This window comes from Ammospiza nelsoni, chromosome 17, assembly GCF_027579445.1.
Source record: "Ammospiza nelsoni isolate bAmmNel1 chromosome 17, bAmmNel1.pri, whole genome shotgun sequence".
NCBI classification, from domain to species: Eukaryota; Metazoa; Chordata; class Aves; order Passeriformes; family Passerellidae; genus Ammospiza; species Ammospiza nelsoni.
The window spans coordinates 14,814,791-14,877,560 of NC_080649.1; the positions used below are offsets into that span (position 1 = coordinate 14,814,791).

The 62,770-nt window shown below is 55.9% G+C and overlaps 5 protein-coding genes across 9 annotated transcripts; 3 read left to right on the forward strand and 2 right to left on the reverse strand.

Moving 5' to 3' along the window:
* Positions 1–871: 871 nt before the first annotated feature.
* ANTKMT (adenine nucleotide translocase lysine methyltransferase) lies at positions 872–4,554 on the forward strand. Its single transcript, XM_059484305.1, has 5 exons — positions 872–1,123; positions 2,103–2,207; positions 2,837–2,977; positions 3,475–3,525; positions 4,064–4,554. The coding sequence occupies exons 1-5, from the start codon at positions 938–940 to the stop codon at positions 4,250–4,252; spliced, it is 672 nt and encodes a 223-aa protein (XP_059340288.1). The 5' UTR covers positions 872–937; the 3' UTR covers positions 4,253–4,554.
* CCDC78 (coiled-coil domain containing 78) lies at positions 4,264–24,005 on the reverse strand. The gene is made up of 15 exons (XM_059484046.1): positions 23,973–24,005; positions 23,142–23,270; positions 22,885–22,971; positions 22,486–22,686; positions 18,057–18,200; positions 17,926–17,976; positions 17,211–17,299; positions 15,473–15,542; positions 14,977–15,096; positions 13,995–14,206; positions 12,961–13,126; positions 8,523–8,639; positions 7,037–7,137; positions 5,302–5,428; positions 4,264–4,269 (listed from the first exon to the last, which is right to left on the reverse strand). Exons 1-15 carry the CDS (start codon positions 24,003–24,005, stop codon positions 4,264–4,266), a joined length of 1,653 nt encoding a protein of 550 aa, XP_059340029.1.
* An 8,930-nt stretch (positions 24,006–32,935) lies between these two features.
* Positions 32,936–35,855, forward strand: IGFALS (insulin like growth factor binding protein acid labile subunit). The gene is made up of 2 exons (XM_059484502.1): positions 32,936–32,997; positions 33,814–35,855. The coding sequence occupies exons 1-2, from the start codon at positions 32,982–32,984 to the stop codon at positions 35,625–35,627; spliced, it is 1,830 nt and encodes a 609-aa protein (XP_059340485.1). The 5' UTR covers positions 32,936–32,981; the 3' UTR covers positions 35,628–35,855.
* Positions 35,856–36,878: 1,023 nt separating this feature from the next.
* Positions 36,879–41,175, reverse strand: NUBP2 (NUBP iron-sulfur cluster assembly factor 2, cytosolic). 3 transcript variants are annotated; one of them, XM_059484581.1, is made up of 7 exons: positions 41,107–41,175; positions 39,777–39,895; positions 39,041–39,239; positions 38,667–38,821; positions 38,431–38,541; positions 38,097–38,166; positions 36,879–37,564 (listed from the first exon to the last, which is right to left on the reverse strand). In XM_059484581.1, the coding sequence occupies exons 1-7, from the start codon at positions 41,138–41,140 to the stop codon at positions 37,422–37,424; spliced, it is 831 nt and encodes a 276-aa protein (XP_059340564.1). In that variant the 5' UTR covers positions 41,141–41,175; the 3' UTR covers positions 36,879–37,421. The 3 variants fall into 3 exon arrangements, with proteins under 3 accessions (XP_059340564.1, XP_059340565.1, XP_059340567.1); XM_059484582.1 differs by lacking the exon at positions 41,107–41,175 and adding an exon at positions 40,922–40,970; XM_059484584.1 differs by lacking the exon at positions 39,777–39,895 and having other exon boundaries at positions 41,107–41,171.
* A 341-nt stretch (positions 41,176–41,516) lies between these two features.
* On the forward strand, positions 41,517–53,861 carry SPSB3 (splA/ryanodine receptor domain and SOCS box containing 3). Of its 3 annotated transcripts, none has more exons than XM_059484579.1 (7): positions 41,517–41,585; positions 44,225–44,358; positions 47,764–47,944; positions 49,637–49,824; positions 51,574–51,676; positions 52,470–52,595; positions 52,825–53,861. In XM_059484579.1, exons 2-7 carry the CDS (start codon positions 44,245–44,247, stop codon positions 53,169–53,171), a joined length of 1,059 nt encoding a protein of 352 aa, XP_059340562.1. In that variant the 5' UTR covers positions 41,517–41,585; positions 44,225–44,244; the 3' UTR covers positions 53,172–53,861. The 3 variants fall into 3 exon arrangements, with proteins under 3 accessions (XP_059340562.1, XP_059340561.1, XP_059340563.1); XM_059484578.1 differs by having other exon boundaries at positions 47,767–47,950; XM_059484580.1 differs by having other exon boundaries at positions 47,767–47,944.
* The last annotated feature ends 8,909 nt before the right edge of the window (positions 53,862–62,770 follow it).

Below are 62,770 nucleotides of genomic sequence, written 5' to 3' on the forward strand. Positions count from 1 at the left end.
GAGTGTGCACAGCCCTGCACAGCCACACAGAGCTGTGTGTCACAGCACAGGCACACAGAGCCATGCACAACTGTACCTGGCTGTGCACAGCAGCACACAGCGTGCTCAGCCACACACAGCTGCACACACACAGCTGGAATCACTCACAGCCCCACACAACTGCACGTCTGTGCAAACATCCACACAAACTGTGCACAACACACAGAGCTGTTCCCAGCACACACACATGTGCCCATCGTGCATAGCATACAGGAGCACACCCTGCACACAACAGCCATGCACAGCCTGCACAAACACACAGACACACACAGCAGTGCACAGCCATTCACCACTCACAGCTCCACACAAACGTGGGCACAACAACCGTGCAGAACTACCCTGGAGCAAAACCAGCTCTGAACAAACACAAACACACACACACACAAACACACACACACAGAGTTACACTCACTCACACACACACACAGAGCTGTTATCACACACACACAGCTGTTATCACACATACACACTCACACAGTTATCGCACACACACACACACACACACACACACACACACGTTATCTCACACACACTGAGCTGATGTCACACACACACACACACACACACACACACACACACACACACACACACAGCTGTTACCATACTCTCTCTCTCTCACACTCACACACCCACACACACACCCACCCACCCACCCACCCACACACACACACACACACACACACACACACACACACACACACACTCTCACACCCCTGTGCACACCCGCACACTCCATGCCCGGCTGTGTCCCTCCCGCAGCCCCGGGGCGGGGGCAGCGCGGATTCCCCGGGACCGTGTCCCTCCTGTCCCCATCCCCGTGCCCGGCCCGTGTCCCTCCCGTGTCCCCGGTGTCCCGGCGGAAGGCGCCCGGCCGTGCTGCCCTCCCCTTCCGGCGGCCATGGAGCCGGCCATGGACCCGGGCTGGGATCCGGGCGAGCCGGGCGAGCCGAGCTGGGCCCGTCCCGGGGCGGCGCTGGGCGGCCGGGGGCTGCTGGCTCTGGCGGCGGCCAGCGGGGCGGCCGTGTGGGCAACCTGGGCCGTGCTGCTGATGCCCGGCTTCCGCCGCGTCCCGCTGCGCCTGCAGGTACCGGCACCCCGAGCCCCTGACCCCTGTGCCCGCAGGTACCGGCACCCCGATACCCTGACCCCTGTGCCTGCAGGTACCGGCACCCCGACCCCCCTGACCCCTGTGCCTGCCGGTACCGGCACCCCGAACCCCTGTGCCTGCCGGTACCGGCACCCCGATACCCTGACTCCTGTGCCTGCAGGTACCGGCACCCCGATACCCTGACCCCTGTGCCTGCAGGTACCGGCACCCCGATACCCTGACCCCTGTGCCTGCAGGTACCGGCACCCCGATACCCTGACCCTCTGTGCCTGCAGGTACCGGCACCCCGATACCCTGACCCCCTGTGCCTGCAGGTACCGGCACCCTGATCCCCCTGTGCCTGCCGGTACCGGCACCCCGATCCCCTGACCCCTGTGCCTGCAGGTACCGGCACCCCGAACCCCTGTGCCTGCCGGTACCGGCACCCCGATACCCTGACCCCTGTGCCTGCAGGTACCGGCACCCCGAACCCCTGTGCCTGCAGGTACTGGCACCCTGATCCCCTGACCCCCTGTGCCCGCAGGTACCGGCACCCCGAACCCCTGTGCCTGCAGGTACCGGCACCCCGATACCCTGACCCCTGTGCCTGCAGGTACCGGCACCCCGAACCCCTGTGCCTGCAGGTACCGGCACCCTGATCCCCTGACCCCCTGTGCCCGCAGGTACCGGCACCCCGAACCCCTGTGCTTGCCGGTACCGGCACCCGAACCCCTGTGCCTGCCGGTACCAGCACCCCAATCCCCCTGTGCCTGCCGGTACCGGCACCCCGATCCCCTGACCCCTGTGCCTGCAGGTACCGGCACCCCCGATCCCCGATCCCCTGACCCCTGTGCCTGCAGGTACCGGCACCCTGATCCCGAGGCCTGTCCCCCTGACCCGCTGTGCCTGCCGGTACCGGCACCCCAAACCCCCAGGACACCGATCCCGGCCCCCCTGAGCCGCTGTGCCCCCGCAGGTGCCGTACCAGCCCTCCAGCCCCCGACAGGTGGCCAACACCCTGGCGCTGCTGCGGGGCCGTGCCGGCAAGACCGTGGATCTGGGATCCGGAGATGGACGGCTTGTAAGGGTTCTGAGGGAAATTGGGGTGTCCGGGGTGAGCAAAGGGCAGGGAGGGTGGAGGGGACACCCACACCCTGCTGCTGCTGGGTTTGTGCCTGGCTTCTGGGTGGCCAGGACCATCTCCGGTGGTCCCAGAGCGTCCTCGATGGTCTTAGACAGCTGTAGGTGGTTCTAGATTGTCCTGGATGTCTCTAGGTGTCACTAGACTGTCCTAGATGGTCCTAGGCTGTCCTAGGTGGTCCTAAACTGTCCTAGGTGGTCCTAGACTGTCCTTGGTGGCCCTAGACTGTCTTAAATATTCCTAGACTGTCCTTGGTAGTCCTTGGTGACCCAGCATGGTCCTAGGTGGCTCTAGACAGCCCCAGGTGGTTCTAGGCAGCCCTAGCTGGTCCAGGGTGGCTCTAGATGGCCATAGGTGGTCTTTGGCAGCCCCAAAAGATGCATGCAGGGAGCAGGGTGGCAGTGAGGGCTCTGGGTGGTGCTGAGCTCCAAGGTCACCCTGCCTGTGAACCTGCAGGATGGGGTGGGTGCAGCTGGGCAGCCAAATCCTGCCCTCCCAAATCCTGCCCCACACTCAGCACTGAGCTGCTTTGGCTTTCAGCCCTCCCTCTCTCCCTCTCTCCTGTGCAGGTGCTCGAGGCTTACAAGGAGGGGCTGAGGCCAGCCCTGGGCTATGAACTCAACCCCTGGCTGCTGTGCCTGGCCAACTACCGTGCCTGGAGGGCTGGCTACCACGGCAAGATCTCCTTCCTGAAGAGGGATCTGTGGAAGGTAACAGCATCCCGAGGGTCTGGGTGTGCTCAGGGCAGGGCCAGAGCTCTGTTTGCATCTCCAGGATGGATTTGCTGATGGCTGCTTGCTCCTTCCCCATCCCACACTGCTCCTGGGAGGTGGAAATCCGTCCTCCTTTCCAGGGAATGCCAGCTGGGGCAGCAACCCGTGGCCAGTTCTGCTGCTTGGAGCAGCTCTGAGGAGAGGTCTGGGTGCTGCTGACAGACTCACCTGCAGGCATGAGCTTCTCAGGCTGCCATGAGGTATTTGCAGCCTGACCAGAGAGAATCCATCAGGGAATGTGGGTCTGGGATGGTGCTGCAGGCAGGTGTTTCCCAAGACGTGCTGCTTTCACACCCCCACTTCCCCATCCCACATCTTTTGTGGCATCTTTGATCCCTGCAAGGTTCCAAAGATCACCCACAGGGTTTGGACGCTCAAGCAGCTGTTCCTGCTCTGCCTGCTGCTCGTTATTGCCCTTTTCCTTCTGTTTTAAGGTGAATCTCTCTGACTGCCACAACGTGATTGTGTTCCTGGCCCCCAGCGTGGTGAGTCAGCCCCTCACACCCTGAGCTCTTCTGGGCCAGCTCCCGGGGGCTTCTTGGGAAACAGAGGTGAAATGAGGGTGGAATGGGTGGAATAAGGGGTGGAATAAGGCCAGGTGGGAATCCCTGTGGCTGAGTGGTTTGGTGCTGCACAGCATTTGGATTTATGGAATCATGGAGGTTGGAAAATCCCTCTGGGTTGAAGTCCTGCAGTTCCTCCAGCACTGACCCATGTCCCCAAGTGCCACATCCATGTTAAAGCCCTGCAGGGATGGTGACCCCACCACTGCCCTGGGCAGCTGTGCCAGTGCCTGACCACCATTTCAGGGAAGAAATTTTCCCAATATCCAACCTGAACCTCCACTGGTGCCACTTGAGGCCGTTCCTCTTGTCCTGTTGCTCCAAGTCCCAGCCTTAGCCCGGGCCAGTACCAGCCCTCTGCTTTGAAGGGTAGATGTCCCAGAGGGTCCCTGGTGGGTCTGTCACTGTGTGACCGTGTCCTAATGCTGCCTCCTGTCCCTGGCTGTGTCTCTCTCCCCAGAAGCCTCCCTTGGCCACCAAGCTCCTGGCAGAACTGCCCGACGACGCGCGGGTGGTGGCCGGCCGCTACCCCTTCCCCTCCTGGAGCCCCAGCTGCACCCTGGGCCAGGGCCTGGACCAGGTCTGGGCCTATGACATCAAGGAGGTGCGGAGGGAAGTGCAGGGCAGGGCCCAGCAAAGCCAGGTCTGAGCCCAGCCTCGTTAAGCCTGGTTTAACAGCAGCCTCCTTAAGCCTGGCATTAAGGGTCAGTGCCACTCCAGCCCTTGGCTCAGCTCAGGACGGAAGTGCTTGGCCAGCATTTCTCCTGGGGACTTGCAGGGTGGCAGATCTTCATTTTTCCAGAGTGTGAGCAAAGCAAGAGAGGAGAAAATCACACCTTGAAATCCTGGGGTTAACGCAGGATTTAAGGGGTGAAACTCCAGTGCCTCTTTTTAGATGATTGCTGCTTTATTTCAATTGAAGTTTTAAAAATAAAGTTTTGATTGATTGTTCTTCTGAGGTTTTTGCTTTGTCTTTGAGAGTTGGAGCAGCTGCTGCTCCTGGCTCTGCTCTGCCATCCTTTCCAGCTCACCTGCATGCAGGATCAGTTTGGTCCTGCTCATCAGTCTAATATTCCATTTTCCACTCAGGCACAGGGGAAAATGGGGTTTTCCCACCACAGAGTCACAGAGTCGTGGAATGGGCTGGGTTGTAAGGGATCTTGAAGGGACCTTGAAGCTGCTCTTGTTCCTCCCCATGCCATGGCAGGGGCACCTCCCACTGTCCCAGGCTGCTCCAGGCCCTGCCCAGCCTGGCCTTGGGCACTGCCAGGGATGCAGGGGCAGCCACAGCTGCTCTGGGCAGCCTTTCCCCACCCTCCCAGTAAAAGAGCAGCTCATCCCTTTGTCCAGGCCCAGGACAAATCGTGGTCTGAGCCAGCCTGGCTGTGTCTCACAGGTGAGGGGAGCAAGGCAGGAGCAGCCCTTGGTCCAGGTCCAGGTCTCATCCAGGGGAAATATTCCAGCAGGAGGAGGAAGCTGTCCCTGCAGCCCAGCAGTGCAGAGCTGCCTGGGATCCCTCCCTGTGTCCCAGGGGTGCTCAGGGAGGAGCAGAATTCCTGCAGGGCACAGCCCAGCTGCCGCTGTCTGGTCTCATTTCAGTCCTGTGAATTCAGAGCAGAAACACCCACGAGGTTTCTCTGGCTGTTCCCACTCCCAGCCTGAGCAGGATCCGTGCCTGGCACTGCGTGGGGCACAGACCTTCCCTGCAGTGGGCTGTTCCCAAGGCTGGGGCTGCTCTGGCTCCTGGCTGGCACTGCTGGCACCGGGCACTGGGGGCACCTCGCTGCCCTCTGCCTTCCTCAGGCGCAGGATCTCCTGCTTGTACCTGCAGTGGAACTGCCACTGTCACCACGGGCAGCATGGAAGTGCCACTGTCACCACGGGCAGTGTGGAAGTGCCACTGCCACCACAAACAGCATGGAAGTGCCACTGTCACCATGAGCAGTGTGGAAGTGCCACTGCCACCACACATATGGAAACCCAGGACACCACAGGGAATATTTCTCTGTCTGCTCTGGGGTGCCCTGACCCCCAGGGCAGCACTGACTGTGACCCTCATTCATGGAGAAAGTTTCCTAAATTCAAGATAGACGAGAATCCACAAAAGTGTGAAATAGATTATAGAGAGTAGTGCAGGTGTGTCACTTGGTGAGAAATTGAGGTTTTGGGATTTTTGGTATCTTCTGGATGGAAGCAAGATGGAGGGCACAGGGTGTTGTCCTGAGCTTCTTCTTCCTTCTTCTCCTTGGGTTTGGGTGGCATTTTGTAATTGGGCAGAAAAGTCCCCATTGCAGCTCTTTGGGATCAGTTATTGGGTTAAAAGGGAAAATAATCCAGGTCTCAGTTCTTAATTGGATAGTTCAGTCTTAAAAGACCTTGTACCAAGAGATTGTTGGCCATTTTGTGCCTTCTAATGAGAAGCTGCTGGACTCACAGCAGTGAGACTGTTTTACTGATAAGAAATAATAAATACCTGAGTCTGAACATGAATTACTGTCTCAAGTGCCTTCAATCCAGACCCAGTGAAACCCATAACTGGTACCCCCACACACTCACAGTCCCTGGGCAATGAGCCATGCCAGGAGCTGAGCCTGGCACACAGATCCCACAGCCTTTCCCAAGGAAAGGGCATTCATGGGCTGTGCCAGGCAAGGGCAGAGCCTGACCCAGCCCAGGGCAGGAGCAGGGGGATCGTGCCCTGCCACACCTGCCCTGCTGGTCCTCTCCCTCCCTACTGCTCTCCCTGCTCCAGGGCAGGATGAGCCAGGGAAGGGGAACACAGATCAGGGGCAGGACTGAGGTTAGAACCTGGGAATAAAAGAACTCTTAAGGTTTTAGGCTTTAGATTCAGCTTTGGGTTTTAGGTTCCTGTGAAGGTTGCAAGGAAACCTTTAGAGTGCCTTCCAGTGCTTAAAGGGGCTCCAAGAGAGTGGGAGAGGGACTTTGGACAATGGCATAAAGTGACAGGACACAGGGAATGGCTCCCACTGCCAGAGGGCAGGGATGGATGGGATATTGGGAATTAGGAATTGTTCCCTGTGAGGGTGGGCAGGCCCTGGCACAGGGTGCCCAGAGCAGCTGTGGCTGCCCCTGGATCCCTGGCAGTGCCCAAGGCCAGGCTGGGCAGGGCTGGGAGCAGCCTGGGACAGTGGGAGGTGTCCCTGCCATGGCAGGGGTGGCACTGCATGAACATTTGTGTCCCTTCCAACCCTTTCCATGATTGTGATTCCTCCCAAGGATGGGTGAGCTCACAGGGCAGGACACCTGTGATGTGTGGGGCGTGTCTGTCCTGCTGCCCTGTGCCACAAGAGGTGGTGGCAGCTGCCTGCACAGCTGCAGGAGCAGTGGGACATGGGCAGTGCTGTGGCAGGGCCAGCAGTGGGCACGGGGCCAGCACTGGCACAAGCCTGGAGAGGGCTGTCCCCACTGTCACCTGGCCAGGTGCTGGTCGATGTATCCCTGCAGCTCCAGCACCTGCTCCTCTGCCACCACAGCCCGGGTCAGCAGCTGGCTCCTCTGCTGCTCCAGCTCCTCCTGCAGGGCACACAACATGGAGAAAATGTGGTAAAAAAGAGATCTGTGCCATGGCAGTGATGTTGCTCTGCCCCTCTTTGCTGTGTGAGTCCGACCCTCCGACCACTTCCCCACCACTCCAACATCTCTGCCATGACACCTCCCTTCTTTTGGACACAGAGGTAGGCCCCATGCAGCTGTGGAGCTTTACACCCCCAAAGAATAAGCTTTACACCCCCAAGGAATGAGCTTTACACCCCCAAGGAATGAGCTTTACACCCCCAAGGAATGGTGGAGCACTCCCTCAGGTTGCTGTGCACAGGGAAAGGCAGCACATGGAAGGGAATATCCAGGACATGGAAGGGAATATCCAGGACATGGAAGGGAATATCCCTGCAGCCAGCAGGAATCGGCCTGGGAAGCTGATTTAGATTCAGCCTAGACTTGAACCAGGTCAAATAGACTCAAAGAATGGTGGAATTGTGTAGGAATTCACGAGGATCCAGGTGTTAACCTGGCACTGCCAAGGCCATCACTGACCCATGTCTCAAGTGCCACATCCACATGTCCTATAAATCCCTCCAGGGATGGTGACCCCATCACTGCCCTGGGCAGCTGTGCCAGTGCCTGACCACCCTTCCCATGAAGGAATTTTCCCAATATCCATCCTAAACCTCCCCTGGCACTCAAGGCCGTTCCCTCTCCTCCTGTCCCTGTTCCCTGGGAGCACAGCCCAACCCTTACCCGGCTGTCCCCTCCTGTCAGGAGCTGTGCAGAGCCACAGGGTCCCCCCTGAGCCTCCTTTTCTCCAGGCTGAGCCCCTGCCCAGCTCCCTCAGCCCCTCCTGGTGCTCCAGCCCCTTCCCAGCTCTGTTCTCTCCCCTGGACCCCCTCCAGCCCCTCCAGGTCCTTCCTGTCATGAGTGGCCCAGAACTGACCCCAGGACTGGAATTGTCCCAGCAGTGCCAGCACAGGGCAGCAATCAGCCCCAGTTTATTGCAGAGATGCCAAAATGTTGTTCTGAAACATGGGCAGTAGTGACAAGGGGCTGCTCTCCTTGCCTTAGGAGCAGGGACAGTAAATTAGCCTGGAGACAGCACCAGCTGGGAGGGCTGAGGCCACAGCAAGGCTGCATGGAGAGTGATCCCAGGGAATGGGCACGGCCCTGGCGCTGCCAGGGCTCCAGGAGGGTTTGGACACTGCTCCAGGGGTGCCCAGGGTGGGATTGTTGGGGTGTCTGTGGAGGGGCTGGGCTGGATGGTCCCTGCGGGTCCCTTCCCTTCCCACTCAGGATTTCTGTGACTCCATGGAAGTTTCCCCCTCAGGCTGGAGCAGCCCCAGGGCAGGGCTGAGGCAGCACATCCCTGCCTGTGGGTGAGAGATCAGCCTGGCTGTTCCAGCCTTTACCTGGGTGTTGAGTGTGAATTCCCGGAGCTTCCTCCTGATCTCTGCCCAGCCCTCCTCATCCAGCTGCCTGAGAGGGAAGAGCTCACATGGATCATGCCCAGACACCAAATCCAGCCCCTGCAGAGACCACACAGCTCCACACAGCTCACACAGCTCCACACAGATCAAATATACAGATATATAAATCTCTATGTGTCTCCATGAATGCAGACATACATACACATACACACACACACATAAATGCATAAACTCACATCTACATCTACAGCCATACATACAAATTCACCATTTTAGGTATATGAGCAGTTTTCAGTTATTTGCATGTTATTAATAAAGGCACTAGTTACATATTTAGAAAATCTGTTGAGTGGAAATATTGTTCTGACATAGATGTGGCTGATGTTACCGAGTCATTTTCTGTAGATGCCATTTTAATATTTGGGAGTATTTTTCCTTTTTTTTTTTTTTTTTTTTTTTTTTTTTTTTTTTTTTTTTTTTGTAAAAAAGATATGGGGAAAGAGAGAAGAGAAATGCAGCCAGGAAATTAGGATTAAAAGGCGGCTGCGTCCTCCAAAAATTAGAGAGATCCCAGGGAATGCCCCATGGCCTCTCCCTTTATTCAAATAAAGCTAAAAAAGGACTCCTATGGCTCCTGTTTGGACATAAACCTCTGGAGTTTGTGGATTAATTTTCCCAACAGCAGCCTCCAAGCCCAGCCTGGGCTCTGCAAAGGTGAGAGGCTGTGGGAACTGGGGCTGGGGGAACACCAGAATTCCCAGGATTAGGGCTATGGGAACACTGGGGCTTCCGTCTCCAGCTGGAGGAGCCAGGTAACAGCACACTGTGGGAATCCACAAAATCAGAGGGGTTTGGGGAAGCTGCAAAAGACAGGCCTCAGAGACAGCAGGACTGTGATTGGAGCTGAGCAGCAGCCATGAGATTGGTCAGCAGAAAAATTATGTAAAAAGTAGAAAAGCAAGGACAAACAGAACAATGGTCTGTGTATTAATGCTTGTCCAGCATAACCCCCTAAGCTGCAGAAAAGCTTGAAGCTTAATAATGGAGCTCTGTGCATTGTGTTTTAAGGCTCCCAAGCAGGTATTGTATCCAAAATAAGCAAGCAGTGTTTTAACTGTGCTTATGGTGATTCTGTGTGCTTCTGCTTTGTGTGATTGGCCAAAAAACCTTTAAAGTGAGTTGTAACATTGAGTTCTTTGTCTGCTGCCTGGGATGTGAGCTGCTGGCATCTTCCCACTGTCATAGCCATGGAATGAGAGTGATGGTGGAAAATCAAAAGGCTCAAGGCTCATTGGTGATTTGTACACATTTCTGTAATGTGCAATACACACAAATTAACCCAGCAGAATTTGGAGTGTGTGGGGTCTCATGGCAGCTTAAAAAAAAACCCCAAATGATGAAATGCATCACTGAAATTCAAGTTCTGGACCTTGCATGCCCTGCTCCTGTGGTGCCTGCCCAAATTGCTGCATTTCCTCACGGACACTGCTATTTTCAGTGTGGAACACATGGCAGAGCCTGGTTGGGGCTCAAGACACCCCTCCAGAGCCCAGGGGCTCTAGCACTCACCCACTCCTCAGTGCTGGCATCCAGCTAATGGAATATCTGACATGTTTTCTAGGTGACCATGTCTTTTAAAGGGCTGGAAACCCCAGCTCAGGTTTCTCTCATGCTTTGTTCCACCCCTCCACAGCTATAACTGGTTGAGTTTTAGCAGGATAATGGAGCAGGGGAAGAGACACATCAAAATTTAGGAATTTCAGGGTTTATTGGGATGCCAGGGAGGTGTCAGCACAGTGGCACCAAAGGATTCCAGCCCAACTCTTGCACTGGGAAGGAGGAAAAATAGAACCATCCCAAATTGGTGGTGTCTCACAGGCCTTTCTCAGGTTGTGATCCACCAAAACACTTGGGCATGTGCTTAACTTGGGCTTTCAAAGAGGTCAGTGGGGCTAAAAACACGATTAAATCAAATATGTGCTTAAGAGCTTTCTTGGATCCAGGCCCAGTGACCAAGTCCCTTCCTGCAGGAGAGGGGACAGCTGCCTCCTCTTCCCACACAGCTCCAGCAGCTCCTTTCCCTGCCTATGGCTGCCTCCAGCCAGGCAATCAGGATCCCTCAACCCACACATCCATGGGAATTTGGAATGGCAAAAATCCCAAGGCAGAAGCAGCACTTACTGCTCCGGAGGCGCTGCGAGGGCAGAGGCTCCTTTCGGGCTTTTCTGGAGGCAAAGGAAGAGCAGAATTCCTGTGAACATGAACCCATTGCAATCCCAGATCCTGCCATCATCAAGTCCTTAAAGCCCACCCAGTGCCACCCCTGCCATGGCAGGGACACCTCCCACTGTCCCAGGCTGCTCCCAGCCCTGCCCAGCCTGGCCTTGGGCACTGCCAGGGATCCAGGGGCAGCCACAGCTGCTCTGGGCACCCTGTGCCAGGGCCTGCCCACCCTCACAGGGAACAATTCCTCATTCCCAATATCCCATCCCACCCTGCCAGGGAACAATTCCTTCCTAACATCCAACCTAAATCTCTCCTCTGTTAGTTAAATCCATTCCCTTTGTCCTGTCACTGTCTGCACACGCAAAATGACATTATCCCTCTTTTCTGTGCCCTTGGAAGTGGCACAAGGCATCCCAGCACTCCCACAGCTGCCAGTGCCAGGGCAAGGAAACCAGGGGTTGTACAGTCTGAAGGTTTCAGGTCTCCCCTCCTCTGAATTTCTAAATAAATGCATCCTGTGCAAATCAAGGCCCACATTTGCCCAGGGGGAGGACATTTCCCCATCCCTGGCAGTGTCCAAGGCCAGGCTGAACAGGTCCTGGATCCACCTGGGATGGTGGAAAGGTGTCCCTGCCATGGCAATGGTGGTGTCACTGTCATATTTCCTGAAAAATCCTCATTACCCAGGATTTTCTCCTGGGAAGCTGAGAAGCCTCAACTTCTCCTGTGTTTACTACTCTAAAATGTAGTCTAAAGATTGTTTATCCAACATGTGAATTCTTTTAATTAATGACAAATCACAGCCAGCTATGTCAAAGCTCTGAAGAGTCACGAGCTTTTATTATCATTCTTATTAAACCTCCTGTCTGGATTTTTCTCTATTTTTTAGTATAGTTTCAGTAATAATATAATATAATATAATATAATATAATATAATATAATATAATATAATATAATATAATATAATATAATATAATATAATATAATATAAGCTAATAAATACTGTATGTATTTTATATATAGTATATATTACTATATACTATGCTAATATATATATTTCAGTATTAGTATAATGCTAGTTATTAAATACTATATATATATTAAAAATGTATATAAATAGATATTTATTATATATTTATATAATGTATTGTACATAATTTTATATAATTTATATATAAAGATATATTTACATATAAATTATATATAAATCTATAATATGATATATATCAATACATTATATGCATATATATTAGTAGATGTATAATACAGTATATATTAGTATATAATTATATATAATATATAATTATATTAGTATTCTTTGTTATAATATAATAACATAAAATAATAAATCAACCTTCAAAAAATATAGAATCAAATTCTCATCTCTCACCTCATCCTGAAAATCCCTGCAAATACCATAAATAGCAATCCTGACTGTGGCATTGATCCCCCCTTTGTGGAGTCACAACACAGGGTGGAAGAAGATGAGTTTTAAGGCCCCTTCCAACCCAACCCATTGCATGACTCCGTGATTCTGTCACATGGAGGTGACTGCTGTGTCCCCTGCCTGTGGCCCAGGCACAGCAAACCCTCAGGGAGAGCGTGGATGTGGCACTTGGGGACATGGTTGAGTGGTGGCCTTGGCAGTGCTGGAGGAACTGTCACAGACATCTTTTATGGAAAATCCTTTCTTTAGGATTTTTCCTCCTGAGAAGCTGGGAGGCCTCAGGAACAAAATGTAAACAATGATTATCTGCTGCTGTGGAATGCAACAGGTGCATCTGTGATTGGTCTCATGTGGTTGTTTCTGATTAATGGCCAATCACAGTCAGCTGCCTCAGACAGAGAGTCCAAGCCACAAACGTTTGTTATCATTCTTTCTTATTCTATTCTTAGCCGGCTTTCTGAGGAAATATTTTCTTCTATTCTTTTAGTATAGTTTTAATGTAATATATATAATAAAATAATAAACCAGCCTTCTGAAACATGGAGTCAGATCCTCATCTCTTGCCTCAGCCTGAGACCCCTGTGAACACCGTCACAGGGAACAGTTGGCCTTGGTGATCTCAGAGGGCTTTTCCAACCTAACCAATGCTACAAAAGCCCTGAGAGGGGTTTTCCAACCTAACCAATGCTACAAATGCCCTAAGGAGAGGGCTCGTGGCACTGTTCCCAGCTCCCTCCCTACCTGCTGCAGCTCCTGCAGCTGCAGCTCCAGCCTTGCCTTGTGCTGGCGCAGGCGGTTCAGCTCCCGGGAGCTGTTTGGCAGCAGCTCAGGGTCAGTGATGGTCAGGTGGAGCTCGGCAGGGCCACAGTCCATGGCAGTGCTGCCCAGGGCGCGGATCTGCTCCCGCTGCAGCCTGAAACAGCGCAGGGTCACTGTCTGTCCCTCGGGGTGACACCACCAGAGCTCTGCTGCTCCCGGGGGCGCCACTCACTGGGACCCGCTGGCTCTGGCCACCTGCAAAGGGAAAGTGGGAGAGTTTCCGAGGGGAGCTTGTCCCAGAGCTATTTGTGGCTTTTCTACCACGGGTATTTCTGCTGCTTCCCACAGCCCAAGCTGCCGAGAGCGCTGCGAGCGCCGCAGGGACGGGCTGGGAGGTGGAGCTATTTGTGGTACCTCTGCCTTTCCACACCATCCGCCGTGGGCTCAATCTCTCACCCTGCGTTGGGAGTGGGAGGAACATATGTGCAAAGCAGTTCCACGGGGTCCAGAGCACCCTGACGTGCAGCTGGAGGCAGCTTGGTGCTGGATTGCCAGGAGCAGGGGGATCAATGTGCGTTCAGGAGCAGGGGGATCAATGTGCATTCCAGATTGCCAGGAGCAGGGGGATAAATGTGCATTCAGGAGCAGGGGGATCAATGGGCATTCAGGAGCAGGGGGATCAATGTGCATTCAAGATTACCAGGAGCAGGGGGATAAATGTGCATTCCAGATTGCCAGGATCAGGGGGATCAATGTGCATTCAGGAGTAGGGGGATCAATGTGCATTCCTGATTGCCAGGATCAGGGGGATCAATGTGCATTCAGGAACAGGGGGATAAATGTGCATTCAGGAGCAGGGGGATCAATGTGCATTCCAGATTGCCAGGAGCAGGGGCATCAATGTGCATCCCAGACCCTCTGCTCCAGCTGGGAGCCCTGCCTGCCTCCTCCCAGGGCAGGATTGGCTGCTGGGGGGTTTTTCCAGCTGGCCCTGAGGAGGAGGAGGAGCTGCTGGGGTTTACCCATAGGCAATGAGCAGGTTCTCGTGTTTCTTGGCCAGCTCCTTCAGGCGTTTCTTGTAGCCCCGGGCTGCCCGGGCCAGCTGCTCCTCACGGCGCCTGTAGGAGGCCTGGATGTCCCTGAGCATGCTGTCCACAAAGCTCTGCATGGCAGCGTGGCCACCTGGGGCTTTGCTGTGTCCTGGCACGCTGCTGGGTTTGCTGTCCATGTAGTTCTGTAAATGCACAGAGAGGGAAATCCAGGGGGAATGGCTTCCCACTGGGTTAGAGGGGACATGGGAATTGGGAATTGTTCCCTGTGAGGGTGGGCAGGCCCTGGCACAGGGTGCCCAGAGCAGCTGTGGCTGCCCCTGGATCCCTGGCAGTGCCCAAGGCCAGGCTTGGAACAACCTAGGTTAGTGGGAGGTGTCCCTGCCCATGGCAAGGGAGATGGGCTTTAGGATCCCTTCCAACCCAACCCTTGGACAGGGCTTGGAGTCACATTCTCTAGTGGAAGGTGTCCCTGCCCATGGCAAGGATGGAACTGGATGGCCTTTAAAGTCCCTTCCAACCCATTCCATGGTTCTATGGCAGCTCCCTTATGCAGATTTCCTGGATTGTCAGTGGGCTTCTGCTGGGACTTTTCTTGGTCAGATTACAGGGATTTAAAAACCCCTTTCCTTATGTATTTACTCTAATTTATTGGCTGCAGCCTACAAGAGGAGGGTGCCAGTATGGAGATGCCTGAGGGAACAGCTGGGGCTGTGTCAGGGGAGGGTTAGGTTGGATATCAGGAAAGGTTCTTTCCCCAGAGGGTGCTGGCACTGCCCAGGCTCCCCAGGGAATGGGCACAGCCCCGGGGCTGCCAGAGCTCCAGGAGAGCTTGGACAGGGATGCCCAGGTGGGATTGTTGGGGTGTCTGGGCAGGGCTGGGAGTTGGAATACACGATCCTTGTCAATCCCTCCCCACTGAGGATGGCTCTGTGCCCCTCCCGGGGGTACCCACAGCCAGGTCCCCCAGGCACTGTGCCAGCCGGCACCGATACTCCTCGTTCAGCTCCTTCAGCTGCAGCTGCAGCCGCGTGTTCTCCGCCTCCACCTCGCGCAGCCGGGCCGAGAGCAGCACCTGGCACAGACACAGAAACCCTGCTGAGACACTCCTAAGGGCTGAGGGCCTTCATTCCCAGGTATCTGCCTTCACTAGAGCTGGGAAGCTCCCGGGTTTTCAGAGGAACCCACTGGAAATATTTAGAATCCCCATTCCCCTGCCACTTTCTGTCATTTGCCACCCCGCACCCCGGTGATGCCACCAACTCTTTATGGAAAACCAGCGAGCAAAATTCCTCCCACCGGCTCTGCAGGCAGCGCTTCCACCACGTGCAGGGGGAACCTGCACGGGAGGAGCTGGGTGTGCCAAGCTCCCCGCAGAGGGAGAGGAGCTGGGGGGCCGGGAGTGGGGCACCCCAGCCTGGAGGATGCTGTGGGGCTGCATCCCTGCTCACCGCTGAGTGCTCTGCCCGCACGGCCCCGGCCGCTCCCTTCGCCTCCTGCAGCTCCTGCCCCAGCGCCAGCCTGCACACGCAGCGGGAGAATGGGTTATTGAACTGCCCTAACTCATTCTCTGTGAAAAATGCATGTATTTTATGGTTGGCTTTTCGCAAATAGTCAAATGAATATTGTATGTGTTGTGTTAGAAAGTGATGCTGGGTTAATTCTCTTTAGTACCGTGGTAAATATAGTTTTGGGTTATAAAAATTGTTAAAATAGAAATTGTGCTATGTAGGGTACTTTTTTAAAGAAAGGACTCGCAGTGAGAGAGCAGCCACAGGACACCTGAATCTTTCAGAGAAAGAGAATTTATTGCCTTCTTATCAGAAGAAATGAACTTCTTCCCGCCTCAAAGGCGCTGTTAGGATTCAGAGGAAGAAGTTGATGATGACCAGACAGAATCCTGTATTTAAATGAAATTTAAGCATCATGTATGAGGTGTATGAATATGCAACAGGCTGTTATTTATAAGGGTTAATACTCTGTTAATGTGTGTCCTTTTTCAGGCTTATGCTGTCCAGAAAGAGGTACCTGGACATCCATAACTCTTTGTATTTATTGTCTCATATTATCCTAATTCAATTTGTCCAAATTATTATTACTCTAATTGTGTTACTATTTTTTAAACATTTTATTACTATTAAACTTTTAAAATTCTAAAAACAAGTGATTGACATTTTTCATATTCTCCATCCCATCCCAAGGCCAGGCTGGATGGAGCTTGGAACAACCCTGGATAGTGGAAGGTGTCCCTGTCCATGGCAAGGCAGATGGGGTTTAGGGTCCCTTCCAACCCAACCCTTTCTGGGGTTCTGTGATTCTCCATAGGTCCAACACAGGCAGCTTTGGGAAGAAAATCACTTTGGAATGACAGAAATCTCCCAGCAGCAGCTGCCAGCCTCCAAATGTGCATAAACCAGTGCCACAAAACCTCTCCCCAGTGAGGATGAACACCCTGCACAGTTCAGAGGGTCGGGTCCTGCAGCATTCCTGATGGGGCAGTGTCACAGACATCTTTTATGGAAAATCCTTTCCTTAGGATTTTTCCTCCTGAGAAGCTGAGAGGCCTCAGGGACAAAATGTAAACAATGGTTATCTGCTGCTGTGGAATGCAACAGGTGCATCTGGGATTGGTCTCATGTTGGATGTTTCTAACTAATGGCCAATCACAATGAGCTGGCTTGGACACAGAGCTGAGCCACAAACCTTTGTTATCATTCTTTCCTATTCAATTCTTAGCCAGCCTTCTGATGAAACCTCTTCTTCTATTCTTTTAGTATAATTTTAATGTAATATATATCATAAAATAATAAATCAGCCTTCTGAAACATGGAGTCAGATCCTCATCTCTTCCTTCATCCAAGAACCCCTGTGAACACCGTCACAGGGCAGCCTTTCCTGGGACATCAACCCCATTCCAAGGTGATGGAAAAGCCCCTCTGTGGGCAAGGGCTGGGCTACATTAATCTCTGGGATGTCACACATTTGCTGTGTGTCACAGAGAGTGGATTTTCAAGGTGTCCCTGGACACCACCAACTTCCATCTGACAGCTCTGAAGAGCTTTGAAACCATCAGGTTTTCCTTCCAGGCCTCATTCCTTCCCTGTTCCCCCAAAGGCAGGCTGCCTCCCCTCCTGCTGCATGGGTCACATCCAGTCCCACAGACACCTGGCCAAGCACAGGGACACTCACACTCGCTCCTCCAGCTTCTGCTGCTGCTCCTCCTGCCTTTTCTTCAGCTTTTCCAGCTCTGCTTTTATGTGATCCTGGTTTCCAGGCAACTGAGGGACAAACGCAGAGGAAGATGAGGCAGAAGGCTGAGTGAAGAGAGGACAAAGTGAGGAGAACCTTGACTGAGCCCTTGTCCAGCCGGGCAGTGCCATGCTGGGGGAGGGCCTGGTGGGGCTGGGAGGGGCAGGAATGGAGTTTGCTGCCAGCCAGGGCACGTGCAGGGGCACATGTGTGGCTCTCACGTTGAGAGGCAGATTCCAGCAGGAGCTGGTGGAGGAGCCCAGGCTGGTTCTGCAAGGGCTGCAGATGGGGAGGAGGCAGGGACCATCTCTGTGCGCTCAGTTTTGGGAGCTTCATCACCCCCAGATTTCTCAAGTGTGAAAAAGAAGAGGAAAAATTTCTCCTCTGCATTTGGTGGCTTCTAAGCTGCTGCCTGTGTTCCCCTGCCAGGGCACGGACCCAGGGAATCACCTCTGCCCTTCCCAGCTCTGCCTGCACATCTGCAGCTATTCCTGTCTCGTTTTGTAACCGCAGGGTTTAAAAAAAGGATTTAAAATGAATCAAGGCATCAGCTGATCCACAAAACTCAAGTTAGCAGCAGGAGGTGCCAGCCAGGGTTGGAATCCATCCCCCTCTGCTTCCCAGGATCCTGCAGCAGACCCCTGCACACACTCACGTTTCTTTCCAGCTCCTGCTGCTCGTGCTCAGGGGCAGCTGCATCCTCGGGCTGCTTTGGGGAGAGAGAAGAAGGGGCCTGGTGGATCCCTGTTCTCTGAGGGGCTGCTGGAAGGGCAGAGAGTCCCTCACCTTGCCCCTGTGAGCAGAACGGGGCTGTCCTGCTGCTCTGCCTCTTCCCAGCCCCGGGGAGGAGGGATGGGCCAGGCCAGGGGGGAGGCTGCTCTCCTTGGCCAGGCTGAGCAGCTCCTGGGTCAGCTCCTCATTCCTCAGCACCTGCAAGGTCAAACAAGAAGGAGAGAACTTCTGAAATCCCCCTCTGGTCAGCACATCCCTGCTGCTCCTGGTGGGTGCTCCAGGCAGGCACCCCCTCCCCAAATCAAGGTTGAATTTTGGTTCTGTCTCCTATGTCCAAAGTGATTTTCTGCTTCCTGTGGAAATGCACTCCAGGCAGCAGGGTTATTCCCATGGAGTGTTATCCCTCTGCACATCCCACACTCAAGTCCAGACCCCTGAGCCAGCCCTGGCACAGCTCTGCCACCACCTCTGCAGCCTCCAGCTCCCTCCTCACCCCCACCCTGCATCCTCCATTCAGCTTCCCAACCCTTCAGGAATGTCCTTCCCCATGGAGCAGCTTTGAGCAGTGCTGGGCTCCACAGCACAAGGAGAAGTGTCAAGTCTTCTCCATCCATCCATCCATCCATGGATCCATCCATCTGTGGATCAATCCATCCATGGATCCATCCATCCATCATCCATCATCCCTGCAGATGACACATTCCCTGTTGGATGGGATTTCTCCCCAGCCCACAGCCAGTGTGGGCAGTGTTTCAGAGCAGTGCTGCTGCTGTGGAGTGACACATTTCCAGAAGATAAAGAGGATGTGAACGAGGAAAGCTCCGTTCCAGGTGATCTGGAGGGAACACTGGGGGAATTCATGTCTCCCGGGAGGGTTTCTGTGTAGATAACAAAGCTCTGATGGGGTTTATGGCTGGGGACAAGCTTGAGTAATTGTTACCATGGCACTGAATCGGAGGATGGGAGGCAGAGGTCATCTGAGTCATGCGTGGAGAGAATAGCTTATCAAAAGATAGCGCGGGGCGGGCTGGGGGAGAGCGGGGAGAAAGGAGCTGACAAAGAGGTGAGATATACAGCTGTGAGACCTGACAGCTCGGCACGGACAGCTCCGCTTGTTCCCGGCTCCCTGCGATCCATCTGCAGCTGTCACCCTGACAGTTTGATCGCAGGGGTCACAGGGACCGGTTTAGCCAAAATAAAAAGGGGCAGCGTCCGGTTAGAGTTGGGCTCCGCTGCCTTTCCCGAGCTCCCGAGCCCTGCGCGGCTCCAGGGAAAACCCAGAGCGCGTTTGGGTCCCCTCGGGGGCTGCGCCGAGCCCGGGGCACAAAAGGAGAAGGAAACGGGGAGCGAGGGAAGGTCAGAGCCTTGAAAAGGAAGAATTTACAGCGAGTGAGGAACAGGCCCCGAGTGCCTGCCCGGCATCTCCGGGAGCCCTTCCCGGGCCGATCCCGCGGGATCCCCGCACAAAGGAGCCGCCACAAGCCCGGGCTGCGGCTGCTCCCGGCCCCGGGGCCGTCAATGCGCTCCGAGCCGCTCCTGCGCCCAGCAGCCATGACAACATATTGGCAAGGTCACAAGTAGCACTTGTAATTGGGAATGTGTAAAGGGCTCATTGTCTGCCCCAGAGGAGCGCCGGGGAAGGGGAGGGGGCAGAACCGCAGGCTGCTGTTCCCGTTTCCTTTGGGAAAGTCCGCACTGGGAAAATAATGAGCAAGAGGCCCATGTCCCGACAAGTGCCAGGCTGCCAAGCTGGAGCCTCGCTGGCTTCAGGCGGGGATTTTTGGGAGTGGGAGCCAAGGAACTGGAGTAAACTCCTTGGCACATGGAGGACATCCAAGGAATTCACCTCTGGCTTCTGGCCCTGCTTCAGCACTCTGAGCAACCTGCTCCGGGGAAGGTGTCCCGTGGCAGGCGTCGCAGACAACTTTTATGGAAAAGCCTTTCCTTGGGATTTTTCCTCCTGAGAAGCTGAGAGGCCTCAGGATCAAAATGTAAACAATGATTACCTGCTGCTGTGGAATGCAACAGGTGCATCTGTGATTGGCCTCATGTGGTTGCTTGTAATTAATGGTCAATCACAGTCAGCTGGCTCGGACACAGAGCCCGAACCACAAAGCTTTGTTATCATTCTTTCTTTTCTATTCTTAGCCAGCCTTCTGATTCTATTCTTTTAGTACAGTTTTAACCTAATATATATCATAAAATAATAAATCAAGCCTTCTGAAACATGGAGTCAGATCCTCATCTCTTCCCTCATCCTAACAACCCTGTGAACACCGTCAGGGGCTGGAATCAGGTAGGTTTAAATTCCTTCCACCCCAAAGCATTCCTTGACTCTCCGGTTCCTCAGGATGCTCTCTGGCACAGAACTGAATCCACGTGCTTTCACCTCTGTGCCACCCCGGGATCCATGTGAAAATCGTGTGCTATTGCCTCCAGCCCGCTAAACCCATCATTTAGAGATGTCAGCTGCCTGGAAACGCCGGTTTTGACAAACACATTGCACCCCCTTGGGGACGAGAGGCAGCCGAGAGCGCTGATGGCTGAGCCGCTCCTCCCCGCGCTGCAGCGGGATCGCGGGCTGGGATCCCCCCCTGCAGGAGCTGAGCTGTGAGAAATCCCCGATTCCCAGCTCCTGGGAGACAAACGCCGTCTGCCCAAGGGTGATCAGTGCCTTGCTCTGCCACAGCCCATGCGGACACTGGAGCAGGGCAGCATTCCTGCTGCACATCCAGCCCAGCGCATGGAAAACCAGGTCACTGAGCTGCGGCAGCAGCGCCGCTGGGGGAGGGAGGGAGCAGCATCGTGTCCCTCATTCCATCCATTCAAAAACAGCAGAAGCGGCAGGGGGGAGAGGAGGGGACAGAGGAAGGGCTATTGAAGTAGCCACAAAAATACGCAAATCTGGGTCCAAAACCTCCGGTTAATCCTTGCTGAGCGAGCAGGCAGCGGGAAGGTGTCTGTCCCTTAAGGAACCGTCAGGAACTGGCTTGAATTCGGGGTTTTTATAAACTTTCCGACCTGAAAGCTGCCAGGCCCCTTCCCGCCGGCCGCAATGAGAGCGGCTCCAATCCGTTCACGTGCGGGCTGCGCAAGCCAAGCAGAAAAAAGGGAAACAAAGGGGGCTGGCAGCGCCGGGGGAGCGGCCCCGCAGCCCCGCCGTGACCCCCGGGCAGCGCCGGGGAACGGGAGGGAGGGAGCGAGGGATGTGCCGGGGGGACGGGACGGGCGGAGCAGCGATGCCCTATCCCAGGTCCTGTCTTCATCCCTGTCCCCATCCCTGTCCCCAGCCGGTCCTCATCCCTGTCCCCAGCCCTGTCCTCATCCCTGTCCCTATTCCTGTTCCCATCCCTGTCCCTATTCCTGCTCCCATCCCTGTCCCCATCCCTGTCCCCAGCCCTGTCCCAGCCCTGTCCCCATCTCTGCACCCAGTCCTGTCCTCAACTCTGTTCCCATCCCTGTCCCCATCCCTATCCCCAGCCTGTCCCAGCCCTGTCTCTATTCCTGTCCCCAGCCCTGTCCCCAGCCCTTTCCTCATCCCTGTCCCCATCTCTGTCCCCAGCCCTGTCTCTATTCCTGTCCCCATCCCTCTCCCTGTTCCTCTCCCCAGCCCTGTCCCCGTTACCAGGGCAGGTCTGCAGGCCCTGTGAAGAGGAGCTGTGTCACATCAAACCCAGGGACAATCCCCAGCCCAGGCTGTGCCGTGTCACAGCTCAGAGCCTGGACATGTCCTGGGTGTGCTGGGACCCTGAGCCCCTCTGGGCTGGGCTGAGCCCCCCAGGCAGCAGGAGGGGGGATTGTGCTCCTCTGTCCCCTCAGATGAGACCCCACCTGCAGAGCTGCCCCAGCCCTGGGGAACAACAGCAGCAGGACCTGGAGCTGCTGGAGAGAGTCCAGGGGAACCCATCCCTGATGCCCCAAGGGCTGGAGCCCCTCTGCTCTGGAGCCAGGCTGGCAGAGCTGGGGGTGCTCACCTGGAGAGGAGAAGCTCCAGGGACACCTCAGAGCCCCTGCCAGGCCTGAAGGGGCTCCAGGAGAGCTGGAGAGGGACTGGGGACAAGGGATGGAGGGACAGGACACAGGGAATGGCTCCCACTGCCAGAGGGCAGGGATGGATGGGATATTGGGAATTGGGAATTGTTCCCTGTGAGGGTGGGCAGGCCCTGGCACAGGGTGCCCAGAGCAGCTGTGGCTGCCCCTGGATCCCTGGCAGTGCCCAAGGCCAGGCTGGGACAGTGGGAGGTGTCCCTGCCATGGCAGGGGGTGGCACTGGGTGGTTCTTGTGGACTTGGTGACATTTAAGAGATCCCTCAACAAGAACCTTGGTACAATTGCATGCGAAGCCTCTCTAGACCTGAGCTGTGATGGGGCTGCACAAATGAAAGCCAAGCAAAGCCCCTGCAGCCAGGGAAGGTGAGGTGGAGCTGGAACTGTGGGATAACCCCTGGGATGAGCTCTGGGATGATCCCTGCAGCCTCCTCACCTCCTTGTCCAGCTCCCTGCCCAGGGCCAGGTAGTTGCTCTTGAGGATGATGAACTCCTGCCCCAGCTCCTGCCGGCTGCTCTCCAGGCTCTGCAGGCGCTCCCGCAGGGAATCCCGCTCCTCCCGCAGGGAATCCCGCTCCTCCCGCAGGGAATCCCGGCCCTGCTCCAGCTCCTGCACCCGCCTCTCCAGCTCCTGCATCTGCGCAGGGACAGCAGGGTCAGGGCAGCACCGCCAGCCCCAAACCAGAGCGGATTTCACGGGAATTCCTCGGGATCTGGGGGATTCAGCTCCCTCTCAAGCCAGGAGGAGATGGCAGCAGGGCACAGGGGTGTGCTGGGAGCTGCAGCGCTGGGGAAGGGGCTGCAGGGCTGGAAGGGGCTGTTCCCAAAGAGGTACCATGGTTTTCAGCTGGAAGTTCTCTGTCTCATAACGCTCCTTCATCCTGTTTGTCTCGATCTGGAGATCCACCAGGTCTTTGGAAATCTGGGGGACACAAAGGCAGTGAAGGTCATGGATGGGTTCTGAGACCAGTGAAGGCCATGGATGGATGTCTGAGCACAACACAGCTCCCCCAGAAGGAGGAATTTTCAGATTTCCCTCTGTGGATCCAGTGGCCATCACAGCTCGGTTCCCTCCGACTCCCAAAGTTTTACCTTCAGTTTTTCCTCCTCACTCAGGACCATCCTGACTGGGAAGTCCACGCTGGAGCCAGGCAGTTCCTCCATCTCCTCCTGTGGGTCTCCAGGCTGCTGCCCCTCCTGGTTCCTGTCCTCCAGCTGCACCTGGGGGCACAGAGCAGCTCCAGCTGGGCCCTGCTCTCCCCCTGCCCATCCCAGCCCTGCCCATCCAGCTTTTCAGAGCCTGACAGATCCCATCCCTGCCCATCCAGCTTTTCAGGGCCTGGACAGATCCCAACCCTGCCCATCCAGCTTTTCAGGGCCTGACAGATCCCATCCCTGCCCATCCAGCTTTTCAGGGCCTGACAGATCCCAACCCTGCCCATCCAGCTTTTCAGGGCCTGGACAGATCCCAACCCTGCCCATCCAGCTTTTCAGGGCCTGGACAGATCCCATCCCTGCCCATCCAGCTTTTCAGAGCCTGACAGATCCCATCCCTGCCCATCCAGCTTTTCAGGGCCTGACAGATCCCATCCCTGCCCATCCAGCTCTTCAGGGCCTGGACAGATCCCAACCCTGCCCATCCAGCTTTTCAGGGCCTGGACAGATCCCAACCCTGCCCATCCAGCTTTTCAGGGCCTGGACAGATCCCAACCCTTCCCATCCAGCTTTTCAGAGCCTGACAGATCCCATCCCTGCACATCCAGCTTTTCAGAGCCTGACAGATCCCAGCCAGGCTTCCAGCAGCCATTTCTCCCCTGTGCTGAGGATTTCCTTGGCAGAGTGCTGGTTCCATGGGCTGGGAAGGGGCTGCAGACGTTCACAGCTGGATTTTTGGGCAGCAGGGTGCTCTGTCAGGATACTCACACTCTCATTCTCTGCAGTAATTCCAGGATCCATGTGCTCAGAGGCCAGGGCTCTGCTCAGGGCTGGGCAGGCAGCGACTGAGGAGCCCAGGAAGGATCTCCAAGGGATTTCTCCAAGGAGGTTCAGCACTGTTGCTACCAACTCTGGTTACCAGAGGCTTCCACCTGCATTTTAAGGTGGCTCCAAACCTTCCAGCCACCCTGGGTATTGGAATTCAGGACATCCCTCTGGCTGCCCTGGATGGCTCAAGCCCCTGCCAGGGGGCTCAGAGACCTTGACACAGAGCCCCAGACCCCTGTGACTTTGATTTTAACCCATGGAAAAAATTACCAACCTTATATGAGGATCTGCAAGCCATGAAAGTCTAAGTAGAATGATGGTTAGTTTGTCATGGGGTGAAAAATAGATTTTTGGGGTTTTTAGAATGGGGGTTCAGGGGACAAGATGGAGGAATCTGGGTGTGTCCTGTCCTTCTTCTTTTTGTTGTTGTCCTCCATCTTCTGGGTGATGGTGTCACTTTTGGATTGGTTTAAGGTAGAAACTCACAGTCTAACATAGGTGATAGGTATTGGGAAGTAATTGTAAATAATGTACGTGTAGTTTTTAGTATAAAAAGATAACACCACCCCAGGGGCATGCAGAGTGCCTGGAACTGTCCTGCTGAATGGACCTCGGCAGGGCAGGAGAAAGAATTTTATAGGTAAGAAACAATTAACAACCTTGAGACCGAGAACTGAAGAGCCCTGACTCCTTCTTCAATTGCTGGGCTGGGAAAAGAGACTTTCTAACCCATCTCAGGTCACTGTGAGCAGCAGAGATCCCAGAGCTGCTGGAGGGAGAGCCCTGGCACTGCCCAGCAGGATCCTGCACCCCCAGGGAACAATTCCTGCCCTTTATCCCGTCCATCCCAGCCCAGGCACTGCAAGGAGCAGCTCGGGAGCACCCAGGGCAGGCAGGGAGGGGTTCCAGCCCTGCAGGGACCATTCCCAAAGCTGGCTGCAGGCATGGGCTCCATCTCCAGGACTGGGACATTCCAGGGCTTTAGGGGCTGACAGGAGAGAGAGAGGGACTTTCTACAAAAGTGATAGGACAAGGAGGGGGATCTTAAAGTAATAGAGGAGAAATTGAGAATGAATAAAGAGCAGGGATGGATGGGATATTGGGAATTGGGAATTGTTCCCTGTGAGGGTGGGCAGGCCCTGGCACAGGGTGCCCAGAGCAGCTGTGGCTGCCCCTGGATCCCTGGCAGTGCCCAAGGCCAGGCTGGGCAGGGCTGGGAGCAGCTGGGACAGTGGGAGGTGTCCCTGCCATGGCAGGGGTGGCACTGGGTGGATTTTAAGTTGCATTCCCACCCCAGCCATTCCCTGATTCCAAGGGCTGATTAACCCACTAAACCATCCACCTGCTCCAAGCCCATCCCATAGTATCTGATTTCCTTCCAGGACACTTCCCCTGCATCCCTGCACTCCTTGAACCTCCCGTGCCACCTCAGGCCCCAGGATCTCTGAGCCCTGGGTCAGCAAAGACCTTTCCCAATTCATCCTTCACATCAGAGCTGCTGTGTGGAAAAAGAGGTTTCAAAGCAAAGATTGCACTGAAACCAGCCTGGATCAGCCCAGACAGAGCCAAATCTGGGCTGTGCTGCTCTGGGGGCTGCTGCTGCCTCCAAACTGGGACCTGCCAGGCTGGAATGGGGACAAATCCCACAGCAAAAAGTGTTTGGAGAATCTCCAGGGTCAGAGTGAGGGTAACAGGAGAGGATAACATGGAAAACCTTGAAAGGGTGAAATCAGATGGGCTGGGAGACCTTCAGGGGGCCCTTCCAACTCAAAACTCTTCCATAGTTCTGAAGTGAATTCCAGCTCTTAATCCCCTCATTTCAGGCTTATTATTGCTGCTATTTCTGGAGAGTGGGTGAGTTTAGGTAAGAATCTGTCTCCCACAGAAAAAAAGCTTTGACAATATAATGTTCAAAAAAGCCCAAAGCTCTGAATAACTCCTCAGGATCTGTCAGAGCTCAGCAGATGGGAGGGAGAGGGGCCATCCATGACAAGGGCTCCCCACCTGTGCCAGGCTGCTGGTGGAGCCCCCAGACCCCCAGTGAAGGTGGGCAGAGGGGCTGAGCACTTGGGGGCTCAGGGGAAGGAGAAGCCAGCAAACCCTGCAATTCCAGCTTGTTTTTCTGCAGAAGAACTTAACAGACCTGAAGTAATTTCATTAAGGCAATGGAAGTGTTGATGAGAATTCGCAGCCTCTTCACACCCAGCCCGAGCCCGATTCGCACCCTGCCCACGGCTCTGGGCACGGGGGAGCCGAGCAGCAGCAGCAGCAGCTCCGTCCCGGGGGGTCTGAGCCCCACATGGGCACCCCAGGGATGGGCACCCACAGCCCCACATGGGCACCCCAGGGATGGGCACCCACAGCCCCACATGGGCACCCCAGGGATGGGCACCCACAGCCCCACAGGGGCATCCCCACCCCACAGCCCCAGTGGGCACCCCAGGAATGGGCACCCCACCCAGACCCCCAATGGGCACCCCAGGGATGGGCACCCACAGCCCCTCATGGGCACCCCAGGGATGGGCATCCTCACCCCACAGCCCCTCATGGGCACCCCAGGGATGGGCATCCTCACCCCACAGCCCCACATGGGCATCCCAGGGATGGGCATCCCCACCCAGAGCCCCAATGGGCACCCCAGGGATGGGCACGCCAAGGATGGGCACCCACAGCCCCACATGGGCACCCCAGGGATGGGCACCCACAGTCCCAATGGGCACCCCAAGAAGGGGCACCCCCACCCCACAGCCCCAATGGGCACCCCAGGGATGGGCACGCCAAGGATGGGCACCCACAGCCCCACATGGGCACCCCAAGAAGGGGCACCCCAAGAAGGGGCATCCCCACCCCACAACCCCAATGGGCACCCCAGGGATGGGCACCCACAGCCCCAATGGGCACCCCAAGGAGGGTCACCCCCACCCCACAGCCCCGGGATCTGCCCCGGACCCCCTGATTTGGGGGAGTAACTGCCCCCATCCCATTGCTGCTCCCAGAGCCCACTCCAATTAGCGGCAATTAACATATGCAAATACGGCGTGAATTATGCAATAAATACCTGTGCGCCAGGTGCCCTACCGGCACCAGGAGTGACAGTCACCCCTTTTCCCGGGGACTGGGAATACCAAGCCAATTTTGCGCCGGGCAACACCACCAAAAGCAGATTGGGGCCGAGAAATGAAGTTTTGGGGTGACGCTGAATCTCTAGCACCACTCCGGACTGAACCACGGCCGAACCCCGGCTCTGTGCTGAGGATTTGGGGTGAGGGCTCTCCTCGTCAGGATCCCCTTAAACCCAGCCCCGGGAGCGCGGCTTTAGGAGATGGAGCCGCTCCCACACCCGGTGAGCTCCGGGAGGGTTTGGGGTGTCCCCTGCTCGCTGTGCCCGCTCCTCCAGCCCTGGCAGGGTCACCCATGGCCCTGTGCCCCCCAGGGACCCCGGCGGGAGCAGGGGAGCAGCTCCGGCACAGCCGCACGGGCTCAGCGCAGTGATGGCTCCATCTGGCTTCCAGCGGCTGCAAAGGAACCCGAGCCCGGATCCGCCAGAGTCCACGGGGATGCTCGGGGTGCCCTCTGTGCCCCCGGGATGCCAGGGGAGCCCTCTGTGCCCCCGGGATGCCAGGGGAGCCCTCTGTGCCCTCGGGATGCCAGGGGAGCCCTCTGTGCCCTCGGGATCCCAGGGGAGCCCTCTGTGCCCCCGGGATGCCAGGGGAGCCCTCGGTGCCCCCGGGATGCCAGGGGAGCCCTCTGTGCCCTCGGGATCCCAGGGGAGCCCTCTGTGCCCCCGGGATGCCAGGTGTGAAAAATGTGTATTTTATGACTGGCTTTTCGCAAATATTAAAATATTGTATCATATATAATATACCTTAAATATAATATATATAATATAATATAATATAATATAATATAATATAATATAATATAATATAATATAATATAATATAATATAATATAATATAATATAATATAATATAATATACCTTTAATATAATATAATAAATATAATATAATATAATATAATATAATATAATATAATAAATATAATATAATATAATATAATATAATATAAATAACATACTATATACCATATACTATAATATATACTATACTATAATATACTATAATATACTATACTATACTATAATATAATATAATATAAATTATATTATATTATAGTATAGTATATTATATTATAGTATAGTATATTATAGTATATTATATATTATATATTATATAGTATATAGTATATTGTATATTGTATATTGTATATATTATATGGTATATAATATATATTATATAGTAAAATATATAATTAGAATATTATATGTGTTGTGTTAGAAAGTAATGCTGTATTAATTCTCTTAAGGACTCTGCTAAATATAGCCCTAGGTTATAAAAATTGTTAAAATAGAAACTGTGCTATGTAGAATACTCTTTTTAAAGAAAGGACTTGCAGGGAAATAGCAGCCACAGGACACTCGAATCTTTCAGAGAAAAAGAATTTATGGCTCTCTTATCAGAAGAAATTAACTTCTTCCTGCCTCGAAGGCGCTGTCAGGATTCAGAGGAAGAAGTTGAGGATGACCAGACAGAATCCTGTGTTTGAATGGAATTTATGCATCATGGATAAGGTGTATGAATATGCAACTGGCTGTTGTTTATAAGGGTTAATCCTTTGTTAATGTGAGTCCTTCTTCGGGCTCCTGCTGCCCAGAAAAGGTACCCAGACGCTGTCTCTATTGTCTCATATTGTCCTAATTCAAATTGTCCAAATTATTATTACTCTAATTCTATTACTATTTTTATAACCATTTTATTACTATTAAACTTTTAAAATTTTTAGAAAACCAAGTGATTGATGTTTTTCACACCAGGGTTGCCCGAGCCTCACTGCCCCAGGGATGGGGAATTCCTGGGCTCCCACTGATCCCCCCCCAGTGAATTTCCTCTTTATTTCCAACCTAAACCCACCCTGTTCCAGTTTAAAATCGCCAGTGTGTCTCCTGGCTTGAGGAAAAGCTTTTCTCTGATTTTTCCAAGCCCTGAGATGCCACAAGGAATTCTCCAGGCTGGACAGCCCCAGCTCCCCCAGCCTGGGTGAGGGAGAGGAGGAGGGAGCTGCAGAACCTCTCTGAGCTCCCCCAGAAGGACAGCAAAGGTTCTTCCAGCCCCCAGAAGGAACAGCAAAGGTTCTTCCAGCCCCACACCATCTCCAGGGTCCCCTCTGGGTCTGCTCTGGCCCAGCCAGGCCTGCCCTGTGCCAGGATCCCATCCTGGGGGTGTTTGTGTGCTCTGGAGGGCTCAGGGGGAACCCTCTCCCTGCCCTGCCCCATGCTGGGTTTGTGGGTGCTGTGGGAAAAGGATTTGGAGAGAGATTTTAGGGTTGGATAAAAGGTTTGCATGGGATGTGTTTCTATGTAAACTTTGAGATAAGAAGTGCCTGGGTCAGAAAAGGGATGGCAGTCCCACAGGCTGCCAGCACCCACTGCCACCCCACATCCTGTTTGTCACCCCCTGGCACCTCCTGGCACTTCCCTGCAGGGCTGGGAGGAGACTTGGGATGGGGCAGGGCCGGGATCTGGGACAGGAGGAAAGCTCTGCTCCCTCTGCCACCCTCCCACTGTCCCTCAGCTCTGGTCCCCCTGTCACCCTCCCACCCCATCCCTCTCCCTGGCACCCCAAGGACCAGGCTGCTCCCTCCGTGCCCGGCTCTGGAGAGCTGGGCTGGCACATGGAGAGCACCTCTCCCCTCTCCCCTGTCCCTGGCACTGCCCTCAGGGTGGGCTGGGCACGGTGGTGCCTCCCTTCCCTCTGCCCTCCCCATCCAGTTCCAGTGACAGCTGCTGCTCTCCTGCCCTTCCCTGCACCCCAAATCCCCTCCCAGGGCCCCCCTTTCCCCACACCTCAGTGTTTGGGAATTTCCCCATCTTTGCCCCCAGCAATGGCCCTGACCTCCCTGAGTCACCTCTCCCAGTCCAACCAGCCTGGCCAGGCAGTGCTGGTGGCACCACATGTGCCAGCAGGGCAGAGCTGCCATCCCTGGGGCTGCCAGGACATGGGCACCTTTCCCAGCTCCCACACGAGGCTCTGCAGCCCTGGCAGGGCAGCTGGGGGCACTCAGAGCTGCCCATGGGGACCTTTAGAGCAGCTGCCACCACTCCCCAGTGCTCACCTCCAGGAGCAGGGTGACCAGAGTGACCAGGAACATGGGTGAGCATTGGGCACGGTGCCACTCGTGGGGCTGGGTCCTGCTGGTGTCCCTGCCACCCCTCCCCTCTCTCTGGGACACGTTTTTGGTCCTGAATGAGGAGCACTGGTTACCCTGGCAACACGAGATGCTCTCCTCCAGACAGGGACAATATTTGGCAAGATTTGCTAAAAATACTCCCTAAGTCAGCCGTGACAGTGCCACCACACGTGTCACCTCCCTGCTCCCCAGGGCTGCCCCTGCAGAGTGTCCCTGGTCACCCACCCTGCCTGGTGGGGCCCTCCTGGGTCCCAGAGCAGATGTGGCCCAGCACTGTCCCCTCCCCAGCCCGGGGACACAGCAGGGACTGCAGGGACAGCTGGTGGCATGTCCCACCCAAAGGGACTGGGAACCTCCCTGGGGAGGGACTGCAGGGGCTGCTGGGGAAGGTAAATGATTCCTTAGAGTTTAAATAGCTTTAAAAACTACTTTTTAAGGACTTTGCTGCTTTCCCTAATACCATTACAGCCTTCTCCAAGGCAACCAGGGGAGGGGCTCAGACTTTGCTCCCGGCTGGGAGTTCATTGCTGGAGGGATCACACAGGGGTCCCCATGGCCAGGGACACGCTGGGAGGGAGGGGACAGGAGCCACAGCCAGGTCCCCAGGGTGTCCAGGGCACATGGGGGGCCTGGGGTGCAGCTGCAGGGTCCCAGCAGCTCCTGCCACACCTGGAGCCCAGGCTGCCAGGGGGGTTTGGGGGTGCAGACAGGCCTGGAGGAGCTGCCTCAAGGAGTTTGTCACAGACAACTTTTATGGAAAATCCTTTCCTTAGGATTTTTCCTCCTGAGAAGCTGGGAGGCCTCAGGGACAAAATGTAAACAATGATTATCTGCTGCTGTGGAATGCAACAGGTGCATCTGGGATTGGTCTCATGTGGTTGTTTGTAATTAATGGCAAATCACAGTCAGCTGGCTCAGACTCTGAGACACAAACCTTTGTTATCATCCATTCTGATTCTATTCTTAGCCAGCCTTCTGATGAAACCTTTTCTTCTTTTCTTTTAGTATCATTTTAATGTAACATATATAATAAAATAATAAATCAGCCTTCTGAAACATGGAGTCAGATCAACATCTCTTCTCCAATCTAAAAACCCCTGTGAACGCTGTCACAAGGAGCTCTAGAGGTGGAGATGGGTCCAGCTCCTCCATGCAGCACTTTGGGGAGGGATTTCCTATTTACCCTCCTTATTTTCCCTTTGCATCTCATTTGATATTTCCCTGGGGAGGGCTGCTGCAGGCAGGGATGAACCTGCTCCCAGCTGCAGGCAGGGCTTGTTTAAACTTCCCAACGAGGTTTTGTGGGTTTTGGCTGGCTGACCTGTGCTGGTTCAGCTCTTTTTAGCTTCCAGATTGATTACACCTTGTGTCAATATGTGCTCAGTGCCTATTAGTGGGTGTATGTATCCCTATGCCTCATTTCTTCCTCCTGATCTATAAATTCCCAGAAGACAGGATTAAAATAGAGGGGGAGGAGGATTCCACTCGGGGCCAAAAGGGAAGAGGGGAAGCAGAGCCTGTGGGAAAGTTGGGTGGCAAGGCTGGAGCCTGGATGTATCTCTCCAACCCCTTTCCATGGGCATGGCAGTGCCTGGTGAAGGGCTGGGGAATGCCAGGCTCCCAGGGGAAGGGGCAAGGTGGGGTGCCCATGGGGAGGGAATGGTGGGGAGAGAATCCCTGCTTCTCCCAAAGCAGCCTGGGGGAACCAGAGCAGAGAAAAGCAACTGCAGGGCAGAGATTGCTGGTGCTGGACGTCAGCAGGGCCAGCCTGGTGCATCTCCAGGGAGAAGGGACAGGGGAAGGTTCAGCCATGGCTTTTCTATCTGGCCACAGGGCTCCTCTTGCTGGGGTTTTTCGTTTCTATTTCTTTCCTGGAAACTGGTAAAAGATTCCACAGAGCCGTGTTGGAGCCTGGTGGGGAAATAAGCTGGGACACAGGATGAGGTCAGTGCCTCCCCAGGGTGGTTTTGATGAGCTGCCAGGGCAGAGTGTGATCTGCCAGCCCTGGAGCATCACCCGCCCTCATCTCCCTGCCTGGGGGCTGCCAGGGGACCCCCAGAGCCAGCACCCCACAGGGGGACCCTGCCTTGGCTCTCAGTTTCCCCTTGGGCACAGGGGCACTGGGCAGAGCAGAGTGGAGAGCTGCCAGCAGCATCCCCAGCCACGAGGGAAAATGGGAAAATGCCCAGGAGCGGCTGAGGATTTTAGTGCCACACAGGGAAGAGTTTTTCCCCCTTTCCCATCACCATAAACCCTCAGGAGTTTCAGCCCATCCTGCACTAAGGCTGACCCCCAAACTTCAATCCCCGTGTCCTGCGGATGCTCCAAGCCCCAGCGTGTGGTTTTTGTGTCCTGATGGGAAGCGAGGAGCCACTGCCAGGGCTCATCCCAGGGCAGGGAGGGGTCAGCGCTGCTGCTCAGGAGCTCGGGGCACGGTGCTGGGGCACCCTCTGAGGTTGCCCCATTCCTCCCTCCATGCTCAAAGCCCACACAAACCCCATCTGCGTGCCCTTGTCCCCAGCTGCCCCCAGGTAGTCCCAGAGCCCGTCGCGGTGCCCGGGGCTCCAGCAGCAGTGGGGTTAAGCCCGGCCAGGCGGGAGCCTGGACAGGCGTCAAGGTGGTTGCTCCATCCATCCCTGCGCAGTCCGAGGGGCCGGAGAGCGGAGCGGGAGCGGGAGCCCTGCCCTGCCCTGCCCGCCGCCATGAGCGCAGGCAAAGGTGAGGCTGGAGCTGCCCCTCGGCCTGGGGGACCGCAGGGACCGGGGGGGACACGCTGGGGCTCTGCCCGGGCTCCGGGCACTCTTGGCTCTGCTCCTCCTCCGCTGCTAATCAGACATTTTTGGGGGCCGGAGCTGCCTGGGGGGGCTGCAGGGGCTGCGGGGCAGAGCCCAAACGTCGATGGGAGCGCGGGGATGGGCAGGGACCGCGGTACCGGTACCGGGACCCTTCGGTACCCAGCGAGTCCAGGGGCACCGGGGAGGGACAGGGAGAGGGGTCCGGCGGCCTTTCCCATGAAAGGGAGGAGCTGCCGCTGCAATATGGGGATGAATTCGGGGGGTCCCTGCACCTGAGGGGTCACAGCAGCACTGGGGGGTGATCTTAGACCGTTTCCCAGGGGATCCAGCTCTGGAAACCCCCGCAGCTGCAGGGCCGGGAGCGACCCCTTTATCCACCCCAGCCCCGGCGGTGCGGGCACCCACCAAGGGGTCGCACGGGGGGTCCCAAGGGGGTCCCAGGGTGTCTAAAGGGGGTCCCAGGGATGTCCCAAGGGGTGCCAAGGGGGTCTCAAGAGGGGTCCCAGGGATGTCCCAAGGGGTCCCAAGGAGGTTCCAAGGGTGTCTAAAGGGGTTCCCAGGGATGTCCCAAGGGGTGCCAAGGGGGTCTCACGAGGGGTCCCAAGGAGTCCCAAGGGGGTCTCAAGGAGGTTCCAAGGGTGTCCCAAGGGGTCCCCAGGGTGTCCCAAGGGGGGTCCCAAAGTGTCCCCCAGAGCAGCCGCAGCCCTGCCCTGACGCTGTCCCCTCTCTCGGTCCCCAGCAGGCATCCCCCTCCTGCTCCCCCTGGCCCTGCTGCTGGCCGCGGCCTCGCAGCCCCCCGGCGGGGACCCCCCGAAGGACGGGGGGGACGGGGAGGCCCCGCGGTGCCCCAGCCCCTGCGCCTGCAGCCTGGACGATTACAGTGAGGAGCTGAACGTGTTCTGCAGCAGCCGCAACCTCAGCCGCCTGCCCGAGGACGTGCCCCACAACGCCAAAGCGCTGTGGCTGGACGGCAACAACTTCACGGTGCTGCCGGCCGCAGCCTTCAGGAATCTGTCAGCCCTGGATTTCCTGGACCTGCAGAGCAGCCAGCTGGGCTCCGTGGAGCAGCACGCCTTCCACGGGCTGCGCAGCCTCTACCACCTGCACCTGGAGCGCAACCGCCTCAGGCACCTGGCCCCACACACTTTCCTGCACACACAGAACCTCGTGTCCCTCAGCCTCAACAACAACCACTTCAGCAAGGTGGAGGAAGGGCTCTTTGCTGGGCTCTCCAACCTCTGGTACCTCAACCTGGGCTGGAACTCGCTGGTGGTGCTGCCCGACAAGGTGTTCCACGACCTGCCCAACCTGAGGGAGCTGATCCTGGCGGGCAACAAGCTGCCCTACCTCCAGCACCAGCTCTTCTGCAGCCTCACCGAGCTGAAGGAGCTGGACCTGAGCGGGAACGCGCTCAAGGGCATCAAGATCAACATCTTTGTCAAGCTGCAGAAGCTGCAGAAGCTGTACCTGAACCACAACCAGATCAACGCCATCGCCCCCCGCGCCTTCATGGGCATGAAGTCGCTGCGGTGGCTGGACCTGTCCCACAACCGCCTGGTGCAGCTCTACGAGGACACCTTCCTGGGGCTGCTGAGCCTGCACGTGCTGCGCCTCTCCACCAACTCCATCGCCGGCCTGAGGCCCAGGACCTTCAAGGACCTGCAGTTCCTGGAGGAGCTGCAGCTGGGCCACAACCGGATCCGCGGCCTGGCCGAAAGGAGCTTCGAGGGGCTGGGCCAGCTGGAGGTGCTGAGCCTCAACAACAACCAGCTGCAGGACATCAGGGCCGGGGCTTTCCTGGGGCTGCACAACGTGGCTGTGATGCACTTGTCGGCCAACTGCATCAAGGTGCTGCCCGACTTTGTCTTCAAGGGGGTCACCAAGCTGCACAGCCTCCACCTGGAGCACAGCTGCGTGGGCAGGATCCGGGCCAACACCTTCTCGGGGCTCTCCAGCCTGCGGCGCCTCTTCCTGCAGCACAACAGCATCTCCCTGATCGAGGACCAGAGCTTCAGCGACCTGCACGAGCTCCTGGAGCTCGACCTGAAGCACAACAGGCTGAGCCACCTCTCACCCCAGCTCTTCACAGGGCTGAGCAACCTGGAGTACCTCTTCCTCTCCTCCAACCAGCTCCTGGACATCTCCCAGGACACCTTCAGCCCTCTCCAGAGACTCTTCTGGCTCGACCTCTCCCACAACCAGCTGGAGACACTGGACAACAGCGTCATCTCCCCCCTGGCCAACCTGCGGTACCTCAGCCTGAGGAACAACTCCCTGGAGACCTTCTCGGTGTCGTTCCTGTGCCCTCCCTTCTCCCTGGAGCAGCTGTGGCTGGGGGGCAACAACTGGCACTGCAACTGCTCGCTGAAGGGGCTGCGGGACTTCTCGCTGCAGCACCCGGCCGTGGTGCCGCGCTTCGTGCAGTCGGTGGCCGAGGGCGACGACAGCCACGTCCCCATCTACACCTACAACAACCTCACCTGCCTGCAGCCGCCGGGCCTGGCGGGGCTGGACCTGCGGGACACTGCCCAGGAGAGCTTTGCTCACTGCTGAGCTGGGCTGGCCCTCCCAGGGACCTCACCCCGGCCCTGTGCCACCCCAGCCACAGCACACATTTGCCAACATCTCCAGCAGCTGCCGATGCTGGATGGGCACCAGCCCTCCTGGGCTTCAAACTGAGTATTTCAGTCCTTTCGTATTTAAATAGCAGCCCCCAGGGCAGAGTATGGTTGCTCCCAGCTCCCGGCAGGAGAATCTCTGGATGGGGGAATGCTGCACCCCCAGCGCTGCAGCCACAGCAAGGGGCAGCCCTGCCCAGGCCAGGACTTTTATGAGACAAAACAAAGCGTTTTCCTGCCATGGAGCAGGAAAAAAAGCCCCCCCCGAGCTTAGGGAAGGGGCAGAGGACTTGCTGCAATGATTCCTTGCAGCAGCAGGTGTAGGCAGGGCACAGAAAGCACCTCGTTGCTCGCCTGATAAATGGCAGCAGACAAATAAACCTTTGGAGCTATTGCAACCCACCTTGTAAGTTATGTTTTTTCCAAAGCTCGTGCTGCCCACGGCCAGGATTTCTCCCCAGAGCCCCTCAGGTGAGGGATTCAGGCTCCCAGGGGGCTCCCAGCATGTCCTGCAAGCCTTGGGGGGGTGTGTTTGTTCCCAGGGAGGGAGCAGGAAATGCCCAGCTTCCCCACAGAAGCCAACAGCCCTGACAGATTGCAGCTACTGCCCAGCTCTCCAAATCCCAGATAAGTGTCCAAAGGTCAGACCAAATTTTCCTGGAAAATTGCATGAGGGGAAAGCTGCTGGAGTGTGGGTCCTTGTGCAGTGGGAGCAGGGCTGGGTGCTGCTCCTGCCTGCTGGAATCTCCTCAGTGAAAATCCAGGATTTCCCAAAACCTCAGTGAGGGGGAGTCCCAAAGGCAGAGAGGCAGGCAGGCAGGAGGGGCTCAGAGTCCAGGAGGGAGGGAGGTGAGATGCAAGGCCACCACCTTCACTGCTTCTCCTAAAGCCTGCAAGAGGAGGGCAGCTCCCATGGGAAGAGGTGCAGGGAACGGGACACTGGGAAGTGACAGAAGCAGGAACCAGCTGGGGACACAGAGGAGCCCCAGGCTGGAGAACAGCTCCATGAAGGGCTGCCAGGGCTGGCTCACAGCAAGACAGATCCTGATGCTGCTCTAGGGGAGATTTAGCTGAATTCCAGCAAGGAAACCAGGGAACAGCAGGAAGCACCTTGATGTATGTGAAAGGCCAAGACTCAGAGATACAGCAAGGCCTGAAGCCGTGGAAAAACAGAACTTTGCAGACCTGCATTTTAAGAAAAGATTTTACTGCCTGGAACCTTGAAAAATATTCCTGAGTCACAGAAGCCCAGCAGGCCCAAGGGCTCCTTCCCAGCACGATGGGATGCAGCTCCCAGCCAGCTCCTGGAGGGGTTTGCTCAGCCCAGCCAGGCTGTGCTGTGCCCTCGTGGCCCATCAGGGACCAGGGAGCCGAGAATCCCGAGCTCAGGGCCTGACCTGGCTCCACAGGGAGCACCCAGCACAAGCCAGGCTGAGGCCAGCCCTGTGTGATCCATCAGGCAGGGGCAGCAGGAGAAGGCAGCAGCACATGGAGCCCTGATCAGGTGGTCAGAGCCACGTGGGAATGCTCAGGGAAGAACAGCACTGGACTGCAGCTCCAGAGTGTCTCTGAGTCTGAGGGGATGTGGCTTCTTCCCTCTGGGACTGCCAGCAGCAGCAGGAATCTGTGCTCCCCCCTCACACCCCAGTTTGAGTTGAACAGTTCCTGTTCAACCCCGTTCCTGCTGCTGGGGCTGCCAGTGTGGCACCAGTCCAGCTCCACAGCCTCCTCAGGAGCTCCTCTGCGATGTATCCAAGATCTGCTGGGCAATGTGAGTCAGGGCAGGGAAGGCAGAGCTCTTGGGAAACTCTTGGATGAAGTCTCTGCCTTCTTCCAAGCTCTGGCTGAGCTGGGGGTCCAGGGGGACACAGCCTGTGGGGCAGGGAGGGAGAGTGAGAGCGGGCTCCCTGCAGGGCCCAGGTCTGCAGGCAGGGATGAACACACACTGCCCAGTCAGCTCCAGGGAAAATGGTGGGGAAGAGCCACCACTGCCCTCCCTGGGCTCTCCAGGAGATCATTCTCACCTCTGGCTCCAAGAGCCCACCCCACTCTGGTGCTTCATCAGAGGGGCTCTCCCACCTGATCCCAGCCCTGCCCAGGGAGAGGGCTCAGCCCTCAGCCCCCATTTCTCAGGAAGGCTTCAGACATTGCAATGTGGCTCTCATGAAGCTCCAGGCCTGTTTACACTGTCACCACAATGTCAGCAGTCAGAGCAGGCTGCTGGCACCACCACCTCTGCCCCAGCAGGGCCAGGGACCCACTGTGAGGAGTTTGGATGGCAGAGAAGCAAAGCACAAACCTCAGCTCAGCCCCCAGCCTAGCCCAGCTGCCCCTGGGATGCTCCTTCTCTGTGCTCAGCCCTCCCAGAGCACCCTGAGCAGAGCTGTGCTGCAGAGCCACTCACCCAGGAAGGGCACCCCGGCGTGCTTGGCCAGCTCCTCGCCTCCCCCTTTGGAGAAGATGTTTGTGCATTCCTGAGGGAGGAAGATGAGTGAGTCAGGAAGGCCAGAGCCCTGTGGGACAGGGCAGGAGCTGCCAGCCCTGAGCAAGGCCAGCTCCCCTCCACCCTGCAGCCCCAGGCATTCCCTGTGCCCTGCCCTGCCCTCTCCTCAGCACAGCAGAGCCCAGAGCTGGCTCACAGCATCACCCTGGTGCCATTTCCCAATTCCCCACCCCAGCACCCCAAGGAAGGGCCCAGAGCAGCCCCAAGGCTGCACAGGAAGGTCAGCAGAGCTCACAGAACAGTGGGGGCACACGAAGCCGCTCATGTTCTCCACGATGCCGAGGATGTGCAGCCCTGCCTTCCTGCAGAACGTCAGCTCCCGCCTCACGTCCCCCACGGACACAGCCTGGGGGAACAGCAGCACTTGGGGATCCCTCTGGGCACCCTGTGCCTCCAGAGCATCCACAGCCAGCCCTGTGCACACCTGGGGTGCATTTCCCCCCTGCCAGGAATTCCAGCCCCATATCCCACCTGAGGGGTTGTGACCAGCACTGCCCCCAGCAGCTGGTGGGGCCTCAGGGCCTCCACGGTGGAGATGTGCTCATCAGATGTGCCTGGTGGTGTGTCCACAATGAGGAAATCCAGATCCCCCCAGGCCACATCGGTGACAAACTGCTTGATCAAAGCTGTGGAAATAAAAGGGACAGATAAAAAAAACCCCAAACCACAACTAGGTTCAGCAGGTGGCTTGGGAGTCATGGGACAGGAGAGGGGACAAGGATGTCTGTCAGCATGCTGCACTGTCCCCATCTGAGTGACTTTAACCCGTTCCTTGGTTCCCCCAAGGAATACCCTCTCCAGGAGGGCTCACAGGGGGTTCCCCCAGCAGCAATTCCTGGTGTTACCGTTTTTCTTGGGTCCCCTCCAGACCACGGCGTCGTCGGGGCGCTCCAGCAGGAATCCGATGGACATGAGGGCGATGGCCTTGTCCTGGCCCACGAACACGGGCACCCAGCCGCTGTCACACTGGTGCACAGCGCTGTCCTGCACCCTCAGCATGCGTGGGATGCTGGGGCCACACAGGTCCACGTCCAGGATGCCCACCTGGGGACAGGCACAGCCCTTCAGACAGGCTCAGAGCCCCTGGGCACCCCCCTTCCACCACAGCCACGTTTGGAACACAATGTTTTAAATTTCATATCCCTCCTGACCTCCTGCTCCCCAAGGAGCATCCCCTGGGTGTTTCCAAGTGCTTTATGCCAGAACCCAAGTGGCACAGGCTGCACAGAGCCTTTAAAAAGGTCCTCAGGGAATGCAGTCTGTCTCCTGCCCACACATTTCCTTTTGATCCCCATTTAAAGAGTCCTTGAGCTCACCCACTTCACTCCACAGAGGGAGTGAGGGTGACACCACAAAGCAGCCAAGTCACGTCCAGCACCAATTTCAACACTAAATATTGAGTGATTTAATAAAATAAACAAAAGAGAAATGAACTGCAGTACCTGAACTAGATCACACCATCACAGAGAATCCACACGCTGCCCACCAAGGACATCCACAATGGAAAGGGTGGGCATAACCCAGCCCAGCTGAGGGCAGGAAGGGCCAAGGCAGAGCTCAGCACCCCAAGGGCTCACTCACCCTCTGCCCAGCGTGCCGCAGAGCCAGGGCCAGCTCGGTGGACAGGGTGCTCTTCCCAACGCCGCCCTTCCCCGACAGCACCAGCACGATGTGCCGCACCCCGGCCAGGTTGGCTCTGTCTGCAGGGGGACACAGAGCCATGGAATGTCCTCAGGGGGAGGGACCCCACAGAGCCATGGAATGTCCTCAGAGGGGAGGAACCCCAGGGATCATCCAGCCCAGCCCCTGGCCCTGCACAGACACCCCAACAATCCCACCCTGAGATCATTATCCAAGCACTCCTGGAGCTCTGGCAGCCCCGGGGCCGTGCCCATTCCCTGGGGAGCCTGGGCAGTGCCAGCACCCTCTGGGGGAAGAGCTTTCCTGATACCCACCCTGACCCTTCAGCCATTCCCTGTCCCAGAGATCAGAGCTGCCCCTCAGGAGGAGCTGCAGCCCCGCTGAGCTCTGCCCTCAGTGTAAGGCAGTGGGAAAGAAGAGGTGGACATGCCACAGGCTTTTTGTCATCAGAACAGGGACAAAGGGAACAATGGCAATAAACACCGTGTGTGGGGAGCAAAGGCTGGTCCGGATGACCTAAGTGGAAATTGGGCAGCAGAGCAATAAACACGGGGCTCGTGAGGCTGAGCCGGGCCATGGCCCGGGGCTGACGGTGAGCTCAGGCCCTTGGCGTTTCCTCCCTCCGTGCCACACCAGTCGCTTCCTGCCTGCCCCTGCTCCTCTCCATCGCTCCTCGCATTCCCCGCTGTGCTCTCAGCGCTCCCGGCTCTGCTTCGGCCTCAGCTCCCCGGAGCAGGAGCGCTCGGGATCGGAGTCCCCGGTGCGGGGCAGCACAGGGGAGGCCGGGCCACTCCAGCCACAGCCGGCGAAGGCCCCGACACGGCCGCGCCCGGACTGAACGCGCCGGGGCTGGGCTGGCCCGGCAGCAGCGGCACCGGCGGCATGGAGCCCGCACGGACCATGGCAGAGCTCATCAGCACCTCCGCCGACGGTAAAGCCACGGGCCCCGCACCGGGGAGGGGGAGAAGGGGCCCGGGGAGGGCAGCCGGGGCCCCGCAGCGAGGAGCGCCCGGGACACCGCGCCAGGCCCGCTTACACGGCGCTGTCTGCCGCGGGAGCCGGGCCCGGCCCAGCGCTCCCCTCACCAGAGTCGGGCCGAACACCGCGACACCGGCTCGGCCCGAGCACCTCGGAACTCCGCGGAGCCGGGTCCTGACCCCCGCTAGGCCGGGTCATTCCAGCTGGGACGCCCCCCGAGAGGCAGGTAGGGCCCCCCAGGCCGAGCCCCCGGATCCCGGTTTCCCCCGGCCGCGGCCACTCCGCCGCTCACCCCCGGCCGTCTCCTCCATGTTGCCTCCGCGCATCACCCGCTTCCGTCTTCCTCCGGCACACGGCCCGCCCTTTCTGACTGACAGGTATTGTGCCCAATCTCAAGGGGCACTTTCACCGGACTACCCGCCCTCCAGAGCTTTACAGCCAATCTACTTCTCGTGCTCCCTTCGCATCAGCCAATAGGCTTAGTGCTTTCCCTTCACGAGCGGCCGCCCAATGGCGCCGCTCTCTGGCGATTGGCACACTGGGCACCCAATAGAATCGGGCTCTCTCAGACCCCGCCCCCTTCGTCCTCCTCCGCGTGTGAGTGACAGAGCGCTTAGCCAATGGCAAAGGGGGCACGGCGCGGTCGTAGCCAATGAGCGCTCGGGGGCGGTGCCGGGAGGGGATTGTTTATGTCCCGGGAGAGGAAAGTAGGTCAGAGCGCCGCGGGCCGGGCCGGGGCAGTGCTGGGCCGGACCGGGTCAGACCGGGCAGGTGGGCCGGGGGCTGGGGGGACGGGCCGGAGCCGCGAGCCGGGTCTGGGATTTGGCTGAGGGCGGGCTGGGGCTGTGCGACCCAAGCGCTGTGGCCTGGCCTGGCCTGGCCCGGCCCTGTCCGGCGGCCTCAGCTGGCGGCACAGCCGGGCTGCGCTGCCCGCCCTCGGTGGAGCCGCTGCTGCCGCGGCCCGGGAGCCGAGCCGGGCCGGGCCGGGATCCCTGCCGTGGTCCCCCCGCGCCGCTCGGTCCCGGGGCTGTGCGGGTCACGCTGTGGCACCGCTTCCCTCCCGCAAAGGCCTCAGCGAGCCCAGGGCCCCGCAGGGGTGAGCGGCTCTTGGTGGCAGCGCCGCTGTGACAGCGGGAACGGGACAGGGACCGGCCCTGTGCTGGCACTGCTGAGACAGCTCCGGTCCTGGGGCAGCTCTGGTCACTGAGGGGCTGGAGCACCAGGAGGGGCTGAGGGAGCTGGGAAGGGGCTCAGCCTGGAGCAAAGGAGGCTCAGGGGGGACCTTGTGGCTCTGCACAGCTCCTGACAGGAGGGGACAGCCGGGGGGGTCGGGCTCTGCTCCCAGGGAATGGGGACAGGACAGGGGGAAATCGCCTCAGGCTGTGCCAGGGGAGGTTCCGATTGGATATTGGGGAAATTTCTTTATGGAAAGAGTGGTCAGGCCCTGGCACAGCTGCCCAGGGCAGTGGTGGTGTCACCATCCCTGCAGGTATTCAGAAGCTGTGTGGATGTGGCACTTGGGGACATGGTTCCGTGATGGCCTCGGCAGTGCTGGGGGAATGGTTGGACTCGTTGATCCAAGAGATCTTTTCCAGCCATAACAATTCCATGTGTGACTCTGCCATTGGTGCTGGGATCTCTTTGCTGGACCTGAGCCCCAGCCTTACTGAGGGCCTTCAGGAGCAGGGCAGCTCTGCTGGGCTGCTGTGGGTGCTCAGCAAAGCTGGAGAAGGGTTTCTACTGCTGGAATTGTCCCTTCCACACCTGCCAGAGTCCTGGGTTGTTCTTGGGAGGGCAGGAAGGAAACTCCTGCATCTCCAGCTGCACAGAGAGCTGGGAGCAAGGCCTGAGGCTGCTGTGTGCCCAGAGCCCAGAGTCTGCAGCCCTCCCCTTGATGCCCTGTGCAGGCTGCCCCAGAACAGAGACTGGGCAGAGTTACAGAATAAAGCAGGGATTTGTTAGGAGGCCTCAATGGATGCACCTTGGGCAGCACAAGAGCCCAGCCAGGGCAGCACCCAAGGTGAACCAAAGTGGTCACAAAATGCACAACCAGTCACGGGGTCTCTCACTTTTATGAGTTCTGCTCCATTTGCATATTGGAGTTAATTGTCCAATTCCAGCTTTAGCCCATGCAGTCCCATCCTCCTTGTTTTTCTCTCTTCAGTCTATATTGTTTATGCTCTTGGGCCTGAAATTTGGATCATTTGTCCTTGGTCCCCAGCTAGAAAAGGAATTGTTTTGTCTCCTTACTCTGTGAAGAGTGCTCACCATCCCCTAATGTGAGGCTCAGAAGTGCACACTAAAGCAGCACAGAATCTCAAAACTATAAAAGCTAAAACCTGAGCCATCACTTCCCTTCTGCCTGTTGTCCTTGAGGCAAGTTGGGACAGGTCTGGCACGACCCTGGTTTCCTTCCAGTGTGCAGGAAAGTGCTTTCTCTTCCTCTCCAAGCACTGAGAGCAAAGTCTTCCATCAGAGGGTAGCTGCAGGTGGACACCCTCCCCTGGACACAGACAGGCTGCAGGGCCTGGGGCAGTGCAGGTGGGCAGCATTCCCTGGGGACAGACAGGCTGCAGGGGCTGGGACAGGAGCCAGGACAGCTGCTGCAGGGTCACTGCGTACAAGGAAGGCTGTGGCTTGAAGCACACTGTTGTAGTGGAAGGTGTCTCTGCCCATGGCAGGGGGTGGAACAAGATGAGCTTGGAGGTCCTTCCAACCCGAAGGACTCTGATTCTGACAGCCCTGAAGCTCCCCAGGCCAGGTGGGAGGTGGCTGCAGGACCCCATTCCTGCAGAGGGGCAGCTGCTGCCACCACAGCTGGATGTTGGGAGCGTTCCTGGGGCCAGCTGAGCACTGGCTCAGGGAGGAGCTGACCCTGGGTGGAGAAAGAGGTTGAAGTTTGCAGAGGCTCTTTATGTGCAGAGAACTGTGACTGTGTTCACAGGGGTTCTTGGGTTGGGGAAGAGAGGATCTGACTCCATGTTTCAGAAGGCTTGATTTATTATTTTATGATATATATTACATTAAAACTATACTAAAAGAATAGAAGAAAAGGTTTCATCAGAAGGCTGGCTAAGAATAGAATAGGAAAGAATGATAAAGGTTTGTGGCTCAGCTCTCTGTCTGAGCCAGCTGACTGTGATTGCCCATTAATTACAAACATCCAACATGGGCCAATCCCAGATGCACCTGTTGCATTCCACAGCAGCAGATAACCATTGTTTACATTTTGTCCCTGAGGCCTCCCAGCTTCTCAGGAGGAAAAATCCTAAGGAAAGGATTTTTCGTAAAGTTGTCTGCGACACGGAACTTCCTTTGCTGATCTTGTGCTGGTTCCCCAGGGTGTTTGGTGACCCGGGGAGGTGCCAGAGGTGTGGCAGCAGTGTAACCATCCCTGTGTTCCTCCCCAGCCTACCTGCGTGGGGGCAGCATGGCGCGGCGCCCGCGGAGCAGCCGGGCCTGGCGCTTCGTCCTGAGCGGGGTGCGGCGCGAGGCCGACGGCCGGGCCGGAGCACGGGGCTGGGGCTACGACTCTGACGGACAGGTAGGATGGGCTGGGGGCTCTGGCTGCCATGGGGGTGTCATCTCATTGCAGGAGGTCCATGCTGGTGTCTCCTTATTGCAAAAGTTTCTTACCTTCTGCTGGGGAAGATGAAACAGGAAAGCCTTATAGATATGATTGCCTGGCAAAAGATTTTGAGAATATAGAAACTATAAGTGAGATTGAAATAAAAGCGAGCTTTGAGGTCCCTCAGTTACTGAACAACTGGAAAACAATGGTATGGCCAGCTGAAGGTGATCCCCTTTTGATGGAACAACACCCTCTGCTTGCAGGCAGGCCCAAGGGTCAGAGCCGATGCTACTGGCTTGGCAGAAGGGGCCCAAAGAGGAGTTTTTAGGGTTTAAAATGTAACACAGTATGGTGATGTAATGATTCTTACAGGCTGTATGGAAATGCTGTAGGATTTGTATATTGTACTAGATTGGTTAGTGAGAATCAGAATATTCAACACAGAAGAAGATTTATTGTATTGTAATGGGAACTTCGCTCTCTTACCCTCTTACTCTCTCACCCTCTCATCCTCTCTGCCCCTCTCTTCTCTCAGCCTGCTCTGAGCTGTGTTTGGCAGCTCCCAGCAGGGCCCTGCCCCCAGGCCCTTTGCAATAAACCCCAAGTTCCTGACCTGGCTGCAGAGATCTCTGTCTCTGTGCTGACTGTCCTATCCCCCAATGCTCCTACACCTTCTTAGTGTTTTTCATGGGCAGCTCCTCTGAGCACTGACTCTTTCTTCTTAAAGCAGCCAAGTGACCCCAGTTCCCTTCTCAGCCAGCCACCCCACTCTTTTATAGCATCTTCTTCTCATTGCTTACAGTGTGAACTCTTAAAGTCAGGCCTGCTCCTAATGTTTGATAATTGGCCCAGGGGTAAGATCACTTTCTACACTATCTTTATTTTCTTATATTCTATCCCCCTACAACAGGGAGTGTTTTCCTGCCCCTGATACCCAGTCTGAACTGGCCAAAAGCAGGAAGGATTCAGTAATGGTCAATATTGATACTAAACTAAAAACTTTTTCAAGCATAGAATGGGTGTGTCATACATAAAATACATACAGTATTTTTATGTTGTAGTTAGGTTGGACGTGACATACACATGATCAGGGTCCAAGAAGAAAAAGTTTTTTATTTTGCATGTTCTCTAGCTTATATACTCTTACCAAAGCACGATCTAAAGTCATTAACTACATCACAATAACTTCTTATATTCATTGGTGCAAAGCAATTAGCATCAATATAATTAGCAAAAGTTTTACAGAAATTTATTAAGGCTCATATACACATCTACTTATGCATGTAGTCTAGTTACAAAAATTACAAAAATTTCATGTATCTTTTCTAATCTGTTTCTATGCCAATGGCCTTGTCTTCTTTGGTATGGATACACCTGAAAATCACCAATCATTATTTCTTCTATTAACTCAGCTTTGCTTGCAGACCAGCTGTCAAGCCCCTCCATATTTTTATAAATTTTTTTTGGAAGCAGAGCTTTAGATAAGTGTTTGAAGTGGATCAGTTCCCTGATCAGGCTGGCTGTGCTCCCTCCTGGACTGTGAGGGGCTTGGAGATGGTGGTGGAATTTGCAGGGCAGCATCTTCAGACTGAAATGTCCTCACATTTCCTGCTCTGCAGTGTGAGCCTCACTTCTGAACCTGGTCCAGGTGTGCTGGAGATGGGAACACAGCAGGGAGAACAAGAGTAAAACAGTGCAAGGAGTGACTGACTCACCTCTGCCATCCTTCCCTATTTCCCTAATCCTTCAGTGTGTGAGCTGAGGTCCCTGTGCTGTGATGGGACACAAGGAGCTGCTCCAGGAGCTTCAGAGCCACACTGAAACCAGGAGGTTCTGCCAGAGCACAGTGTCCAAACCCAGGCACTGTGCTCCCTGAAAATGAGCAGTTTTCTGTCCCTGCAGCCAGGGGAATGACAGGATTTCTAGGCAGCAGTACTTGGGAAAGTTAGAAGTTAGGAAAGGCAGAACCCTGCAGGCCAGAGCAGGCCTGGGTAGTATGTATGTAAGCCCAAGCAGTTTCAATTCCCTGTCTTACACATCTGCAAGAACATGAGTTCAAAAGATTTTTGTCATTAAATGCTCCTGACCATGGTTAATAACAAGTAGGTACACGTGAGCAGCACATAAACCTGGAGTAACTCTGCAACCAGTGGTAAGAGAATCCCTTAGGCAACACCATAACACAGGAGTGAAACTGGGCTGTGGCTCTCACTGTGTCCAGTCCAGGATCACTGTGGTCTCTTGGCACTGGGGAACAGTAAATCAGGTTTTTGTGTTCATGAAAGTAAACAAAAGCTCTTTAATCCTGCCCTGGGTTCCCTGTGGGCCTGTCTACAGTGCTGGCCTGAGGAGCTGCAGCCATGCTGCTCACCTGGCTCCCTTTGTCTGCCCCTTCTCCTCCTGTGCCTCTTCACAGCCTCTCCAGAGCAGTGCTCAGCTCTGCCATGGCTGGAACCTGCCTGGTGAAAGCCAAAACTTTAGCACAGCATTTCCTTCAGAATGTGTGTGTTGTACACTTGGGCTGTCACCCTGCTGTGACAGCTCTGTGTCCCTGGCAGGCACGCAGGCTGTACCTGCACTGCAGAGTGCTGACAGGTCCCTGAGGCTCAGCAGGCACTGTCCATGTCCCAGAGCAGGGTGATCCCATGGGCACAGCCTCTCCCTGTGTGACAGGAGCCTGGGGATGTCCCAGGGCAGGGTGATCCCATGGGCACAGCCTCTCCCTGTGTGACAGGAGCCTGGGGATGTCCCAGGGCAGGGTGATCCCATGGGCACAGCCTCTCCCTGTGTGACACAGGCCTGGGGATGTCCCAGGGCAGGGTGATCCCATGGGCACAGCCTCTCCTTGTGTGACACAGGCCTGGGGATGTCCCAGGGCAGGGTGATCCCATGGGCACAGCCTCTCCCTGTGTGACAGGAGCCTGGGGATGTCCCAGGGCAGGGTGATCCCATGGGCACAGCCTCTCCTTGTGTGACACAGGCCTGGGGATGTCCCAGGGCAGGGTGATCCCATGGGCAAAGCCTCTCCTTGTGTGACACAGGCCTGGGGATGTCCCAGGGCAGGGTGATCCCATGGGCACAGCCTCTCCCTGTGTGACACAGGCCTGGGGATGTCCCAGGGCAGGGTGATCCCATGGGCACAGCCTCTCCCTGTGTGACACAGGCCTGGGGATGTCCCAGGGCAGGGTGATCCCATGGGCACAGCCTCTCCCTGTGTGACACAGGCCTGGGGATGTCCCAGGGCAGGGTGATCCCATGGGCACAGCCTCTCCCTGTGTGACACAGGCCTGGGGATGTCCAGCAGAGCCCTCAGGGAGCTCTGCCAGCCCGGCTGCCATGGCCAGGGTACCCAGCAGTGACCATTCCTGTTCTCCCCAGCAGCACAGCGACTCAGATTCGGAGCCAGAGTTCTCCTCCCTGTCTCCCTCCATCCCGAGTGCCATCCCTGTGACTGGAGAGTCCTACTGCAACTGTGAGAACCAGAGTGAAGCTCCCTACTGCTCCAGCCTGCACGCCCTGCACCGTGTCCGTGACTGCCGCTGCGGAGAGGAGGATGAGTGTGAGTGTAAGGGGCTGGGGATGGGGGATAACGGGGCCTCTGCTGGGTTTTGGGGTGTCCCCAGTGGGTCTGGATAACACAGTCCTGTTCAGCACAGCCTGAGTTCCCAAGCAGCTCCCAGCTGCAGGCTACCTTAGCAAGCTTAGATGATAGCAGCTCTTTTAGTGATTATCAGCTCATTGTGTGATTTCAGCTCTTTGCTTGCTGGGTGCCTTAGGCAGATGCAGGGATGTTGTGGTGCAGTGTAATAGCCTGTTTCAGCTATCCTAGTTCCTTCACCAGGTGTGCCATAACCTCTCCCTTCCCCTTCCTTGCCTCCTGCTAAGGGCTGTCCATCAATCTTGGCATTCCAGAAAGGGCTTTGTGTGATTGGCAAAGTTCAAAAGATGCCTCTCAGCCCTGGGGGACATTGGCCATCCAGGTGTCATTTGTTCCTTGAGACACCCCCCCTTACCTGGTTGGTGGGATCCCTACCCCTTCCCTCTCCCTCTCCCTGGGGGTAAAAGACACAGCAAGCACGGGCTCAGGGAGTTCTGTTGGAGCTGTTGCTGCATTCAGAGGCCTGTGGGCCAGGAATAAAGCTCTGGATCCAAACCCTCCAGCAGAACCAACTCCTTTCCTTCACCTTGCCTTAAGCTTCTCAGCCAGAGGTAAACCTGAGCTCCTGCATGCCTGGACTTGTCCCAAGCACCCAGCTGCAGCATCCAGGCAGCCAAAGGTGTCTCTGAGGTGAAACCACCACGGCTGCCACCTTTGGTCAAGCAGCAAGGGCCAGACCAGCCCAGGCACGTTCCATCTGGTAATACAGGGAGAGAGAGGAGAAGGCTGTGTCAGGTTCCACAGCCATGTCTTTATTGGCTCTTCTGCCAAGGTTCTCAGGGACAGCTCTTCTGCTGAGCTGGGTAAAAGCAGCCCTTCATATAGGGTACAGGGGTGTTAGGAATTGTCCAATAGTGAGGGTCAAAGGAAAGTGACCTATAGTCTTACAGGGCAAGGGTCTGGAGGGGGGAGAGGAGCTCCAAGGTCCAGTCATCATGACTAGGCATTTCCTATTTAGGCTGCTGAATGCCATGGTGGCATTGCAGGCCCCGGGCTGGCAACAGGGCGTCCCCTGCAGTGTCCTGCTCCTGTCCCAGCATCCCTGTGTGTACACCCTGAGGCACAGAGGATTACCAGCCCCTGGCTGCTGTCGTGTTTCAGGCTCAGGGCTGATGCTGTCACGGCGTCAGCGCTCACCCCTGGGACCTGCTTTCCGATCTGGATTAGGCCCCAGTGATACAGAGCCCTGCTTAGGGCCCTCCTGATCCCTGCAGGGGCTGGCAGGGTGCCTGGCTCAGGGCACAGGGTGGGCTTGGGCTGGGGGAGAGCCTGTGGCAGGGCAGAGCCACCCCTTGATCCCATGAGGAGGGTGGGGAGAAGGGAGGCTCTGCCCAGTGTCACCCAGAATTTGGCCTGGTGAATGCTGACAGCTTTGGAGCACTGATCCATCCCTGGTGGGACACTGCAGAGTAGTTCAGACCTCAAGCAGTTCTCTGATGTGCACAGCTTAAGATTTATCCTCTTAAAGAATAAGAGAAATAGAAACAAACCCACTAACAGGCCTTCAAAACAAATATCTTGCTGTGCTTTGGCTTGGGGCTTATTCCCTGAGTGTCTTTGCCCATCCTTGTCCCCTGTGTGCTTCCCCAACAGATTTTGACTGGGTGTGGGATGAGGTGAACAAGTCCACGGCCACGCTGCTGACGTGTGACAACCGCAAGGTGAACTTCCACATGGAGTACAGCTGTGGCACGGCCGCCATCCGCGGCAACAAGGAGCTGGCAGAGGGCCAGCACTTCTGGGAGATCAAGATGACCTCCCCAGTGTATGGCACTGACATGGTACGTGTGGGGCACCAGAAATGCCCAGGAGTTTGGACAGGGGCTGGCAGGATGAGGTTCCACCATGGCAGTGAGGTTTGAGGCTGTGTGGAAGTGCACAAGTCCATGGGGAGCTGAGGAGATGCATCCCTGGGATCTGAGGGAGCTGGTTGGTGGATGAAGTGGCTTAGCCTTTATCTGTCATACTGGAGAAAATGTGGCAGTCTGGTGAAGTTCCCAGTGACTGGAAAAAAGGAAATATAACCCCCATTTTTTGAAAGGGAAATAAGGAACATCTGGGGAAGTACAGGCTGAGCAGTCTCACCTCTGGGCCTGGCAAACATGGAGCAGATCCTTTGGAAGCTATGCAAAGAGTGGATGTGATTGATGGCATCCATCATGGCTTCATTAAGGAATTCTGTGGCCTTCTGTGATGGGGTTGCAATGCTGGTGAAGGAGGGAAGAGGAACTGATCTCATCTGCCTGAACTTGTGCAAAGCATTTGGTGCTGCCTTGCATGGCATCCTTGTCTCTAACCTGGAGAGACAGAGGGACCACTTGGTGGGTATGGAATTGTCTGGATGAGCACAGGCAAAGAGTTGGGAGTCAACAGAGACCAGTGAGTGACAAGTGACATTGCTCAGGGGCTGGGACTGGGACCAGAATTGTTTCACATGTCTGCTGGGGACATGGACAGTGGGATCAGGGCACCCTTGGCCAGACTGGTGCTGACACTCACCTGTGTGGAGAGGTGACACCTGGAGGGGAGGAATGGGGCATCCAGAGGGGCTTGGAGAGCTGGGGCCATGGGAATAAAATTGAACAAGGTCCAAGTGCTGGTGCTGCACCTGGGTCAGGGCAATCCCAAGCACCAATCCAGGCTGGGCAGGGATTGGAGTGAGAGCAGCCCCAGGAGAAGGACATGGAGGGATGGAGGACAAGAACTGGACGTGGCCTGGCCATGAGGACCCAGAAGCCCCCTGTGCTGGGCTGAGTCCTGGTATGGGCAGCAGGAGGGGGTGGATTCTGTCCCCTCAGATGAGACCCCACCTGCAGAGCTGGCTCAGCCCTGGGGAACAACAGCAGCAGGACCTGGAGCTGCTGGAGAGAGTCCAGGGGAGCCCATGGAGACAACCCAAGGGCTGGAGCCCTTCTGGAGCCAGGCTGGCAGAGCTGGGGGTGCTCACCTGGAGAGGAGAAGCTCCAGGGACACCTCAGAGCCCCTGCCAGGGCCTGAAGGGGCTCCAGGAGAGCTGCAGAGGGACTGGGGACAAGGGATGGAGGGACAGGACACAGGGAATGGCTCCCACTGCCAGAGGGCAGGGATGGATGGGATATTGGGAATGAGGGTGGGCAGGCCCTGGCACAGGGTGCCCAGAGCAGCTGTGGCTGCCCCTGGATCCCTGGCAGTGCCCAAGGCCAGGCTGGGCAGGGCTGGGAGCAGCCTGGGACAGTGGGAGGTGTCCCTGCCATGGCAGGGCTGGGATGAGATGCACTTTACAGTCCCTTCAAACTGAAACCATTCTGTGACTCTATGAACAGGACAGGGACCTTGTGCAGCATTTTACCTTTGCCTCCTCACTTAGCAAAGGAAATCAGAGCTGGGAGCCTTCAGTTCCACCCTGAAACCTCTGCCTTGGCTTCACCAGCCCCTCTGGGTGTTTTGGGCTGAGCCAAGAAGAGGAGGGAAGAACTGGAGGTGGAATCTTGCTTGTGTCTTGTTTGAAAAGACACCGAGCTTATGTTGTCCCTCCCTGCTTTGCCTGGCAGATGGTGGGGATTGGGACATCAGATGTGAACCTGGACAAGTACCGGCACACCTTCTGCAGCCTGCTGGGCAAGGATGAGGACAGCTGGGGCCTCTCCTACACAGGTAACACAGCCAGGGGGGCTGGGTGGGCAGCAGTGGCACAGGAGGTGCCACCAGGCAGTGAATCCCTTTGTTAGGGACACCAGAGCAGCTGCTGGCAGCTCGCAGCCCTTGGAGCATCTCTCCTGGCCCACTCTCACAGAGATGTTTTATGGAAAATCCTTTCCTTAGGATTTTTTCTCCTGAGAAGCTGAGAGGCCTCAGAAACAAAATGTAAACAATGGTTATCTGCTGCTGTGGAATGCAACAGATGCATTTGTGATTGGTCTTATGTGGTTGTTTCTGATTAATGGCCAATCACAGCCCAGCTGTCTGGACTGTCTCAGTCAGTCACAAGCCTTTGTTATCATTCCTTTTCTATTCTTAGCCAGCCTTCCGATGAAATCCTTTCTTCTTTTAGTATAGTTTTAATATAATATATATAATAAAATAATAAATCAGCCTTCTGAAACGTGGAGTGAACATTCTCATCTCTTCCCTCATCCTAAGACCCCTGTGAACACCATCACAGCCCACTTTCAGCAGAGCCCTTAGAGCTGGTGTGGGACCCTGCCAGGGCACCAGGGTATTACTGTCACATCAGCCCTTTGGGGTTCCAGTGCTGCTCCCTGTGCTCTAGAGTTGTAAAACCTCACTTTTGCCTTTCCACCAGCCCCTCTGGGATGGGAGGGCAGGGGTCAGAAATGCAGGGATGTCTTTGGCACTGAGCGAGGCTGTACCAGCAGCATGGCAGTTGAGATGAATTTCTGGAGTGCAAGTTTTCCACAGAATGCCTTTTTTTGGGGTGTATTTTCAGGACTGCTGCACCACAAGGGGGACAAAACAAACTTCTCCTCGAGGTTTGGCCAAGGCTCCATTATTGGGGTGCATTTGGACACATGGCACGGGACACTCACCTTCTTCAAGAACCGCAAGTGCATAGGTGAGAGCCAGAGATGGGGTGGGAGCACCTTGAGTCTGGCTGCAGCAGAAAACACTGGGAAAGCAAGGTGTGAAGTGAGTGGGAGGAAGGTCATGTTTGTTGTTTAATAGATTGGGATTTTGGAAAGCTTTTCCCAACAGCTTTACAGTTAATGGGTTTGGGGTAGGTGGGAGGGGGGAGATCCCTGTGTCTAAACTAACATGCCCTCCCTGGTGCTGTGCCCTGGCAGGGGTGGCAGCCACAAAGCTGCAGAACAAGAAGTTTTACCCCATGGTGTGCTCCACGGCGGCCAAGAGCAGCATGAAGGTGATCAGGTCCTGCGCCAGCCGCACGTCCCTGCAGTACCTGTGCTGCTTCCGCCTGCGCCAGCTCCTGCCCGACTACGTGGACACGCTGGAGGTGCTGCCCCTGCCCCCAGGACTCAAACAGGTGCTGCACAACAAACTGGGCTGGGTCTTGAGCATGAACTATAGCACGTCGAAGCCTTCCTCCTCCTCATCCTCGGGGAGCGACTCGGACAGCTCGTGCGGCTCGGATGCAGAGGCCTGCCAAAGGAAGAGGTGCAGGAGGACATAAAGGCTCTGCACAGCACGTGGATGAGCTTTGTTGTGTTGTCTGCAAGGGTCAGTCAAGCCTGATGCACCTCTTCCTTCTGGGGACATCCATTTCCACGTGTTGGCAAAGATTTCTCCAGTGCTGTGCAAATCTTTGGCCTTGACATCCATCACAGGCAGTTAGAAGAGCTGCCGGCTCCAAGAGATGCCAGCTCTGACACAAGAAATTTGTGGTGAAACATCTGAGCTTCATCTCCTGACTTGCTATGGAAGCCAGCACCTCTTCCCAAAGGATCTCTCTTTTCCCTGTTGGCACAGACAACGTTTAAGAAGTTGGACTTGATGATAACAATTGGACTTGATAATCTTCACAGCTCCCTTCCCACTCAGGATGGTCAGACAGTCTCCTGGCTGGAATGTGCTGGATTCCAGTCAGATACAGACCTGACTCACTGAGACACAATCCCAGCCCGTCCTCTCCTCTCTGTGTGTGTAGGTTTGGTGTCTGCCATGACCTTGTCCTGCTCTGGGGCACGATGGAGCAGCAGCTGCAGGGAAAGGGCCCCCACAGACCCTGCCAGGAGCTGAGCTGTGCCTGCTGTTCCTCGAGCCCCTGGGGACTTTTAATTGCTTTGCATGTTGGTTTCTGCTGCTTCTCCTCTGTCCAAAACTGTGTTAAAGTGTAATAATAAATGTTGAAGCTGTCTGTTGTTCCTCTTGGGGCCCTTGAAGGCAGGAGGCTGCAGGTGCTTGTCAAAAATAGCCTGGGCAGCAGCATGGAGGGGAGGTTTGGGTGTCAGAGCTGGAGGAGGTGAAGGCAGCAGAGATGCCCCTGTCTCTGCCCTGTGCAGGGTTTTGTGCTCCCCACTGAAGCAGAAGCCTGGCTGGGTGGTGTTCAGTGGAGCCAGGCTGGTGCCTGTGACTGTGCACTGGATGAGAGGCTGCAGGGTTTATAGTGCCTGTCCTCTGGCAGGTCACACTGGGAGAAACACCCCAAACCCCCAGCCCAGAGCCTGGCAGTCAGAGCAGCCCCTCCAAGCCTTTGTGGTCCTGCTGAGGGGAAATGCTGGGTTAGGATCTGGATGAGTGCCTCAGTGTGCTGTGGCCTCATGCCACTGACAGGGATGGGCTCTGTGCTCCCACAGCACTGGTGCCAGCCCAGCCAGTCCCTGCAGGGCCTGTGCTCAGCCCAGGGGCCTTTCCCCAGCCTTTGAGCTCCCCTCTGGTGGGCTGAGGGGTCAGGGCTGAGCTGGTGCTGTCAGCCTTGCAAAGGGCACTGGGAAGTGGAACAGGGCTGAGGTATGGATGGGAAATGGCTTTTACCCAGTTCTCTCTGTGGGTTTCCTTCCCTCATGTTCCAGCTGCTGCCTTTTCCTCTGCTCCCATCACAGACCCCCACAGGCTCAGGTAAAACTCCTTGCACCATGTGCACTTCCCTGCTGAGCTCATCTCCAACCCTGAAACCAAGCTGGCTCTTGCTGCTCTGGGGCCAGGCTTTGAATGAGAATTTCACTGCAGCAGGTCAGGCTCTGTCCATGCCCTGGGCTGGTGCTGCAGGCAGAACAAGCTGCTTTGCTTTTACTCTTCCCCAGAACTGACTCAAGCAGCAGCAGCTGCAGGCAGAGCAGGGAGGGTCATGCTTTGGAGGGGCTCTCCTGCTCCTGCAGCACTGGTTGTAGGAACAGCTCCAGGGTTTCTGTGCCACTATGGAAAGCCCCAGTGAACAATCCCAAACTTCAGCAGGCACCCTGACCCACCCCCATCCTGGCTGTGCCTATTTCTGGGTAATGATGGAGCTTTGGGAAAGGAGAATCCCATCCTAACCCACCATTTCCCATGGATTTTCTAGAGCACAATCAGCATTTTCTCGTGTTGGGAGTTCAGTGAACAAACTGCCCTGCCCTGAGCTGTGTTACCCCAAGGAAGTGGTTCCTCTCCTCTCAGCTGGGTTTGACAGTTGGCAGATGCTTTCCAAAGTGACTCAAACAGGACCCACATGTCCCTGGAAGCCACAACAGGACCTACAGAAACAGATCCCACAGAGAGCCAGAGCAGGACATGGAAGGTCAGGATAAACATTGAAGAAAATACATGGCCTGTCCAGCACCTCACCTGCAAGGACAGAGCTGCACCAGCCCCTGTTCCAGCATTCTTCAGCTCTCACAGGAGCCAGGCAGCTTTCCAGCCAGCAGGAGAAAAGAGGAAATGAGAGCCAAGAGGGTGAAGAAAGCATCTGTAATGAGACATTTATTGATGTGCAAGTCTCTGCTCTGAAGGAGAATCAGCTGCTTCCCCTGGCTGGGCTCCCAGCTGCAGCTCAGCCACAGCCAAGCCTGGCAGATAAAGGAGTGACCAACAGCAGCCACAGTCCCTCTGTGGGGAGCAGGACAGAGCCAGAACAGGGCTTAGAGATGTGCCTCAGCACAGTGGTCTTGGCCACTGATGTCTCATGTCACCCTCTGGGATGCTCAGGGGGTGTCACTTGTCACCTGTGCTGCACTCCATAGGCACAGTTAGCACAGATGCTCCAGAAGAGCCCAATCTTCCCTGCAGGACTCAATCCCATTGTTACAGTGAGGATCCACGACTGAGACTTCATCCGAACATATCAGGATGGGGGAGATAAAGCTCAGAACAAACAAATCTCTATCACTTGGAGGCAGACCTTGCACACACTCAGTTGTGTGCTATCCCTCCAGAGAGGGCTGTAAGGCTACTTTATAACATCCTAGCATGGTTTGGGCTGGAAAGGACCTTAAAGTGCATCTTATCCCACCCCTGCCATGGCAGGGACACCTCCCACTGTCCCAGGCTGCTCCCAGCCCTGCCCAGCCTGGCCTTGGGCACTGCCAGGGATGCAGGGGCAGCCACAGCTGCTCTGGGCACCCTGTGCCAGGGCCTGCCCACCCTCACAGGGAACAATTCCCAATATCCCATCCAGCCCTGCCCTCTGGCAGTGGGAAGAAACTCATCATCCAGAGAGGCTGTGCTGAGGCCAGAGACCAAGGGCAAGGAAAAAGACAGGAGAGTATTTGACTGCATGAGATTATATAAAAAAAGGTTCTGTCAGAGTTCCTCATCCAGTAGGAGTTTTATATGATTAATGTTCACAAAAAACAAGCACATGCTGATAAAAATGCACCTTCATCCACTGGCTGAGCTGCTGTCAGAAGGGTCAGAGCATCCCAGCCTAATCCTGCTCCTGCCATTCTCTGTCAGGAACAGCAGAAAGCTCAGGGGTGTGGGGGGAGGGAGACCTTGGTGAGCTAAAACAGCTCCCTGAAGGATCAGAGAGGAAGGTGTGGGGTGTACCATGAGGAGAGCTTGGTGTCCTGTGGAAAGGCCCCTCAGCTCTGCAGTGACACATTCTCTGCCTGAGGGGCTGCAGCTGTCAGCAGCCACTGGGACATCAAACCATGGGGGACAGTGACTGCCACAACAACCTGGCTGGGTGGGCAGCCAAAGGAACCCCCTGGGGAACGTCCAAGGTGATGTGAGCAGGGAGAGGCCTGGGAAAACCAACAGGAGGGTGAACAAATACCCCTGGAACAAGGCTCTGGTTTAATCACACACCCAGAGACAGGGCTTGCTTCCCTGGAGAGCTGGTGGCACATTCAGAGCTTGTTTGCTCTATCAGCACAGAGCTTTTGGTGAAGATTCCCCTGACAGCCCTCCCTGCCCCAGCCCTCCAAGCTTTAACAGGCCACAGAGGGCTTTGGGGGCTCACCTGGAGCAGGGAGGGGTTGCTTCTACTGCAGCTGCTGCTGCTGCTGACTGTTCTACTGCTGGAATTGTCCCTTCCACAACTGCCAGAGTCCTGGGTTGTTCTTGGGAGGGCAGGAAGGAAACTCTGCAGCTCCAGCTGCACAGAGAGCTGGGAGCAAGGCCTGAGGCTGCTGTGTGCCCAGAGCCCAGAGTCTGCAGCCCTCCCCTTGATGCCCTGTGCAGGCTGCCCCAGAACAGAGACTGGACAGAGTTACAGAATAAAGCAGTGATTTGTTAGGAGGCCTCAATGGATGCACCTTGGGCAGCACAAGAGCCCAGCCAGGCTCAAGATGAACCAAAATGGTCACAAAATGCACGACCGGGCACGAGATCTCTCACTTTGATCAGTTCTGCTCCGTTTGCATATTGGAGTTAATTGTCCAATTCCAGCTTTAGCCCATGCAGTCCCATCCTCCTTGTTTTTCTCTCTTCAGTCCACATTGTTTGTGCTCTTGGGCCTGAAATTTGGATCATTTGTCCTTGGTCCCCAGCTAGAGAAGGAATTGTTTAGTCTCCCTGCTCTGTGCAGAGAGCTCACCATCCCCTAATGTGAAGCTCAGACCCACACACTAAAGCAGCGCAGAATCTGAAAACTATAAAAGCTAAAACCTGAAGCATCACCCTGGCATTAAGCTCTGGGCTTCTTCTAAAGCCTCTTTCTGCCAAGGGCTAATATTTTTTTCCCCACTCAATCTTCTTTTCCTTTCATGGACATCTCCAGAGCACGGGGGTGAAAAGTTTTTCCTGAGGTCATCTTCCCTCCTTCCCTGGTGCTGAGTCACCACTGCATTCACCACCAGGACACATTTTCATCTGCAGAGACTCAAAAGCATCTTGAGACACACAAATAATCTGGGTGCCACTGACAGCTTCAAGGACAGGCTGGCAGGCACAGACAAACAACCCTGTAACTTTCACTGAGGTTTTCCAAGGCTCTGAGCTTGGGATGTGAGGGAATTATTCACTTGTCTGGGTGTTTTGTTGTTGCCCTTGTCAGAGAGGTGCTGGACAAATTCCTACTACACACAGCACTGTGTTACCCCATGGCTGCAGCAGGCAGAGAAGGGGGAGGTGAGGTGTGTAACACATGGAGCAAGGCTCAGGAGAGCCAGGACAGCCCAAGGTTCTGACCCTCCTGGTGGTGTCACCTGGCGCAGTGCTGGTGTCACTGTCCCTGGGAATGGCCAAAAAGCCCTGGATGTGCTACTGGCTGATATGGCTGAGCAGGCTGTGGTGTTTGGTCAAAGGCTGGACTTGATCTTGGAGATCTTTTCCAACCTTAAAAAGCACACATGGTTAGACACTTCCCAGGGAGAGATGAGCCCGGGCTGGCCCAGCAGGGCAGGGAGCTGGGATGGCAGGGATGGGAGCAGGGATGGCAAGGCAGGGAGCTGGGATGGCAGGGATGGGAGCAGGGGGGGCAGGGAGGGAGCAGGGATGGCAGGGGAGGGAGCAGGGATGGCAGGAAGGGAGCAGGGATGGGAGGGGATGGAGCAGAGATGGGAGGGGATGGAGGGCAGGGAGCAGGAATGGCAGGGATGGGAGCAGGTATGGCAGGGGAAAGAGCAGGGATGGCAGGAAGGGAGCAGGGATGGCAGGGGAGGGAGCTGGGATGGCAAAGGAAGGAGCAGGGATGGCAGGGAGGGAGCAGGGATGGCAGGGGATGGAGGGCAGGGAGCAGGGATGGCAGGGGAGGGCTGGGATAGCAGGGGAGGGAGCTGGGGAGGGAGCAGGGATGGGAGAGGGATGGAGCTGGGATGGCAGAGGGAGCAGGGATGGCAGAGGAGGGATAGGATGGGAGGGAGCAGGAATGGCAGGGGACAGAGCAGAGGAGGGAGCAGGGATGGCAGGGGATGGAGCTGGGATGGCAGAGGGAGCAGGGATGGCAGGGGAGGGAGCCATGGGGGAGCAGGGATGGCAGGGGAGGGGATGGAGCCCGGCTGCCCAGAGCTGTTTACTCAGCTGCTGCAAAGCTGCTCATGGTTCTTAGCTCCCTGTAAGCCATGGGTCCGAACCCCTCTTGGTTCCTGCACGTTCAGGCAGGGCAGGAATTTAGCTCAAGGGATATCAAGGCAGGATTTAGATGGTGTTGGATCTACTTTGTGGCTGCTGTGGCATCCCAGGGAGCACTGCTGGGGGACACAGGCTCTGCAGGGCACTGAGGGAGATCCAAGAGCCCCTCTCACAGCTGAGCAGCTGGGGGTGGGTTAGAGAGGGGAGGCTGTGTTCAGGCCCCTCTGAACAAGGGGTTCAAAGAGTGCCTCAGAGCTGGCAGCTCCTCCTCAATCCCACTGCAAGGTGAAGGTGTAAGCAATGGATGCAACCTGACCCAAGGCAGCCACCCCCTCCCTGGCACAGCATTCCTTCACAGAGCTCACACACGTGGGACTGGGCCATCAGCTCAACCCCAGCGACAGAAAACTTCAAGGACCCCAGGTTTTACCCCCAGTACCTCCTTGTGAGGCAGAGGAAGCTTCCTGGGAGCTGGGGCTCTGCACTGCCAGGCTCAGGGGGTGCTGCCTGCCCTGCCCTGGGCACAGGGCTCATGCAGGGCCTCACACACTCACACCCAGGGCTGCTGTCTGTAAAGAGGGCAAGGTCAGGCTTAGTCCCACATCTGCCACATCTGATCTGACCTGGAGCAGGAGATCAAGGTGTGGCAGCAGCTCCCCTGTGAGTGAGACCCCAAACCATGGTGAGACCCACTGGCTGCCTCTGCTGGCAGAACTCCACAGGCCACAGTGGGTTTTTATAAAAAAATATTTGTCCTCATAGGCTTAGGTGAGGAGCTGAGGAGGTGGTGAGACAGGAGTTGTCCCTGAGAAATCATCCCTGATGCCCCCTGGGCTGGAGCCCCTCTGGAGCCAGGCTGGCAGAGCTGGGGATGCTCACCTGGAGAGGAGAAGCTCCAGGGACACCTCAGAGCCCCTGCCAGGGCCTGAAGGGGCTCCAGGAGAGCTGCAGAGGGACTGGGGACAAGGGATGGAGGGACAGGACACAGGGAATGGCTCCCACTGCCAGAGGGCAGGGATGGATGGGATATTGGGAATTGGGAATTGTTCCCTGTGAGGGTGGGCAGGCCCTGGCACAGGGTGCCCAGAGCAGCTGTGGCTGCCCCTGGATCCCTGGCAGTGCCCAAGGCCAGGCTGGGCAGGGCTGGGAGCAGCCTGGGACAGTGGGAGGTGTCCCTGCCATGGCAGGGGTGGGATGGGTTGGGCTTTCTTTTCTGGCCTTGCAGGGCACTGGGTGGACTGGGAACTTCTCAGGGGAGAAGCACAGGCTGCCCAGACAGGTATAAATAAAATCTGCAGTACTGCACAGAAGTGAGAACTAACACAAAGCTCTGCTCCAAAGTGCAAGTGTTTCCCTGGGCTGGGTACCCTGAGTGTTTCTTTCCTTGAAATCTTTCATGGACTCCATGAGAATGGAAAAGCCAAATGCAAGGAAAGGCAAGGTTTGAGCTGTTCCCTCTGAGGAAGGAGCACCCCTCCTGAGGTTAGAGATGTATCCCTGTAGACCTTCTGCTGTACTCAGACAGCTATTCCCATTTCTGTATCAGAGCTTTGTTTCAGGGTGGAGCAATGGCATTTTGGAATGGATCCTCTTGCCTGTTCCATGTTCCCTTGCTGCGGAGCACTTTGTGTAGCTCTGGCTCTGACATCTGTATCCCCTGTGTCCAGCAAAAGGTGCTTCAGGAAATCTTCTGGCTCTACCAACCCCTCTTTATCCTAAAAGGTGAATTATTTCCAGCAGGATCAGTGGTCCAGGATGAATGCAGAGAGGTCTGCAGCTGTGCAGAGCCCACACTGTGAGTGGCACCAACACTCCAGGCTGTGCCAGTGCTATGTGAAAGCCCATGGCTGAACTGAAAGGTGAAAATCCTCCCCAAAAACACCAAAAACGTGCAAAAAGAGCCTGAGAAGGGAGGTGGGCAGAGCCTGAGAAGGAACTCCTCCAACTGCAGGAGTTGCTAAGTGTGATGAAAAGAGACAAAAAGCCTTTGTCTGCACTGAGCAGCGTTGGATGGCCACCTTATCTGCTCCTACATGCTCTGGAGTCTCTTACATAAGCACAGGATCTGCAATGTTCCATCCAGCAGGAGCAAAAATAGAGTTGTGCCTCCGCCTGCCATTGCTGCAGTGGGGGCGAGCAGAGGGGAGCAGCCCCTCCCAGCTCCTGCCACACTGGGATCCTCCTCCACTGAAATCAAAGGTCTTTGGTGCCACAGGGCACCTGGCCCTTCAGGTTTCCACTCAGGGCTTCAAAAAGTGATCACTGGGCTTTCCAAATGATGCAACAAATTTTTTCAGATCTCCCCTTCCCCAGATTCCCCCTGTTGAGCCCTTGCAGATGTGCAGCTGCTGCCTGTGGCACCATTCCATGCACACATCTGGGCTGGGAATGCTGAGCACCCAAGTGAGAGCTCTGTAGGAAGGATTCGTAGTCTCATTCTTGCTTACTGCAGCTTCCAGTGCTCACCCTAGATACACACCTGCCTAAAACACTGGCTCAGGAAGAATCTGCCTGGGAATCAGGCCCAGCTCCACCTCCCAAGCTACTCCCCACATTTCTGGGGCTCCTAGAGAGGAAATCAAAGCTTTCTCCCCACAGCACAGCATTGCCAGAGAAGATGAGAAGGACTCACCCAAGTGGAGAGTGTTCGATATGTTTCTCCTCCAAGTTCTGCTGCAGGGAGCTGCCTGAGGCTCAAAGGAACATTTACAGTCCAAGGAAATGAAAACCTGCACCAGGATCTTTGAGGAGACTTGTGGAGAGTGACAGAACAACCCTGGTATGAGAAAATGAGGCGTTTCATCAGCATTGACAAACAGCAGAAATAAAATGAGTGTGAAATGAGGGCTGCTGCCTGTGTTAGTCTGGCTGCCTGCAGCACACATGGTGCTGGCTGGGCTGGGCACTGAGCTGCTGATTTCATCACTGACACCTCTGCAGGCACCTTGAGAAGTGTCCTAGAATAAATCTTATGGAATTGACAGCAACATTATTATTTTTGAACCAGCCTTCTGTGAAGGAAGACTGAGATCAGCCATGGGGCTGGAGTTGGGAAGCTTTGACACCTGCCACACTCCTTCAGCCCCACTGCCACTCCTGTGTGGAAGAGGTTTCACAGTGACTCCTGTGAGCCAGAGAGAAGTTTGATAAGAGGATCCATGTTTGCTCTGGAAGAATTTTCTACCAAGGTCGTTGACATAGAAACCAAGAAAGAAAGAAGGATAAATAAGAGAAACCTGCAACTGTCTATTCCAATGAGCACTTTGTCTTTCCTGACCAATGAGTAAAGTGCAAACTTAGGAGTTGTGTAAGAATGTATAAAAAGCATGCATGCTAAAATAAAAACAAGTTTGAAGCCTTCTGAAAATGGAGTGTGGCGTTGTATTGTCTCTGTCTCAACTGTGACATTCCTGCACACCAGGCTGGACACACACAGATGTCACCGGCAGCACACGGACAATGTGCTCTTAATTAGTGGCTCTGAGCAGCTCAATGAGAGCTGACACCTCATTGCAGGCACCGTCCTCAGAGCACGCTGCGACCTTTCCAGACCGTGTGAGGGCTGTTCCCTGCACAGACACCTGCTCCCGACGGGGTTTGTTCGAGATGTTCCAAGAAAACAGCCCGGCTGTCCCTAAGAACGGGAGGGGAGGGCTGACAACGCTGCCTGTGCCCCTGAAAACCCCAGCGATGATTTTGGGATGCCCGGACGGGACAGACCGGGAGCGGCTCCGCGCTGCCCGCGCTCCCTCTGCCGGCCCCGGGAACAGCCCGGGAACAGCCCCGGGAACAGACTGGAAACAGCCCGGGAACAGACTGGGAACAGCCCCGGGATACAGATCT

What these genes read in the sequence shown, in the direction of transcription:
- SPSB3 (XM_059484578.1), top strand. Translation starts at nt 44,245, where the DNA reads ATGGCGCGGCGCCCGCGGAGCAGCCGGGCCTGGCGCTTCGTCCTGAGC. An exon ending in CAGTGTATGGCACTGACATG is followed by an intron (nt 49,825 to 51,573) that starts GTACGTGTGGGG and finishes TTTGCCTGGCAG; the next exon opens with ATGGTGGGGATTGGGACATC. An exon ending in CAAGAACCGCAAGTGCATAG is followed by an intron (nt 52,596 to 52,824) that starts GTGAGAGCCAGA and finishes GTGCCCTGGCAG; the next exon opens with GGGTGGCAGCCACAAAGCTG.
- ANTKMT (XM_059484305.1), top strand. Translation starts at nt 938, where the DNA reads ATGGAGCCGGCCATGGACCCGGGCTGGGATCCGGGCGAGCCGGGCGAG. An exon ending in GATCCGGAGATGGACGGCTT is followed by an intron (nt 2,208 to 2,836) that starts GTAAGGGTTCTG and finishes TCTCCTGTGCAG; the next exon opens with GTGCTCGAGGCTTACAAGGA. An exon ending in TGAAGAGGGATCTGTGGAAG is followed by an intron (nt 2,978 to 3,474) that starts GTAACAGCATCC and finishes TTCTGTTTTAAG; the next exon opens with GTGAATCTCTCTGACTGCCA.
- NUBP2 (XM_059484581.1), bottom strand. Translation starts at nt 41,140, where the DNA reads ATGCGCGGAGGCAACATGGAGGAGACGGCCGGGG. An exon ending in TGCTGGTCACAACCCCTCAG is followed by an intron (nt 38,542 to 38,666) that starts GTGGGATATGGG and finishes CTGTTCCCCCAG; the next exon opens with GCTGTGTCCGTGGGGGACGT. An exon ending in CGCCGGGGTGCCCTTCCTGG is followed by an intron (nt 37,565 to 38,096) that starts GTGAGTGGCTCT and finishes CCTGCCCCACAG; the next exon opens with GCTGTGTCCCCCTGGACCCC.
- CCDC78 (XM_059484046.1), bottom strand. Translation starts at nt 24,005, where the DNA reads ATGGATCCTGGAATTACTGCAGAGAATGAGAGT. An exon ending in GTTCTGCTCACAGGGGCAAG is followed by an intron (nt 17,977 to 18,056) that starts GTGAGGGACTCT and finishes TCCCCAAAGCAG; the next exon opens with CCCGAGGATGCAGCTGCCCC. An exon ending in CAGAAGCTGGAGGAGCGAGT is followed by an intron (nt 15,543 to 17,210) that starts GTGAGTGTCCCT and finishes CTGCGTGTGCAG; the next exon opens with GCTGGCGCTGGGGCAGGAGC.